Source organism: Labrus mixtus, chromosome 16 (genome assembly GCF_963584025.1).
Source record: "Labrus mixtus chromosome 16, fLabMix1.1, whole genome shotgun sequence".
NCBI lineage: Eukaryota > Metazoa > Chordata > Actinopteri > Labriformes > Labridae > Labrus > Labrus mixtus.
The window spans coordinates 2,132,770-2,204,431 of NC_083627.1; the positions used below are offsets into that span (position 1 = coordinate 2,132,770).

A 71,662-nucleotide genomic window follows, 5' to 3' on the forward strand; every position below is an offset into this window, starting at 1 on the left:
AAACAGGAAGTGACCAGAGGACCCTCAGCTTTTAGCTCAAATATAACTCATAACAGAAACATTCATCCGCGCTGTTTTTGTTGTTTCTGTAACAACATTCAGACTTTTCAAACTGAAATCAGGAGAACGACTTCCCAACTCAGAAACTGGGACCACCGAGGAGCACCTGAATGCAGCATTATGCCTTTGTTAGGATTCTGGGGTGGCACCTTGTGTGGCCGATAAGATTTTAAGAAGTGCCATGGACACGCCCCCTGGACACGCCCCCTGGACACGCCCCTGACTGAGATCAAAATCTCGTTTTCAAGTAAAATTTAAAAAACAAAAACAGCCAGAAGTGTCTAACAGACGTTTACAGACAACAACAGAGCGAGCAGAGATGCTTCATCCAAACAAAAACACTCACAGACATCACTAAGTAGATTTCACTATCGTCTCTCCTATTAATTTGATTTTCCACCTTTCCCAGAGTTCCTTTCAGCCAATCAGAGAGGAGCATGTAGCATGTCCCTGTTGTTGATGTTGATGTGTGAACGAGCAACAACGAGAGAGAACGTAAAGGTAGTAGAAGAAGCTGCTACGAGCTGCAGTGCATTCTGGGCTATTTTCTGCCACTGCTACTGTAGAAGCTGGAGGCTAAAACCTTCACTCTGATGTATTTAATAATATCAGAGACAATGTTTTCTGTTCTTATATCCATTCTGGGATTATTTTCTCCACTGTAGATGTTTGAACGATTTGAAAAAAAGAGCTGATTTCATCCAAATGTTTCTGTTATTTTATTCTAAAACAAACAAAAACAACACATATCTTTTGTGTTTGTCTCTTGTTATAAACACAGAGAGAGAAGAAGCCTCCGTACTATCTCTCCATCCTTAAATTAAAGCAGTGAGCCCACAGATGTCAGCAGAAATGCAGCGTGAATCCGGATGGACCTTTCCCCAAACATTTACAGAACACAATGTTTTAACTCGTGCACACATCTGCAGTGCTCGTGTCTGACTCACAGACTTTTTATAACACCCACACACACACTCTGACTTCATACACAATCACTCCTCACACGTGCAGTTTTCACAAACCACTACGACGAGCGGCTCCGGAGTCAGTAAACAGAAAGTATGAAGACCACTTGCCTGCTGTTCTGCCATCTTCTCAAACGACCGGGAGGATTTTTCCACTGTTTTAGGGAAGAGCTCTTCAGGTGGTGGTTGCAATAGGTTCGCAGGACCCGCCCGCCGGTGCTGAAAGCTGCAGGAAAAGGAACAGACCTGGTTAGGCGCTGTCCGTGGTACCAGCCGGCTCCACCGGGAAGGACACGACAGATTTCCTCCTCCCTGCTGGCAGCAGAGCCGTCAGTAAGAATCGATATTTAGTCATAAACAGCTGACATTGAAGCTGTGAAGGTGAGGCGATGGATGAAGATGTTTTGTAGGTTAACATCGTTCTACTTTTAGGATGTCGGTCAAACTGGAGCAGGCAGGAAGCTGTCTCTTCAGCCCCTAAATGATGAATAAAAACCGCGGATCTGAACTAAAAAGAGGAATAATCAGACACTCACCTGTCGTCTGAAAGGAAACCCGTCACTGCGCTGCAGCACTGCCTCCCTCCTTTTCTCTTCTCCACTTCTCTTACCCGAGAGCTGCGAGGCGAACCGCACGTACCCTCACGCACTTGTGTTTATTATTTCTTTCCCGTCCCCTCCATCAACCTATGAAAAACTGTGACGCCGAGATGCCGTGACGTGGCCCCGCCCCTCCGCTTTCTACGTGCAGAAATGCGTGACTCCTGTGCATCATCACCGCACCCCGTGAGTCGATGTCCTATTATGGTCGCGGGTCTTTATTTTATTCGGTTAGTAAGTCGGAAGCATGTGCGCATGCGCATGAGAACCAAGGGGGGTCGTGTGGGAATGCTGTCGCCTCGCTCGGGTATCCTCCTCGGCTTCCCATGATGCCTCACGCCGGCGACCTTGACAGAAGCTGCTGGGTGATCCTAACGCTGCGGATGCTGATGCAACGTTGCCAGGGCAACGAGTCGCGTGGTGCAGCTCGGATGATACTCCAGCTAAAGAGATTTTAGATTTTTTTTTCTCTGCATTCAGAGATAAAAATAGGTTGTAAACAGGATCAGCACGAGGCTTTTGTCCATATGTAATTTAAATAAAAGCGGTGATATCAGGTATTAAGTTACTGCACACACTGCAGCTCCTCCAGTCTTGTGATCTGCTCGTGACTCAGGGAAAACATCAACAGTCAGCTGATTGTGACTCATGCAGGTTCGTGCAGAAGGATGAGCGAAGGATGTTGAAGTTTAGAGAACGACTTCAGAGAAACTTCGAGTTTAAATCGAAATGTTTCTCAGCAGCCACAGAGGCTGACCGACATTTCTTTCTTCAGTGATAAAAGTGCTGAGTCGACCTTGAGCGGTTTAGCAGGGTTCAAGCTCTTTCATAGAGATCATTTTCAGCGGTAAACACCGATCTGTTCCTTTCTGTTGGAGTCTGATAAAAAAAACAGTGTGGCCTCCGTCTCTGACCCTGAACTCTTACAGGTTTACAAACGATGACAAACTGATTATAGAATAATGAAAATACACCTGCAGACGTAAAGCACTGAATGTTATAAATATAATTCTTCTAATGATCTCTAAAAAAACAAGAAGTATCTTATATGTTAGCCACCAGTCCAGGGTGCCTCGCGACCAATGACAGCTGGAGTCAGCGACACACAAATATATATTACAATGTCGCCAGGCAACCATGGTCCCATAAAAGCACTGGGGAAATGCACAGAACAACTCAATGAGCAAAGGAGGAGCGACTAAGCAATCAGCTTCAGTCAGTAAGACTGAAAAAAACTAATTACAACGAGTCCCAGGAGGAGCTGGAAGACGTTTCTGGGGAGGGGGATGTCTGGGATGACCGATGCGACCCGACCTCAGATAAGAGGAAGACAATGGATGGATGGATTGATTTCCAATATGGCCACCGCCATGACATCACTCGGGCTTCTTCTTTAAATTTCACTCTCTCTGGTTTTCCACCTTGCTGTCTTTCTCCATCGGGATGTTTGGCAGCTTGTTAAGCTGTCAGTATAAATTAAAAGGACTACATATTAATATTTAATATCAGGACGTATAACTATACCGCTGAGACCCTGGGTCTACTTTAACCTTTCAGCCCCTGAGGATCTTTCTTTTTCATTCTCACTGATTCACTGCACACGTTTCAGGCTCCATCAGGTCGACATCCAGGATGGTTTTCCACAAGAAGTTTCTGAAATAGAAAGTGTAAAATAGGACCAAGACAACGGGCTTCACAGTAACATTATATCATTTATTAAGTCGCCTCTGTACAGAAAGAGCAGACGCTTCACATTAAGAGAAGGAGATGAGGAAACGAGGAGAGGGATCGAGAGAGGAGGGTGCCGGGTTCAGATCTTTCCCGCGAAGCTTCCCGCCTCCAACTGATCGTCCCATTTCTGAACCTGCAGGAGAGAGAGAGAGAGAGAGAGAGAGAGAGAGACAGAGAGAGAGAGAGAGAGAGAGAGAGAGAGAGATTAAAGACCAGATGTAATGTAACATGTACAGAGAGAAGATGACATTTCCACAGCGGGATGGTTGTTTGGGGGGGGAACTCACCCAGCTCATGGGGCACAGGCTCTTGTAGACCCTCTGGTACCACTCGCAGGGAGCCGTGTCCTGGTCTTTAGCAGACAGAGCTTTAGTACATCTGTGGAAATCTGCAGAAAACAGAGAGAGAGAGAAAGAGAGAGAGAGGGAGAGAGAGAGGAGGAGAGAGAGAGAGAGAGAGAGAGAGGAGGAGAGAGAGAGAGAGAGAGAGGGGGAGAGAGAGAGAGAGGGGGGGGAGAGAGAGAGAGAGAGAGGGAGTGAGTCCAGAAGGGGAAAGAAGATCAGCTGCACCTGGTCCTGGTCCCCTTTAGTCTACAAAGATCTTCACTCTCTGACACTCTGACCCTGGTGTGCTGACTCTCTCTGGTTCTGGTCTTTGTTTGTTTTGGAGAAACCATCCTTTAACAAAGATTATTATTTTCTGTTTCTGTTCAGCACGTTCACACTGCTGACGACACATTAAAATGATTTAATGACGTTCTTTTGTAAATAAATCTACTGTTTTAAAAATGGCCCGTTCACCTCGTCTCCATACTTTGTCTCGAGCTATGAGTCGGGTTACGACACTAGAACTTTTTAGTTTCATAAAATGTAATATTGTCGTATTCAATGGGAAACTTTTCAGGTTTTAACAAGAAGATTAGAATCCATTTTGAGACCCATCAGCAGCCAAACAGTTAAAACAAGTACCTGAGAGACGAGTCCGATCTCAGAGTCTGAGAAGAACTAGGAACAACACATTCACCTCTTCACTTACAACATGAAAATTAAATTCATCTAAAGATGAGTCAGCAGCTTTTTTCTTAAAAAACAAAACAAACTAAAGTGAAGCTGCTCCATCGTCCCTTCTGGGCCTCCGTACACGTGTGGTGGTCACTGTGTCTGCAGAGACTCTGTCCTCACACTGGATTCTCATGGTCTGCTTTGTTTTGGTTGACTCAGGACGTTTCTGGGTCCAGTAGGACGAGGATGGACAGTAGACGTGATGAATGGAAGTTAAAAAGTGCACTGAGCAGCAGGAAACCTCGGCATGCATAATAAAGATGTTATAGTACACAGGGTGTGAAGAAAAACAGTCCTGATGTAGTCTGGACTTTATGATTCATGTGAAGTAAATGGTGTGACGCAGGGTGTCTTGTTTACCCAGATAGTTCTGGTAACAGTTGCGGGTCTGGTTGGTGTTGGGGAAGCGGGCGTCAAAAGGAGCCGTCCTGTAGTTCTTGATCTTCTCCTCCATCTCTTCAGACATCTTCACCTTCGGGTTCAATCTGCAGAGGACAAACTGTGTGTGAGCAACTCTTCACTCAGATCACACACTCACACTCACACTCACACACACACACACACACACACACACACACACACACACACAATCTGCATAACAACAGGGGGGCTGTGAATCCCCAAAACACTGTGATGCAGGGCAGCAGGCAGCAGCGGCACCTCTTAATAAACCTCATAATTAAATAATTTTAAGAAGTTCTTCATAAAAGTGTTGTATGCCGAATTAACCGTAAGACTTCACTGAGTTGTGACAAACCTTCATCTGTGCTTTGCGACACACAAGTTTAAGAACAAAACTGCGTTTATTTAGAAATATCGCTTTCGCAAAAGGAGTTTGGTATACGACGCATGCGCACAACATCTAATGGGAACTTTCTGATGCAAAATGAAGCAGGTTTGGCTAACGCTAGCTAAGAAAAGGTGATAAGTCATTTCGGTTCTGTTGTTTGCTTGAAGAAGACATTTACAAGACATATCTGTAATTAAAAATTACGTCATTTATGATCCTGTTCACGTTAATCTCAACACACGTTAACGTTAAACCGGGTCAGGTACAAAGGACCTTCCTAATGCTTTAAAGGATGTTTAAAACACTTCTAGCCGTTTTCACAGAGCTTAATATGAAAAGATGAAATAAACACATTTAAAACAAATAAATGACATCGTTCAAAGAAAACGACAAGCAGGTTATTCCTCAGAAATACTCTTTACCTGACACACAGATATTCCGCTATAATCTCCTCTACGGCCGCTGGTCTGATGTGATGCTGCTCACTCGCGGTGCATGCTGGGAAAAGAAGTAACTCTGCAGGGGGAACGATTCGTGACGTTACACCACCACCTGCTGGACACAGTGAGGAATTACAACCACAGACTTTAAACAGCAGCGTTACAATAAATGAGGTGAAAACCATAGATATATATAAACACTAATAATAATAATAATAATAATAGTAATAATAATAAGAAGAAGAATAAGAATAAGAATAAGAATAAGAATAAGAATAATAATTTTACATTTTTGTCAAAATCTCAAATTGCTACAGAGTTGAACATAAAAACAATTTCATCAATATTAATAAACCATGGGAATAAAAACAGGAAGGCAGTTAAGGAAACTAAAAACACCAGCAAAAGGCGTTCTGTAAAAGAGATGGAGACTGTGGCGCCCTCATAGACTGTATATATTGGGCGCCCCCAGGTGGTCAGGGAGAGTATTACACAGACTGAGAGCAGTGGAGCAGAAGGCCCTGGTCTCCCATGGTGTGGAGTTTAGTCCTGGGGGGGAAGGAGGAGGTTTTGGGGATGCATTTCATGGGGGGCACTGGTAGGTGAGAAGGGTGACCTTGTATTGAAACCTGAATGAGATGGGGAGCCAGTGTATAGATAAAAACTGAAAATGTAATCACTCATTTCAAGTTTACAAATTGGAGTTTCTGTTTTAATCATTGAAGCAGCAGATCCTCAGACCCAGCAGGTACCTGCCCCCCCTCGGCTCAGACTCTGGGTCCTTTTCCACAGAAACACTTGGAAAAACATGTCACAAAACTGCGAAAATAATTTGTCTAGAAAGTTTTTATTACCCTCCTATCCCACCACACACACACACCAAGAAGACCACGACCACCCCCCACTGTTAAAAAGTGAAAGACAAAACCTGACATGACCTCGAGCTGCGACCGCTCCTGCAGACTGCTCCATAATTCATTCTGCTCTTTAATCTATTCTTAACCTCTCTGTGATCATACACACGTGTGTGTCCGGTGTGTGTGTGTCCGGTGTGTGTGTGTGTGTGTGTGTGTGTGTGTGTGTCCGGTGTGTGTGTGTGTCCTGTGTGTGTGTGTCCGGTGTGTGTGTGTGTGTGTGTGTGTGTGTGTGTGTGTGTGTCCGGTGTGTGTGTGTGTGTGTGTGTGTGTGTGTGTGTGTGTGTGTGTGTCCGGTGTGTGTGTGTGTGTGTGTCCGGTGTGTGTGTGTGTGTGTGTCCGGTGTGTGTGTGTGTCCGGTGTGTGTGTGTGTGTTTCACGGCTGATACCTCACACAGCTTCTCAGTTGTTTTTTATTGTTTGTTTATTCATATATATTTTCCATAAAATGGTTTACAAACTCATAAAAAGTAAATATGTGTTTAAAATGAATTAGAATATGTTGAATGTATAATAAAAAAACATGAACAGACACAAAGTGAAGGTTTATACCTGCTCCTCCTCTATCTGACTATAACCACAGCGCCCCCCAGTGTCATGCAGCGGTACTGACTGCTGATCCAGTCACCTCTGTTCGGACTGAACAGGAAGAATTTCTGTCCCTGTAGCGTCCAGCCGGCTGGACCCGGTCTGCACGCTCACCTTCTGAGTTAAAGAAGGAAGAAAAAAAAGGTCATTTAGAGCAATGACATTTTATTTTTGAATGGTCGTGCATCCCGCCCTCATTTTCCCCTGAGACGGGAAAGAGCTGTATTTCTTCCTCCGATGACGCAAAAATTCATTTTGCGTCATCTGAGGCTGCTCTGGTTCGAGGGGGTGAAACTAACTGATGTACATACGTTTTATTTTTAACTTCTTATTATTTTTGATAATTATATTCCTGTTTCTTGAGCTGTTGTGACAAAAAAAATATCAATAAAGTTTATCTTAATTTTTATCTTTACTACATCGCTAGTTCCTCATGTTTTCAACCTGCCCATAAGGGGGGGAAGCTACAGACCAATCACAGATCAGTGGGTGGGACCTCACTCTCAGAATCGAAACTCAACGTCTGCCATCTTGCTTGGAAGCTATGCTAACAGGCTCTACTTCAAACTGATATGGATGAGATTTTGAAGGTCTTGTGCTTGAAGGATGTTCGTGGCTATCTCTAAGAGCCACAATGTAGCGACGAGCAGCTGAGGCACAAGACCTGCTGTGCATTCTGGGAGTTGTTGTCTTTCATCCACATGAGTCAAAAAGACACTTTCTGCCTCTTCTCAGTCAAGAAGGCGCCAACTTCAAAATGTATTTCACATTTCTACATATATGACCCAATGTCAACACAGATTCATGTTTCAATCGGCTGTGGAGAAAATGAACGGGATTCTTTTACTTCTGGAACCTCTCTGTTGAGTCGTTTGACTTCTAGCCGTTAGCATGAATATCGGTCGTAGAAGCCGTTTGCACAGTCGTCCTGTCCGTCTCTGTTTGAAGGGGAGGAGAGCGGTTCAGAAACAACGAGCTCGTAGTCTTGTTGAATTCATGAAATATTGAAATAGTTTTATTCAAAATCTTGACAGAGTTACAAATCTGGACAGCAGTTACAGCGCCTCTTTCAAGTTTTACACGTCAGTTTATAGTTTTGGCTTACACATGGAGGGAGGGACTGTTGACTGAACACATCTCACACACGACGGCCTAGAAAAGCTAACAGACATTTAAATGTACACAAGGCGAGAATAAGCAAGTCCTTTAAGCATTAGGGTCGATTATCTTATTTCACATGTTTACTGTCAACACTCGGCAAACAAACGACACATTGATGTGATAACTGTCATCTAAAGAACACAAAAACAAGAAGAATGCGTTTGGCCCGCTAGCATATGAAGCTACATGGTGCTGCTCGTCTTGGCGGGAGCGTGCCTATGTTCCCTCATTTCTAAGATTTTTTTCCAAAATTATGTATAATTATATAATGTATGTATATATGTATAACAGGTACATATGCATGTGTGTGTATGAAGGTATGTATATGCATATATGTAGCATGTGATTGTATTACATGTATATACCGTATGCATATTTGTACTTATCTGGTTTTGTTTGTTTGACTTAAGGAAATGAAAACAAGGGTTCGGCATCTATAAGCGTTGCTTCAGCCCAAACCCTTTTCGATCAGCCTGTTTTATTTTTTCTTGTAATGATTGTGATTGTGACGATTTCTGCTGCTGCTGATCAAAATAAAATCACTCATTCATTCATTTACTATAAAGTGCTTCCAAAAAATCTTCCAAAATGTCCCAGAAATGTGGGAACACAGGGCTGACCCCGTCTTGGCGGTGCGATGGAAGAAAAAAAAACAACAACTGCAGATTTCCCCAAAAACTGTAGAGCGACGTCGTCCAGATGATGTGGTCCTGGTGCTGAGAGAATCCATCACCATGGCAACAACAAATACCCCCCCCAAAAAAGTGACTATGGACAAAGACATTTAAAACTGATTTAACACAGATGAAAGTTTGTTGTTTTACAAGAACGAATAATCAACAGTTGACTCCCAAAAGATGTGCTTTAGAAACACACACACACGCACACACACTTTATGTACTTATTGAATTATTTACAGAGTAAGAAATAAAATAATAAATGCGTTTAATACTTTAAAAGATAATAGTATGTCATACACATGTACAAAAACCTCTTTTGTTATAAAAACATGAAGGTGTGTCTACGGACAGAAAAGCAGGAGATCAACATCGTCTCTGTACACCTTTAGATCTTCTGAGCGTGTGCAAGTCAGTGTGTGTGTGTGTGTGTGTGTGTGTGTGTGTGTGTGTGTGTGGCTCGGCCATAAGGTTTTGAGCTGGCCGGGAATAGGCAGGATCAGATCAGTTGTTCACAGGTAAATCCTGCTGTAAGCCAGCGGACGCCCCCCCTGACATGACTCTGTATGATGCAGGTGGTCAGGTGGTCAGGTGGTCAGGTGGGTCCTTGCATGTGTGTGTCATGCAACATGTCATGTTTCTTGTACTCTTACATAATGGATCGACAGAAAAATTTAAAACGCCACACTCAGGTTAAAGCCATGCAACAAATGGGTTGCATTAGTTTTCAATATGAAATACTAGTAAAAAAAAAAACAATCTGCCAAAATCATAACGTGCAAAATGACATCAGTAGGTTGTTCTTTTTTTTTTTATCTGCACTGTAAAAAAACATACATTAGACCTTCGTCTGCACAACCAATGAGCAGATCAACACCTCATCAACAAGTCTGAATCATCACAGTTCAGGTCTTCAGGTGGATTTATTTAGAAGCATCCTGTGTCTTTAAGCCACTCTTTCACTTCATGTTCCTGTTGCTCACAATCCAACACCAGAAGAGCAACCAGCAACCTTTTGGACCTGTCCTGATGGGATGAAATCCTCTTAGGTGTGTTGGCTCTCTCAGAGCGGGCCGAGTCATGATCACACAGCCGTTAAATCCAAAGCCCGGTGCTCTTTGGAACCCTTCAAAGTCGCTTTGCTAAGAGCGTCAGGGAGGAGGGAGGACGAGGGGAGCAGGCAGAAAGATCGCTTTGTCTGTGCCCGCTGCTGAGCCGGTGTTATAACGATCTCAGTCGACTGACGGGACAGAAAATCGGGGCATGCACGACTTCGATGAACCCATCTTCAATCCTTGGCAAAATAACAATTTCCCCCTCCGAGCAGTTCTTGAAGTGGAAACGAGATGAACAGCGTCCAGGGGGATGAAGCTGCGGCTCTCGATGGGGAACGTTATTAGTGGCAGGGGTCGAAGGCGAACTCTGTGAGTCCTCCATGGAGCTCCACCGCCTCCTCTGACCAGGACATGATGTCACCGGTGAGGTGGCCCACGCAGGTCGCCTGGCTGTGGATCTCATTGGCCGTCAGGACTCTGGACCAGAACTGTAGATCGGACAGCTCTCCCATGAAGGACTGAGTGACGTCGAAGCGGCCTCCCATCGTGTCCTGTTAGGAACAGTGAAGAGGAACAGGGTCAGGATTTTTTAAAAGTTGCACAAAAACCTGAATCAGTATTCTCTCTCTAATGAGGGATACCAAACAAGCTCATCCAGATTCTCAACAATGTGTTAATCCCCAAGAGCCTGTCCTGATTCGAAAGTCTACCCAGCACTTAAGTCACTAAGGACAAAGTTTGACTCAGTTTGATTACATGATTCTGGCATTTAAAGGGTTAAACTCCTGATAATTATTCAATATTTTATATTTTTAAGCAGGGCTGAAGTTGTTTAAGAGATTTATGCAAAAAAAAGTAGAAAAAAATGTCAATCTGTTCTATTTTTATAGCAGTTTTTGTAAATTGGACATTTTCGCCCTCCAATGTCCAAACAGGGAACTAAATCTAAATCTGATGCTACACAAAAACTAACAATGCATCAAAGTCAATATTTTGGATAATCTTTGACATATCCAAGACTGATTTAAAAAAAATCCCCCAGCCACCAAATATTTGTTTTATTGAAAATAACTAATTTTTGTGTTTTTTTTTCTTAAATAACAACAGTGACATCAAGTAATCAAACTGGCATTTAAAGGGTTAAATCGCTAAAAAGGATTGAATGTTTGGTAGTTTTGAGCAGGGCTGAAGTTGTTTAAGAGATTTATGCAGAAAAAAGTAGAAAAAAATATCAATCTGTTCTATTTTTATAGCAGTTTTTTGGAAGTGGACATTTTTTGTCCTTAGTGACTTAAGAGGGTAGTAAATTTGTTTCCCAGTGTTCTGTTGATGTATTAAAAAAAATAAAATTTGCATTCCAAAAATGTCAAGAGAGAGACTTTCTTACAAAAAATGGTGCCATATGCACTAACACAGAGAAAATGATGGCCAGATGAAGAGGAAACATTTGACAAAATGGACAAAAATGTCCATAATGATGCATGAGGGTTAATATGACTTATGCTTCAGTTTCTTGTGTTTACTGACTCGACTGGAGAGCATCCTGTGAGTCTCACCTGCTCCTGGCCCAGGATGAAGGTCCCTCCTGGTTTGATCGAGTGCCAGGCTGACAGGTTTTGCCCTGAGCCTTTTTTCACCCCGTCCTGGTAGGCCTCCCAGACACCCTCACGCGTCGACCACGTCACACACACATGGTGCCACTTTCCGTCGGTCATGGTTATGGGCAATGTCACCGCCTTAGACACACAGGTAGACAGAGACAGGCGCACGATTAATGGTGAGGAGGAAAGAGAACCAATCATCTCTGTTGATGTGATATGTCAAACAAACAAACAAACAAACAAACAAACGCCAGGAGACGCTTTCCTTTTTGTGTTTGACCGTCACTCATTGGGGTTATCAGCTTGATTCCACTGTTTCCTATGAGCGAGTCCTAACAGCCCGCACACTGAAATGAATGCCCCGTTTCCACCAAGCGGTCCGGTTCAGTTCAGTTTGGTATGGTACCCATTTATTGACATTTCCACCGTCAAAAGTTGGGAATGGTTCCTGAAGAAGGGATCCGTACCGTCCTACTTTTCTGGTACCCTTCTGTCGGGGTGCCAAGGGTCAATTTTGTTTACTGTGTCCCGTTCTTCTTCTTCATTGAACTACAGTGGGCTACACTGTGTTGGGCTTCTATGATGTCACACTATTTTGTATCTCCATCTGGCTTTACACTCCGCTTACCAAATAAGGGAACGGTTGGCTGTGGAAACACAAGGAAGATCAGGGTTTACCGTACAGAACTGAACCAAACCGGACCACTTGGTGGAAACGGGGATTTAGTGACGCCCCCTTTTGACCCCCCACCAATGCCCTCATTTTTCCATTCCTGTTGCTCAAGTAGACATGGACGAGGAACGAGGAGGACGAGTGCTTGGAGAGTTTAACAGGAACATCTTCCTGATTGTTGTTCCCTTTATGTGCTCAACAGAGCTTTTAGATCGTCTTCAATGTGGAGATAGAGGTGCGTTAACCTTACATGAGTGTTCCCTGTAAGCGTGTCTAAATCTACTCCTATAACACGCCATGGGTCACTAAGTCAGTGACCTCTCGCATACAAGCTAAGAAACTTGCTTTTAAACATGGAGCAGCCCCTGAGCTGCAAACTGTAACTAAAGAGGTACAAAATAAAAAATGTAAATTGGAGAACAAGATGGCTACAAACAACCTCGGCTCGGCCCGGTCAAGCATGAACGCCATCACCTAATGAAATTGTTTTATTGACCAGCCCTTAGTCGGCCCATGATTGGATCCTGAGGCCTGACCTGACCTCACGACTCGGACACGTCATCATGTTGGAGGAGAGACAACAGAAGTTCATTTTAATCTAATGGCCTTTCTTTTCTCATCTCCCATGAATAATTGTACTTCCATGACAAACCCGTTTCCCCGTTTCTCCTCAAAACTCCAGAAAATGAATGAAAGGCTGAGAAAAAAATCTGCATTCTGACATCATTCAACTTGGTCATTGACCGGTTTCGATCGCTGCCAAGTGTGTAACTAGAACAAAAGAACCACGTCAGTAAATGTTGCTACTACAGACAATTAGGCTAATCAATTAGGATAATGAGATTCATTGCTTTCCTGATTTGTTGTTGAGCACACTGGAAGGGACAGAAAAACATCTGTTTTCCTCTTACGTCGAGGGAATCAGCCTTTCAGAGAATTCAAGATTAGGAGGCTAATACACTAATTGACCAATAAGTATGTCAAGAACAGGGGCGGGGCCAGACTTTTTTTTGACCGGGGTGGCCCAACTGGGACGCTGACTTATGCAGGGGTGGCCGGAAGTGTGATGTGCACACATTCACACACACACTAATTAATATCAATTGTTTACCCTTTCTAACATACTCTACTTTAAACGGCAAGATAATGCCTAAAAAACACACAAAAATACACTAATTGGGAATGTTTTGGTCCACCCAAATGGCCAAACAAGGCAAATAGCCAATCACAGTTTAGGATTTTTGGGGTGGCCAATCAGAATCCACAACCCCTCTGGACACGCCCCTGGTCAAGAATCTGTGTCCAACTCAACGTCTCATTAAGACACTAAGACGACATTCCTTCTGAGATTTAAATGATTTTCAACACAAAGTTTTAAGTCAAAGATACGTCACTGTCTTACTTTTTATTGGAGATATACTTTAAAGACAATAAGGGCAAACAGACGTTTCCTAAAGCTCCTGACTCACACACACACACACACACACAGAGAAGTAACCTTCTCTGAGCCGTGGCCGATTTTGAAGGTTTAAAAAGGATTTTTGAGAGCTGCATTGTTGCCCACTGTGACCGGTCTAATAAAGCTTAGAGAAGCAGCTTTTTAAGAGCAAAATCCCCCCAAAAGAGCTTCATAGAGCGACCCAAGTCTTTAATCCTTTAATGTAAAGTAGAACCAGTGTTTCCTGTTCTGTAGAGATGAACCGACTCCTTTTCAGTTAAATGGAAGCGACTAACTAACAGACTCCTCTAAAGACAAGAAAACACTCAGAAAACAGACAAAACTGAGAATTAAGTTGTCACCAGGTAAACTTTGTAATCTGGTTTGACGAGTGTGGCTAACGCTATCAGTTTAACCTGACACAGCTCACATTCAACTTTATCGACTTTGTCAAACCAATCCACTTAAACGAGATTCTAACTGTCCACTGTGCTTGTTTACATCCTGGTTGTAGAGCGAGGAACTACAGCCGGTCTATGGTCACAGCCTCTGAAAAACACTAGGTGGACAAAGATCCTTAATGCGCCCACCCCTAGGAACAACGGCGTGATGAGGGGGCGTGGTGTGTTATCTGGACTCTGCACCATCGGGTTGCATGGCGTCGCTCTTACCTTGTCGTTGATCAGCAGCTCCATCGGGTTGCTGCCCCATTCGATCAACACCAGCTCATTGGCTTGTCCGGGTACAGCGTAAGATATGGGAGTACCCAGGCCCGGTCCCTCTCCCGCCTTCATCCACAGGCAGACGGTCAGGGCGAAGATCTCGTTGATGACCGACCGCTTCATCCTGGCGTACATGTAGTTGGTCCTCATGGGGAAGTCCAGAAGGAAAGCGTTGGGACTCTTTAGCTTCTGGTGATTTCCTGATGAGACAGAGTTCAGAATCAGGTCATTATTTCAGTATGCATCGTCTTAAACTGGTAGTTGGTGTTAGTGGACTGGGTTAGGGTTAGGGTTAGGGGTTAGAGGGTCTGCTGGGACTAACGGTCTATGGCAGAGTTAGTTTCTACATTTAGGGTACGCAATCTTTGATACTGATGACTGATGGAGGGCAGACCCCCCCCCTGTTGCAACATTTCTTAAATTCCTGAACACTATGGCAAATATCAACCTCGAGGCCGAGAACGCATTTGGTATTTCATTGTCATTTCATTGTCACAAATTCTGTTTTTTTTTGTGTTTTTTGTGGTTTTCTTTGTTGTTTTTTGTTTTCTTTCTCTCTTCCTTCTCCTTTGACTCTTCTTCTCTTTCTTTTAATTAAATTCTATTCTTTCATTTTATATAACTAATTTTTTGTTTGCCCTTCCTAAAGATGTTAAATATCGTAAAGAGAAAGGGAAGAAAACCTTGATGGAGGGAAACATTTATGAATTTATGTAACACAGATCCAAGCTACCTCAGTTTTTACTTCAAGCTACTTTAAACAAACTGTAATACATGTTTCTGTATTGTAAGTGTTATTTTTTAGTATTTCCAACATCACTGGGGGGACACGACCTCCTTATGTTGAATATAAAATATGTGTACTGTATGTTAAAGTCTTTATATGTGATGTTTCACACTTAAATATAATATAAATCAAGTATCTCCTCTGAAAATAACTCTGTGAGTCATGACTGTCTACAATGGGTGTAACACCGAGTCCCACTGTCTGTGATGTTTTCAGAGTTTTCAGAGTCCTATCTTCACTTTGTTTACATCGTCGGGACGGCCGGCTGACTCCTCCCCTCGTGTATAAAAGTTGTTTAATTGAGGGACTAGAGAAAAGAAGAATAACATACTGTACTCACTGATTAACTGTGTTTCTAGATCACGCTCATTTCAGGTAAATTTACATGCAGTGTGAAGATACGAGCAGAATAAAGATCGCTAGCATTAGCATGCTAACACAACAATGCAGCGCAAGTTGTTTTGGTTTCATGCTGGTGCTCAAGGGCGACATCTGCTGGATCAAAAAATCACATATAAAGCCTTTAAGACATGATGACAATACAAAGTAATAAAAAAACAAATACTGTTCTACGGTTTTTATTTCTTGTTCCATTTTTCTCCCTCTTCCCTCCAAGTTTTCGCGACCCCCCCCCCCCCCGCACTCTCTGGTGACCCCCCGGGGGGACTGGACCCCCACTTTGAAAAACACTGGCCGAGAGCAACCACAACAGTGTGCCTAAGAAAAGACTGCACACAAAGATGGAGGCATCAACGTTTTCTTTTTCATTGTTTGGATCCTTTAGCCCGGGAATATTCACAGCTCAAGTTTAAGATGTGTGTGTGTGTGTGTATGTCCGTACCGTGGTCGCCGGTGGCGTGGTGAAGTTGGCTGAGAATGGTTTCCAGCTTGCTGTGACCCTGAAGACTTGTCTCTTTGCCGCCGGATGGCTGACGCCTCGGGTGATGGTCGTCGTGGTGGCTGTCATAGTGGTGACCGTCATGGTGGTCACCGTGGTGGTCATCGTGGTGGTCATCGTGGTATCCAGTTCCGTGGTGATAGTCACCGTGGTCATCGTGATGGTCGTCGTGGTAATCATGGTGGTCGTCGTGGGGATCAAGGTGGTCATCGTGGTCATCGTGATGGTCATTGCGGTGGTTGCTGTGATGGGTACCGTAGTGACCATCGTGCCGGCTGTGGTGCGAGTCGTAATGGTGGTTGTAGTGGCGGTTTTGATGACCGATGCGATGGTTGTACCTGTTGCTTCCGTGGTGGTTGTTGCGATGGCTGTTGTGGTGATCTGGACGACGGTGGTCGTCGTGGTGGTCGTCGTGGTGGTCATCGTGGTGGCTGCTGCCGCCCCGGGGGTCAGCGCGGTGTTCATCGTGGTTGTCGTCATGGTGGTCGTCGTGGTGGTCGTCGTGGCGATCGTCGTGGTGGTCTCTGTAGTAGCTGTGCAGCTGCTCCTCCAGCGCGGCGATCTTCCTCTGGAGGAGTTCCCTCAGCGAGCTGGAGTAGGAGCTGGACGAGTTCCTCGCCTGCAGAGACAAAAACGCAGCGGTCAGGATTTCTGACGGTTTAAAGTCAACGTTTACCGATCGATCAGCTGGTGACCGGATTTAACCTTTTTTCTCAGCTTGTTGATCGCAGACTCTGACCCACAAAGCCACACAACACTACGGCCATCAATACACAATAATCAGCGTTTTATAAAGAAATTAAAAAGAATATCCATTAAAGAGAAGGTTAATTCTTGTTTTTGCTGTTAGTTAAAGTTGTTTAAAGAAAGAAAACCCCATCGGAACAAAATCATATCGGCAGGTCAGACCAGGAAATATCAGCTCATGAAACTCTCCCTTTGTTTTCAGACTTTTGAGACCCTGTTTAATATGTCAACATCTGAATGCTAAAAAAATAATTAAATATCGGCTTAAGATGTAAAAATAATGTTACTGTCATCAGTTGGTTGCCGGGTAGGAACCCATTTCAAAGTTTTTGGAAACATTAAAGAATAGTAGGTGGATAATTAGAGGGGATTGTAAGAACTACAACTTCTGGAGGTCAGTTTCCTTCTGCTGAATCTTTACATAAAACTTTTGCTTAACTCAGAAAAAGGATGAAAACTGGTTGCTCTCTGTTTCCCTGACTGTTCATGTTTTTACCATAAATGCTCTGATTAAATAAAAGCCATTTTAACCACATTCCCTCTTGCGAGTGTCTAAAATCTCCCCGTGGCTTCCCTCCTTCCTTCGATAACTGAATCCAAGAAAACGACTGAATCAACCTGAGAGTCAGAACTGCTCTGAATCCATCTCATTGTTATGAAGTCAATAAAGAAGAATTGTGTGGGACATTTAAAGTTGCTGCATGATGAATGTTTTTTTTTTTTGCCCCTCCCTTCTCGTCCTCCTGCCTCCTCTCTTTTTCCCTCACCGGCTAAAATCCGACTTTGTTCTCTGCCAGCGCACGCCACGATTAATAGCCTCGTCAGCGGAGATTAGGCTAATTGAAGCCAAGGCCGGTCGCTGCCCTTCGTCGCACGGCCAGAGGCTGCTGGGGCGGACATCCTCTTACAGGAGAAGTGACGGACAGCTTCTGTTTTGTCTCACACCTCTCAGAGGGATTGAAGGGGATTTGCGGCGACACTTTCCCCGAGCGTGGCGTCTGACCACCTGCTCTGATGCTGAGGTATTTCACAGCTCGGAGCGCAGCTGGGCCGCCCTCTCACAATGTGACACCAGAATCATTACACATGTGAGACTGCATGTTTGGTTTGCTTTAAGTCTGTGGAAACGATTGATGAAACAGAGATCGGGTACCCTCTTTCTTCTTCATGACCCCGCCCCCGATATAACAGCCACTTATGTTGCTCCTGTTTGGTCACAGGTCGTTTCAGGTAAGGGTGAAGGCTAATCAACTTTGGCCAGCTTCCTGTTGAGTTAAGATCACTGATAGCCAGTAGAGAGTCCCAGGAGAACGTCTCAAAAAATATTTATCATTAGCTTTGTTGTTGAGATGCTAGCTGACAGCTTTGGTTGTTTGATGTGTTTGGGAAGTCTACGACTACGACTTTTAAAAATCTTTGTTAAAATGATTCATTACAACATTACTAAAAGTCATATCTCTGAGAAAAAACTCAATATTTGACATTTCAAAGAATGCATCATAAATAAATCTTTAATGTGAAGGAGCAGAAAGAGCACCGTGCAGTTTAGCAGACCTTCTAACAGTAAATTGGCGGCTAACGTCACCGTCAGCTGATGTGGCAGCTGGGCTCGTGACCCGCAGTGACGCAGGATACGACCTCAATTAAGTCAAACCTTTGATAGGCTTCCGCCACCCAGCAGACTACTCAGCCCGTCTTCGTAGAAACATTACTAAGCACTTCAACGCTCCAAGAGGCGAGGCAGCAAATTTTGTAAATAAATAAATAAAATAAAATATAGTAAAATACAGCAGACAGGATTAACACATTTTAAAATAAACATCACTTGTGTCAGACTTTATATTGTTTTCTTCAACTGTCTTTCTGGTCACTTTCTTTCAGGCAACAAGCCACACAGCTTCATCCAGATGGCGTTTACATTTAAGGTCATACTGTACACTTTCTTAAAGGTCCCATATTCTGTAAAATCCACTTCACCATGTTTCTCTAACTCTAATATGTGTCTCTAGTCCATCCTCTCCGTCTTCTGCCTGCTCCACTTTTCAGAAAATGTGTGCTCAAACAGGCCGTTTGGAGGTTTTCCCTTCATGACATCACAAAGGGCAGTAGCCCCTCCCACAGCTAGGTGTTTGTTCTGCCCTCTGAGTCTGCCTTCTCACCGTAAACAATAGGACATGGAGCGAGAAAGCCGGAGCCGACCCAAGTCCTTCCAGAAAGGTGGCATGGTCAGACACCGCTCATTTACATATTTAAAGATACAGACACAGAAACAGCCTGTTCTGAGCAGGGCTGAAATAGAGGGGTTTATAGACATGATCAAATACAGGATCAGGGTGGATTTAGAACAAGATATGTTTTTGAGGAGTGACCCCCAAGGACGTCACATTTCTGCTGCTGTTTGTTCCCGTCATTATCAAATCATTATTAAAGTTGGTTGTAGTCCGAAGCATGGGCCGAGAAAGTGCTTACTCAATTTTGAACCAGATCCGATTTGACAAGACATTACATTGTCCAAATTGTCACACCATTGTCTGAAACAGCAAAACCACATCATGGAACATGACTTAATGGTGGGTGTAAGCATACATGGTCAATAAAGCCGTTTGTGGTTATGCTCAGAGATTTGCACATCAGGAAGCCTGGAGTGTTTTCTTGGCGTAGGTCAGTGTTCTCCAATGGGCTTACAGATTTTTTTTTTTCTATGACCATTTTCAAGTGTTTCAAATCATCTGTATTGGAAAGCATCTATTACCGTAAGGTCCAGAATATTAGTTGCAGAGGTACATAATAGGGTCTTTTTTGGGGGGTCTCCCAGAGGTGAAAAAAGGTTTAAACTGTCGTTATGCACAAAGATTTGAATTGCATTCAGCAAACTCCACAGAGTGTTGATTCTGTGCAGCTGTGTAGCTCTTTCTAGAACCATCAATTTTCACCATGGGGAGTTTGCAATCCTTCTCTCTACTGGTATGGTAGTTGACCTCTCATCCTATGGTAACTTTGATAGTTGTGAAGTACAGACTCACCGCCTACGACCAAGTAGAGCCGCGCTGCTGGTCACTTCTTGTCATTAATTAAGGAGTCTTTTCAATCAAACCAGGACTCCACAAGCTTTATTTACTGAACAGTGTATCACTGTTTTCTTTAAATGCATGATACTGATAGTGACCTAATGAAGGAGAAAAGACGTTAAAAACGGGGCACCACCAGCCCAGGTCTTTGCTGCCATGTATTGAAGCAAGCTTTGCCCAGCCAGGAGGCCGTTTGTTTTAATGAATGGGGTCAAGTTTCAATCAGGTCAGGTCGTGGGCAGTGGGTGATGAAGGGGGCTACACTTCAGATGGGGTAAGCCCTATGTTCCCATAGCCCAATGGTCCCACAGCCCTATGTTCCCACAGCCCAATGGTCCCACAGCCCTATGTTCCCACAGCCCAATGGTCCCACAGCCCTATGTTCCCACAGCCCAATGGTCACAGCCCAATGGTCCCACAGCCCAATGGTCCCACAGCCCAATGTTCCCACAGCCCAATGGTCCCACAGCCCAATGTTCCCACAGCCCACTGGTCCCACAGCCCAATGTTCCCACAGCCCAATGGTCCCACAGCCCAATGGTCCCACAGCCCAATGGTCACAGCCCAATGGTCCCACAGCCCAATGGTCCCACAGCCCACTGGTCCCACAGCCCAATGTTCCCACAGCCCACTGGTCCCACAGCCCAATGTTCCCACATTTCTAAGAATTTTCTCAAAATTAGGCCCTATGTTCCCACAGGGTAGGGTTAGGGTTAGGGTAAGGGTTAGGGTAAGTTACCCTAACTGATACAAATTTATGAAAAAGGAAATGTGGGAACATAGGGCCTAATTTTGGAAAAAATCTTAGAAATGTGGGAACATAGGCACCCTCCCCTTCAGGTCATGACAGCTCATGTCTCAGGATATTTACTCACTGGAATATCGGAGACACAGCCCACTTTTCAGATAGGTATAAGAAGAGCTTCTTACACACCAACCTACCCACAGTAACCTTCATTATCCTGGTTTCATATCTGTATTTAGGACACTTTTCTTTTGTATATTATGAATATCTACCTAAGAAGTTTCTTTAATGTGAACTTCACTGTCACACTGGTTGAACACGGCCTGTCTGATGACACTCACCTGCAAGTTCTCCAGCCTCTCTTTGAGCGTCTGCAGCGTTTTGCCCGTCTGCTCCGGGGAGAAGGAGGTGTGTTTCCCGTACGACGAGCCCTTCCTGTGGTGGGTGTCCGGCCTGTGGCTGCCGTGGGAGTAGTGGTGGTCGGTGCCGTGAAAGGGCCCGTGGTGTGAGGATGACGACGACGATGACGACGTGTGGTGGCCGTTGTGATGCCCGTGGTGGTCGTCATGATGGTTATCGTCTGTGTCGTGGTGAGTATCGTGGTGGTTGTCATGGTGATTTTCATGATGGCTATCGTGGTGTCCAGTGCTGTGGTGACCACCGAAGCCCTCGCACAAAGTGAGCTTGGCGGTCAGCTCCCTGATGGTCTCCCGCTGATCGAGAATGGTCTCCTTCTGCCTCACGAGGCTCTCGCGCAGGTGCAAGATGGTGGCTTTGGCCTCGTCGGACATCATGCCGCGCCGGCTACCTCCGCCGTGGTCACTGCTGTGGCCGTTACTGCTCGGTCCATGGGGCACGCTGGGCGGGGAGTAGCAGCTGGGGTCGGCCTCTGGCGGGATAGGAGTGCAAACAAATTTGGGACTAATGCCGTAGTCATGATCCATGCCAGGCAAGCTGCCGGTTGCAGCTGCACATGACAGGAAGTAGTAGAAAATGAAAGAGCGTAGAGGAAACACGGGGAGGGTGAACCCCAGAGAGGCCCCAACCCACTGCTGATGCCCGGCAGAGAAAGGCATCAGACTCAGAGGACTGACGTCTCTGGCCATATTTGGCCTGAGTCCAAGTTACTCCCTGACAAGTGACTGTCCTCCCACGCCTTAGCTTTGGTGTGATGACCACCATGAATGGCGTTCATATGCGTTGGATTCAAAGGCGTTGGGTCGATTCATATCAACGAAGATGACCTCTCCTCACTGAGAGCATAAATCCCTTCAGGAGGAAAAAATGTTACAAAATCCCAGGCGGATAATCCAAACCACCCAAAGAGTGCTGCCAAACGTCTCTTGAGTCCTGTGGTCACAGAAGGCTTCTGGACTCCATGGCGGGTTAACAAATCAGGAGAGCCGGTCTGATGTGTCAGGACAGGTCCTTCAGCTGTCTCCGGGAAGAAGTGTTAGGCCTCGACTCGCCAGATGATCCCTCTTGGCACCGTGGACCTCCTGTGTTCAACAGCCAAGAGTAATCCTTTTATCTTCGGCTTCTAACAACCCATCTGATCCCAGAAGAAGTGCTGCTACCTTCAAAACACAGAGAAAAAACAGGATGTCAGCAGAAACAAAATGTCCGCACTCATTTTGAAGAGGCGTCTGGATAGGTTGGAATTTTAAGGAAGGTAATCAGGGTCAGAACTTGACGAAGAAAAAGTGATAATTTGCAGACACTCTTGTAATAGTTCTACAATTCTACAATTCACTTAGCAGACTCTTTTATCCAAAGCGACGTACATCAGAGAGTAAGAACAACACAAGCAAGGATCTAGAAAAAAGGGAACAATGTCAGTAAGAGCAAACGATCAGCTTTGAGTCTGATTGGACACACAGGTGCTGACAGGAAGTGACCAGAGGCAAAGCACAACATTGAGGGCAGTTCTTGAGAGCTCTAATCAGTATAGAAACCATCTTATAAGTCGTCGTTATCAAACAAAAACCATCGTCATTACCATCATCATCATCATCAATAATATGGAGACCATCATCATTAAGTTAGTAGGTATTCATGAAAGAGCTGGGTCTTTAGCTTTTTCTTAAAGGTGCAGAGGGACTCGAATGGAGTTTGGTAGTTCATTCCACCACCGGGGGGCAACGGAGGAGAAGAGTCTAGTCAGCGTCTTAGGACCCTGTTGTGAAGGTTGGATCGGAATAGTTGTAATGGAAAATATGCAATTTTTTAGAAGACAATGTAGAAGTAAAAAGATGACCTGCATCATAACAACGACTCCCCAATTATCTAATCGCTTCTTCAGTCAATCAGCATTTCCTGTCGGCACTAAGCCAGCAGACTGCCATATAGGTTCAGTGACGCCAGCAGGCAGGTTGACAGCACTGAGGGGGAGGCCAGTGGGGGATCGTCACGACTGCAGCAGGCTGTGGAGTAATGAAATAACAGCCAATTAAACTGGCCCTAAGCCTGTAGCCGAGCAATTCAGTCTGATGAAAGCTGCATGGTTTTCATTTGAAACATGGGTGGGCCTGAGGAGCCCATCTCTCACACCGGGGTCTAATGAACTGTGGAGCGCTCACCCGCCCTCAGACATTGTGTTTAAGTCTATTTAGAGACGGAAAAGGTTAGTGCGTTAAGGAAGGAGGACCAAAAGTAAGTGTACCAAGACGGCTGCATTGTTTGATTTAAAGGGGACATGTTATGAAAACATATATTCTGAACATATATTTGTGTAACCTGAGAGTCTACTGACCCACAAAATGTGAAATAAACCCATCCAGTCCTTTGTTTGTGGTCTGCATAAGTCTTACAACACAGAGAAAAATGCTCTGTTTCAAATGTGCTCTCTTTGTGATGTCACAGTGGGATTCTGGTAAAAAAAAAATCCCCTCCCCTCCCCTGGTATCTCCACACATGGACTCCACCCACAGACTAGAACAAAACTTTTGAGCATGTCCGACATTTTTATTCTCTCTACAGAGGAGTGATGTCTACTGGGAAAACTCAGGGGGCGGGGTCATTACATTTAAAGAGACACACACACCAAAACGGAGCGTTCTGAGAGAGCTGGTTTATACAGGGTCACAAACCTCCTCTGGTGCTTGATTCATGTTATATTTTGACCAAAGCACAGGACTGTTTGAAAAGGTGGAGAAGGGGGGATAATATGTCCTCCTTTAATAGTTTAATTCTGAAATGAGTCAAACTGTCTGTATACCTTACAGTGAAGGTAAAGAACATTGTTTAACTTCACCCATTTGTCAAATCCTAGCTGCTAAAACGATATTTCTCACAGTGAAAAATGTCACTTCCCAAACATAAAATGGATTCTGTCTTATTTGTGGAGCTTCCCGGACTCCAAACAGAAGGTCTTTAAACTGGTATAAATGTGTTGATGGAAAAAACTGACACTGAGGATCCATATTTCTTCCATATTCTAATTGGTTGCTAGTTTTTGGAGAAAGGAAATCCAGTTTCTGAGACTCTCGGTCTGAGAGTTGAGAGTATTTAGGTGAGCAATGCTGTAGAGGTTCTAAGAACCTTTATCCAACTGATGAGGACTGAGCGTACTCATTGAAATGATTTCTGTCTGGAGGAAAACTGCGAAAAGGACCCGACAAGTATCCGTTTGTGTCCCAGTTTGAAGATTTGTCCTCGGTCGTTTTACCTGTAAAGGTCAGCCAGAGCGGGAGACAAGACGCCAAGAGGAAGACGTTTCAGGACACAGGATGTTTTCCCTCTAAGCTCCTTTATCTTTATAGCCTATCACTGCGGCTCAAACAACCTCCGTTAAGTACAAACAGCTGAGTCTCAGGCAATGAACTTCATGTGACATCATCCCCTCGGAGAAACTGCAGAGTTGGTCAGACTGTGAAGAGGTTAACGTTTCCTGTAGGTTAAATACAAAGATGTAGCCGGTGACAGGTAGAAACAACGCGCCTGCTTCTGAACAAAGACAAAAAACTAGACTCACACTAATCAACGTTTTACATCTTTGGTCTTTCAATCTGTACAATATGACGATTGTAAAAATAAAAAGTAAGACGTTAATGGGACGTTTGTCTGCAGGACTTTGGACTTGTTCATGATTCAACTGTGTGTTTTTTATTTTAAGTATTCAATCAGAGTGCAGGGCGGAGGCGTTAGAGTGTCATTATTCAAAAGTTTAAATAAGTTAGACATATTTTTCTGCATAATCCTTCGAATGTCCAAGGTGTACCAACCACTGAGCACCCGATGTAGCACATGTTAGCTCACACAGACGTGTCACTGACTGTCTGTTTCAATAAAGCCTGAGCGTCCGTTTGAGGGTCGATTTAAAAAAAATCTTAACAGTTGCTTCGGTTGAATGTGGGTACTATTTAGCATACTTTTCTTCCTTTCTAAAACGCCGTTAACATCCATTAACCGTCTGTTCCTTTAGGTTTCAGGCCATAGGCTGGACGTAATCTCAATGCGCTCTTCTGATTGGTTTCTCATGACACATTTTGAGGCCTTTCGACTGTGGTCGCCATGTTGTGGTCAAATCTAGGTATGATATTTGACCTCAGCTTTGAACAACATTCAGTGATGTTACCAAAAAGGTGGTGAGGGTAGAATGGACTGTGAGAGTGACAGACGGATTGGCTCGGCAGTCAACAGGATACAGATACAAGCGGCCGAAATGAGTTTCCTCTGGAGGGTGGGTTACATGTCTACATATAAATAATAGTGGCCTATGCAAACAGTGAGTGATTAAAACCTGGCGCAGGGATTGGATGCTTTTCAATCTTAAAAAGTAGAATCTATAGACACACTGCAGAGCTGAGTTCCTTTAGATCATCGTGTTTACACCTGAGGAGTGAAATCCTCCAGAGTGTATCAGTACTGATCTCACAGCTATCTGCGTTCTGATAATTCACTTTTTTTCAGGAGGCGTTCAGAGGTGTGCCTGATGCCAACAGAAGAGGGCTTTAATCCGACAGTGAGCCCCGCGCTCTGATACTTAAAGACAACTCTAGAAGAGATTTAACTCATGATACTCCACCGAAGCAAGCGGCGACACACATGAGCCCGGAGAGCAGGACTTCATGTCACCAAAAGGGGGAAACAGTGTCCGTTCTAGACCACTTTTACTGAGGGGGCAAAACTGGGGCCAGTTGTTTTGTCAGAAAGGAAAATTAAACCCAGGTGAAAAATAGACAAAGCCAAATAATAGCACACATCATTGAATACGATGATTTATATTTGTTTCAGTAACAGTATTTAAAACTAGATTGTGAGTCCGGTTGTTGAGTCAAATACTGTGTATGTGTTATGAGGGGGGTTCTTCCTTTTGGAGGGGTGGCCACAGGGGGGACCAAGCTACCCTGCCTAGAACCGCCCATGGGGGGAAACCTGCAAGCGTCTCTCTTTCCTTCTTTTACTGAGAGAAGAAGTCAGACATTAGACGACTGTGGACCACCTGACGTGATGTTTCTATCTCTCAAATCATAAATGCTCTTTCTTCGTCCTTGGCGGTGCCATACATCAGTTTGATCTCGACATCTTATCTGCTCATGTTTTCCTGGACTAGTGTTGACAGATTTATGATAACTATCGTTTGTGTACCATCATTTTGCCCTCTGTACGATGTACCGTCAATAAGGCCAAATGTACGATCATTTTGCCATTTCAACCTCCCCTCAACCAAACACTGTTTGTGATTTGAGAACAACCAATCACATCAGCAGGACTGAGAAGGCCATCACATCCCAACACGTCCTCCGCTCTGCTGCCAGGCTCCACCCGCCAATCAAATCATCGTCTGATGTCCCGCTCACGCCTCTTTTACCCGACAGACTGAAGGAAAACACACGTCTTAAACAACTTAAGCTGCTACTAGCTTAGCTACACGCGGAGCAGAACAATTTAATAATGTGTTCCTCTGTTATTTAAATCAACATGGTGTGCAGGGCATGGTTTGCTTATTCAGTGTGGTATTAAGGACCTTTCTTCTTCTTTTTTATATACAGTATGTTTGAGAGTTTTGAGTAAAATACGATCATTTCACAGCGCAGTTCGACATCACTGTCCGACCACAACAACAACACAGCTCCCTGCCTCGCGTCCTCCACCAAAGGGTGACAGACTAATAGGATTGATGGGATTTAATGCTATTTAACGAGGGATTGGCTGCAGGGTCCTCGCTCGGCCAGAAGAACTCCCCCCCCCCCCCCAAACCCACAGAGTCAAGACATTGTTGTTGTGGCAGCTGTCTCTGCAGAGGAACACAAATCTCTGCATAATTCACCTCATCTTTACAGAAAGTCACATCATGTTTGGTGGTCTTCGACTTTTAGTCTTCATTTCAATAAAATCTTAGTTTGGGCATTTTTGAATGTGCCTCCAGTTCTTCCCTCGATGCACGTTCAATCAGCTCTACCAACTGTCAATCAACTTTAGGAAAACCCTTCCCATCCTCAGTTCGTCCCTGTTTAATGATATGCAGAAGCAGAGTATCTGTTCATGTGCATGCTTAGCTTCTCGAGCCAATCCAAGCCCCTCGCCCAGATTACTGATCCAGGCTCAGGGTTTGTACATCCCACCCTGTGTCCTCCTGCAGCTTAGAGAGACGTCCCTCCTCCCATTTTTCCACAAAGTACCCTGAGCTGACCTCTTTGTCTCACGCAACACTTCACTCGACTCCGCCCCCTCCTCCCTGTCAGGTGCTCTGACTGGATGCTAAACAGTCCGAGTAAAGGTGACTCTGCACACCTCAGACCTGTTTAGGGGGACACTTGTAGGACTGATGGTGTTTTTCAGTGTGATGTGTCAGAGAGTTCACAGGCTGTGAAAGTGTTTCAACACCTGTACTGACCTGTTTACCTCTCGCTCTTTATTAACCTGAAGAAAGAAAGAAAATTCTGTTTTCATTGAAGGAAAGCTGTAAAGGATGAAACCCCTTAAAAAGGGGCTGGCCGATGTGAACAATTCGTTTTTAAAGATTTTTTTGAAAGTGTGAAAACACCAAAAGAGTGTGCAAACTGCGGCAAAAGCTTCCAATCTATGTCTGAGGAGTACGTTGGCCATGAACTTCAGACCGAGGTTACGACCAATCAGCATTTGGTCGGACCGTTTAGATTGATTCAATAACTAAAACGTTTTGTTTTTTTTAAATATCAGCTGTTTGAATTCAACGCTGCTTTTATTTTGGAATTAAGTAAGGGCAGAAAAAGTTTCTCTTTCTCTGTTTTGTTGGTTAAGTTGATAACAGAAGTCCTGGCCTTCTTGATTCTGATTGGCCGGTAGGAGAGCGACATTAACAAGCATGGCAGTATTTCTAAAGTTGAACTATACCAGCCTAACTAGACCCTAATTATTATTCTAGATGGAGTCTTCCTCAAGTTGTTAACACAGTACCATAGCTGCTCGGTTCAGTCGCCTGGCTGTCTTTTTTCAACATGATGTTTTTTTCTGTTAAAAGAAATCCCTCTGAGCGCGTTAATGGGAAAGTCTGACACAGTTATAAAAGAAACTCCTGATGAAAGCGTCCTTCCGGCTCTCTCTGCATTCTGACAAAAAAAAACATTTTAGTGCTGAAGCTTTTGTGAAATCTGACAAAGGGAGAACGATTCCTCTCAGCGTAATGTGTGTGATTATACTCATTTATATTTAATATGTGTGGAAACGAACATCCAGTTCTGTTTTTTTGTGCAGATTTCGGGGGTGCCAGCTTTTTTCTTTTTGTTGTTTTTATTCCCCGCTGCTGAAACTCTGAGATGAACAGCCCGGTGTCTTATGATGCCAAAAGCATCAGAGCGGATGTAAATAATATTCCTCAAGGTCGTCCCCTCGGTGAAGTTTCAGGAGGCGTTCAGAGGTGTGCCTGATGCCAACAGAAGAGGGCTTTAATCTGACAGTGAGCCCCGCTGTCTGATACTTAAAGACAACATTAGAAGAGATTTAAGTCATGATACCTGACTGAAGCATGCGGCGTCACACATGAGCCTGGAGAGCAGGACTTCATGACGAGCAGCACCAAGGGCAAAGACGGCAAGCCACTTTATTTTTTCTCTTTTACAGAGACAGTATAGACCTCCATGTGCTGCGAATACAACCCTGATAAAACCAGAAATCAAAAGGCCAAAGGGTCACCGTTGGTTAACGTGCATGAACCCCCTCAGATTTAGATGCGTGGACCAGAGCGTCGACAATATGTGAGGAATTCTGGCTGCAAGATATTTATGCAATGAGAGTTTTATTTGTGAGAACTTTTAGTTACCAGGGTTGTAAGTTCTCAGGACCAGCCTGGTGCCACACAGTTCATTTCTCTTTTGGTACACTGTGCAGGGCTTGAATGTTTTTTAATAACTCGTCTGGTTTGATTATTTAAAGTCTTAATATGTGATTTTTCACACTTAAATATAATATAAATCAAGTATCTCCTCTGAAAATAACTCTGTGAGTCATGACTGTCTACAATGGGTGTAACACCCGAGTCCCACTGTCTGTGATGTTTTCAGAGTTTTCAGAGTCCTATCTTCAGTTTGTTTACATCGCCGAGACGGCCGGCTGACTCCTCCCCTCGTGTATAAAAGTTGTTTAATTGAGGGACTAGAGAAAAGAAGAATAACATACTGTACTCACTGCTTAACTGTGTTTCTAGATCACGCTCATTTCAGGTAAATTTACATGCAGTGTGAAGATACGAGCATAATGAAGCTCGCTAGCATTAGCATGCTAACACAACAATGCAGTGTGAGTTGTTTTTGGTTTCATGCTGGTGCTCAAGGGCGACATCTGCTGGATCAAAAAATCACATATAAAGCCTTTAAGGTCAAGAGTTTTGCATAATTTGGGACACGGCTGAGTTGAGTTGTTGTCCAGGAGGCTGAAGGCCCGCCTCTTGGCCTGTAATTAAAAGTTAGAAGGAGATAGAGATTCCAATATGGCGACGCCCATGTTTTATACAGTCTATACTTTGACCTCATCTCTCAGTCTCTGCCATGTTCCTTTTGCTGATCTGTATCCTCCATTTCAAACTAAGTGCCAATGACTTGTCCCTGATGAATAATCGTTGTTCCTTTGGTACATGAACCACAACTAAAATGTTCCATGCCATTTGTAGGTTAAAGTGCAAAACAGGCAACAGCTCAATTAAACCGTCTGAAAAAAGGCTCAAAGAGAGTTAGTGATTCCCTTTTTGATCTCAGTCCCGCCTCACAATCACAGCCTGAGTAATTACAGTTTAGAGCTGTGCGGGTCAACAGCCTTCCACTGTGGAGCCGTTAAGTACCACGCGCTCTGAGGGGCTTTACTTCACCTTTGAACGTTTTATTTTGGTACATTTTGATGTTGGTGATTTTGGTCTTTTGGTCATTTTAACAGAAGTGTTAAAGTCCTTCATTTCACTTTAGAGCGTCCATTATCCTGAACACATCGCGGCTGACTGTGAGGGAAAATACTCAAATTTATCTTGTTCTCTTTTGGAGGATGGTAGAGAAAATTAAAGACCAGTCATCCATCCATCAATCCATCCATCATCCATCCATCAATCCATCCATCCATCCATCCATCCATCATCCATCATCCATCATCCATCATCCATCATCCATACTGTCAAATCCATCAACTGCCCATCCATTCCAATTCTGTCCCATCCGATCCAAACCATGCATCCATCCCTCCATCCTGTCCGATCCATCCATCCTTCCATCTATCAATCCCATTCTGTCCCCTCCTATCTGAGTCATCCATCCATCCTCCATCCATCTATCCATCCATCCATCCTCCATCCCAAACTCTGTCCCACCCTTTCTTATCCAATCCATCCATCTTTCCGTCCTTCCGTTCATCCATCCTATCCGATCTATCCATTTCTTATCTTTATTAAACAAACATTACCAAACTTTGCAGTTTGTCTACTTGTTTATATTCAGCATTTGAATTCTGCCACATAAAGCTGAACTAATGATCTCCTCTAACTCTCACCCTAACCCCAGTGAAGCCGGCAGTTATCATTAAACGACTTCCAGCTAAGACTTCCTCATCTGAGTGGCGTTTATATAAACACCTTCACTTCCTGGTCCATCCCAGACCCCGGGAGTCGTGCCTGATCATGTTTCTGAAAGTCTCCGTTCACCAGTATCATGCACGCTCTGTCAGGCCTGCCCTCAAGAGGAGAAAAGAAACAACTTTTAAAAATGTTTGTTGAATGGAGGTCAGATCATTTGTGATGCGTTGCAGGTTTGTTTTATGCAGATATCTGTTTACAGAGGCAGATGGATCCGTCTGCTTCTGGTTTCCATACTGACTATTGCACACACTAAAAGCCTGCTGATTGGTCGACACAGCTCGGACTACACATGTACTATAAACGAACCCAAGAACAGCACCAATGATGAGGATCCAGACCCCAGAGTACGGCTCTATATCTCAATCTAGAATCTGTAAATGGAGATTATCAAAGTGAAATCCTTTCACTGTCAAGCACAATATCACTCCCTCGTTCTGAACTTTTAGTTACATCAAAGGCAGCGTGAACAGTAAGCGTGCACGATATGAGAAAAGCTTCATCTGACAATGCTTGAATGCAACGTCCTGTCAATTTCAGATCTGGAATTTTCATCACTTTATCGACATTATGACCGCGCTCACTTTGCAGAAAACTGTGGCCCTGATGCAAAGTTTTCTCCAAGCTAATGTCTCGAACACTCCAACAGGACTCACCTCAGTTAGGGATCTGAATATGTGAGGCCAAGAGGATCATAAATTAACACACACACACACACACACACACACACACACACACACACACACACACACAGAGCATTGAAATGTTCCCCTTAGCTTTAAACTCACTGACTGACTTTGGCAGCCGAGCAGCTGACGTTGAAGGTTAAGATTTATAGTTTCCACCACCACATGTTTTTTTTTCCTGTGTGGTGTCTTTGGTGAACTTTGACCTGAGCGTATTAGTGCTGACCCCTGCTGCATGTTTGGGTGGGTCAACGGTCAGCGCCCTGCCTTCCCCCCGAGGTGACACGGGGACAGCTTCATTAGAGACCTTCCTGTCCGGGGTCACCATCGCCCGTCTGTCTGCACATACTTGTGATTCCACTGAAGGCTCTCAGGCTCAAGTGGAGAGAGTGAAAACACAAACAATCTAATGTGACAATACGGCGGCTTAGCGGGGAGCTCAAGAGGCGAGGCGAGGCGGGGAGCTCCGGTTTCTCAGCAGTAGTCTGGACCCGACTCAGCACACAAACCAGGTGACGATGATTCACAAGAACAAGTTACAACAGCTCTGTGAGGAGATAAAGATATTTTGGGTTTCATTTTTGATTCTAGCCTATCACAGGTGTCCACTTTCCATGATCTTTCCGCCTCATGGTTCTGTGAAGGGCGCTGTAACTGAAGTTTAATTGGCCCTTCACGTGAAGTTGACTCCACTCTGTAATTGTTGAATTTGTTTTTGTGTGTGAATCACTCCGTGGTGAGAGGAGAGCGCTCTACAAAAAGTGGAGTTGTAATGTGCTTAATGTGAGGACAAAAAACAGGAACATGTTAAACCGTCTGCAGACCCAGAATCTGAGAAGACCCGATTAAAGAAGTCCTCTGGTTTTCAAACCTTTACAGACGAGACCTCTTCTCTTTATGTGATCGCTCTCCAACGTAAAGAAAATCTACGACGGAGGATTAGGGCCTCGTTATAGATTCAAAATCTTCAATTCTGTGATTTTTTAGACATAATTTTATGAGATTAAAGTCTCACATATATGAGCATGAAGTCGTAAACTGAGGGAGGTAAAGTCGTAAATTCAGAAAATAAAGTCGTAAATTTAAATAAAAGTCATACACATGTTCAAAAATAAAGTCCTACATTTGTGAGGTTCGAGTTGTAGATGTTCAAGATCAAAGTCGTAAGTTTAAGGTATGAAATCGTAAATTTGAGAGACTGAGGTCGTAAAAAAAAAAGTTGTTCATTTAAGAGATTAAAGTTGTAAATGTACAAGAAGAATAATGTCATACATTGGAAAGAGATTAAAGTCGTACGTTTCAGGGACTAAGGTCGAACATTTTTCAAAATAAAGTTGTAAGTTTACAAGAATAAAGGCGTAAATTCAGGTCATAAAAAAAGGGAAAGAAAGATGTTCATTTAAGAGAATAAAGTTGCAAATTTAGAAATGAACAAGAATGATGTCATACATTGGATATTTGGGAGACTTTTCAAAATAAAGTTGTTGATTTCAGATGTAAATTTATTTGAAGAATAAAGTCTTACATCGTAGAGAGTAAAGTCTTAAATTCATGAGATCTTAATTGTAATTTTACAACATTAATATAGTTATTAAAATAAACACATTCAATCCATGACAGATAAATTGTCTGTTTTGAGGCGGTCTGAGTGCTCGACTGTCATTGGTTACACCTGCGTGTTAACTAGAGGAGGAGGGTGTCATCTTACAGGATCTCAATGTTTTTCATGTTCTGTAGTCTGCAGCTCTTTGGAGTCTCCTTCCTGCTCCCCTAAAGTCCTGAGATGATCTGAAGTCAGTGTTGGATCCTGATTTTAAAACGGTCACTTCTTTGCTCTCTGAGTCCGAGTCATGCTTGTTGGGATGTAGATTTTTTTAATGTGAGTGGTGGTGGATCTCGTGTTTACAAGCTTTCTCTGCGGCTAATGAAGAAAAAGTCAAACCAAGGTCTCAGAGCTGCACGTGGCCTTTAGCCCAGAAGGGAACGGGGAAGGATGCAAAGGCCACAAAAACAAGCAGCAGAGAAGTTTTACTTTAAGAGAGCTGATGCAAAATGTAATAAATGCAGTTCTCTTCAACACATGACATCCAGCATAAGACAAGTCATCACAAAGTCACAGCAAAAGATGACATGAAACAAAACCGTTTTCAAATCCTCCATGCTCGAGTGTTTTTGGGATCTGTTGTTCTGGAATGTAAATATTATTCCCCCGAGGTCGAGTTCAAACAGTTCAAACTCATGAGGTGATTTCATGGACGCTAAAAGAGAACGCGTCAAACACATCAACATCTTAGCTGCACGTGACGCAAAGCTCATCAAAAGTGCTCTCATTTCTAAACAAGGCTGAAGGTGTGGCACATGCAGAGGTGGAGACAGGTACACGGGCGGGGGCGGGGGCGGGGGCGGGGGAAGGGGGGAGAGAAAGTGTAGTCAACAAGCTACTTTTGGAAAATAATTTAAAAACTGATTCTGCACAAAAGAAAAGTCTAAAAAGACTTCAAATAAATCCTGCTCCAGCACGTACACTCGACCGCATCGAGCCAAATCTTCCAACTTTATCCAAAGTTTAAAAACGCTATAATCCGAAGTTTGGTCCAAACATCAACAACAGAGAGGCACCAGCTGAGAAATCAGGGCTGATGGTGTTACTGATGTTTCAAATAATTAAGCCGATTGCTGACGCAGACGTTTTTATCTTGTGTGGCTTCACACTGCCGACATTTTCTCTCAAGTTTGACCAAGAAATCAGAAGAGTTTGTCCCACAGGTGACCTCTTCTGTCTGCCTGATCCCTCTAAATGTGGGGGGCAGTATCTTATTCTGTGAGGGACCTATAGGAGGGTCGCTGGTTCAAGTCCCGGTGCGGACCAAGTCTGGAACTTGGTCTGATAGCTGGAGCTGCCAGTTCACCTCCTGAGCACTGCCCATGAGCAAGGTACTAACCCCCCCCCCCCCCCCACCAGCTAAGGAGCGCTCGCCGTGTGCAGCCCCCTTACTCTGATATCTCTCCATGGTCCACAGGATCCTGATTGTGCATGTGTGTGTGTTTCAGTCTATGTGTGTGTAACATGTTCAATAACAGAGTGTAGAATTGAGAATATCTTTAATCTTGACCTCTGAATCAGCTGCTAGATGTTCTGGTTTAAGAGTTAAATCGATACAACACATGATCATCAGCTGTTGACATCAGTGCATGTCACTGGGCTGATATCATCAGAAACCGATGCATGCATTAAACCGATGCATCGGTGCGCTCCTGCTAGCGAGCAGGTCGTCTGTTGTTCAAGACTTCCAACATCAGCGCGGCTTCACATAACAGCTCAGCGAGCAAGTTCAGGAAGTCTTTACTTAAAACCTGCAGCTTAATTCAAACTGACATGAGAAGAAAGTAGAGATCAGTTTCATAACGAGTCCAGGTAGATTTGATTTCTATGTGAAAGTCTAAAAAGATGTCCAGCTAAAGGTTCTTATTCTGGGTTTGATGAGTCGGACATTTTGTTTTTATCTGCATCTTGTTTTCAGAGCACCATGAATACCTGCTGTGTGGCCGAGCTTTACATGTTGTTAAAATATCTCAAATCTTACACACTGATGAAATCCTCACGTCCGTGTGACACAACTTACACAAAATCACTCGGTTTACAATTTTCAAAAAGTGGAGAAAAAGTCCAGAAGTATCTCTTTGTTTTAATTACACTTGGTGGTTTGGTCTGCGTCACTGTAACTACCGCAGACGTTCAGCTCTGGCTCTCTTTCTCACCCGTACTCCATCAGAGTCGATGAAGAACATGGACAGATCCAAAAGGCTGAAACTAAAAGAAATCCCCTCGAAGGTCTGCTTTTGAATTAATTAATAGAAAATAATCGACTAAGAGAAAGACTGAAAAGTTTTCTTACCTGCGTCCACGTTTGGAGTCTGCGAGCTGGTTAGTCAGCACACTGATCAGCTTGAGGAGGATTGGCTTTAGGGGGATAATTTTAACCCTCTCTCTCCAACTCTCTCTAAATCTCTCTTCCTGCTCTGCTGCAGCTTCACTGAGACCCCATTAAACAGGCGTTGTAGTTCTACTTCTGGTGTTTTACACTTTAAGTGAGCGACTTTTAAGTGCTGGAGAAGTCATTTATTCTTCATCAGAGAAGATCTCGGTGCAAATCAGTGATGAAAACGATGATGTTGTTTCTTAAGTTTAAAAAGCTGCAAACAAAGAAGCAGCATGAATTTAGTCTTCAGTTTTCTTCATTTGTGCTCATTCACAAAAACAACTTAACATTTAAAATCATGTTAACATCATCATCAACATCAACAACATCAACAATCATCCCAAATCTGTAAACACACTTCAGTGACTTTAAGCGCCTCTGAACACTCGCTGTGAAACTCCGGAAGTGGGTCAAACTGTATTTGAATTCGCTCCAATCACTTTGGCGTCTGAAGTCCTTTTAATTGAAGATTAGCTTCAACCTGAAACCTTGAACCCCCCCGTGAATCTAAACCACGCCCACCTGTTTGCCACAGGAGCGACCTGCGTCACAGCCAAAGATTCAGACAGGAAAAGTCCCACATACCTGATTGGCAGGCAGACCGACCTACTGATGTACATAACAGAAGAAAACAGGACAGATACGGTGACTGTGAAGGTGCAGGGTGCGGGGGGGTGATTAGACTCGATGAATGTAATGCATCGTGTTCCAGTCTACTCCAGAAGTCTCTCCACTGTGGCTAAACTTTCTTCTTCTGGTGATTTAAGCCGTTTACAAGACTATTTTATGAAAACAACAACAGCTACGATCCATGTCTGACACAATCTGACTGAAGTGAGCGCACTCGTAGAGGTGACAGCCGTGAAGCTGGCGGCGGCTGCCTTTCGCGGGCGCTTGTGAAACGATGATCCTGTAGCAGTCATTGCTGAGATGATGTCACAACAACCTCTGACAAAACACAAATATCACAGAAACCATGTGAAATTATTAATGGTGAAAAAAAGTCAGAATTTTAACTGACCAGATGAACATGCAATCCGCTGGCCCAGCAACCATGCATGGTCCGGTTATAATGGCCACGAGCTAACTAGCTGCTTAGCTAACAGCTGGCTTCGCTAACAGCTGACCAGCTAACAGCTCCTCGTGCTAAAAACAACTAGCAAAACCGGGCTAAAGGGAGCTAAAGAAGATCCCGTCAGCTGAGGAAGTGGACGACATTAAGACGTCGCTTGACTTTAGTATAAGACAGAAAAACATGTTTATTTGTGACCCCGCTGGTTGCTGCTTGATTTAAAATGTTTTCCTCTGATATTACTTTGGAGGAGGAGGAGGAGGAGGAGCATGTCTCAGCAACAACTTACCACGCCGCAGTTTGTGTCAAAGAAGTCTGAGGAACGAGTTTTATTAAAACTAGTAAAACAAGTCCAGACAGAAACAGACGGGCTGAGATGTATGTTGTTAAAGTTGGGACATATTGCTCAGCCGTAGTGTGAACTCACGACTTCTATAGCTGCTTTGTATACATTTACAGAGAGAACAATGTGTTGCATTCAGATGTGCAGGTTTTTAAAGTGTAGGTGGAGAGAGTGGTAGTGATAGTAAGAACAAATAGTGTGAAAGATAAGTGAGTTTCTGACTAAAAAAAACAAAGTGAGAAGTACTACTCAAAACAGATCTTGTGTCTGCTTGGCGTTCAGGGCTATTTTCTGCAGCTGCATGTGGGCGTAGAAAAAGCTTTGTGTGTTCACTCCTCTTCCATGGATTTCTCCCTGTTTGTCTTTCTGACTGTTGGTTGTAGAAGGACAACTTTGATTTTTCTGAAAATCTCCTGAGACTGTTCTTTGTTTTGGAACATTGCATCACCCAGTTCAAATCAGAAATGTATCTCTGTTGTACCTGAAGAACAGGGCAACAACTGCAGTCCATTATGAAGACAAGTTTTCCTGTAAGAAGGAAAAAGTGGCATGAAGGCAATTAAAAAAACAAATGTGGAGGAGCACCCAAGTGCAGACAAAAACTTAGGAAATCATTAAAAGGAAGAATGTGCAACTTTTTGATCCAGTAGATCCTTGAGCTCCAGCATGAAACCAAAACAAACCGCTGTTAGGCCACGCCTCCTCCATACTGAAGCATCCGCTCTCCTCCAGCGACACACCTCCAACCCCTCTACACATGCTACATATGCACAAGGAGTCAACAACAAGCAGCAGACAAAATTGTCCTGTGATCGAGCTGCAATCACCTGTGGCCTGCATTGTTGTGTTAGCATGCTAATGTTAGCGCTCTTTAGTTAGCTCGTAGCTTCACATCACCTGTGGCCTGCATTGTTGTGTTAGCATGCTAATGTTAGCGCTCTTTAGTTAGCTCGTAGCTTCACATCACCTGTGTCCTGCATTGTTGTGTTAGTATGCTAATGTTAGCGCTCTTTAGTTAGCTCGTAGCTTCACATCACCTGTGTCCTGCATTGTTGTGTTAGCATGCTAATGTTAGCACTCTCTAGTTAGCTCGTAGCTTCACATTTCATGTAAACTGACACAGAATGAGCGTGATCTAAAAACTCTTACTAACATCCAAATAATCAGTGAGTATGTTCTTCTTCTTCTCTCTAGTTCTTGACTAAAACAGCTTTTATACACAAGGGGAGGAGCCGGCCGTCCCGTCCATGTAAACACGGCTCTGACAACAACACAGCCAGCGGGACTCGAGCTTCTCACTCATTGTAGACAGTCATGACTCAGAGACACATTTACACAGGACAGACTTTATGATTTATTTATGTTACATGTCAAAAATGCTTAACAAACAGGCCAATAGTGTCCGCAGTTCTCTATGATCATGATGTAGTTCCTGAGTCATGTTGAGGTGACACAGTGGAAACCAGTAAACTTCACAGCTTACATGGAGGTCTGGACCTTTCCTCAGCCTAAGCCTCTTTTATAAGCTCGTTAGAGGCTGACCTTCTCACCCCCAGGGCTAAATCCAGGTACCTCCTCCCCGCTCTGACCCCTCTCATAATCAGTTATGGCAGCACAGTGGTTGCCATTCAGGCGCTTAACAGTTATTATTGCAACCTACAGATTAGGTCATCATGCTAGAGCCCTCGATGTTTTGAGCTGTGAATAGAAAGCTCTAAAAATATACCAGACGGTGGTTAAAAAAGAGCATGCCGCTGCCTTACTTTGTTTCCTTAATGGTTCCTAAAACAAGAAGCATGATACCTTTCTATCAGTGAATCAAAGTAAAGCTGAAAACCCCTAATGTGCAGCTGATCACAGTATTACAAATCTATGACGGCCACTGCACACATCTTTTCAAATTCATTCATTTTCCTTTTTTTGGGGGGGTTTCTCTGCCTTTAGTTAGTAGATGGGACAGTAGGTAGAGTAGAAAACCAGAGAGACAGGATGGGGAATGACGTGCGGGGAAGTGGCCGAGGGTCGGAGTCGAAACTGTGTTACAACCCAACGGAGGATCCGGTCCTCCAAGCGTGGCGGCCAAGGTTCAAGGGTGCGTTCGAATTGTCCCTCCTATCTCCTTTCACCATCCACTTTACCTTAATCCCGGAAGCATTTAAGTGCGGCCATGATAAGAGCCGTTCGAATTCTCTAAAAGCTAAGGAAAGGTGGGTCAATGCTTCCTTTATAACCTCCTTTAGGATACACTGGACCATCCTTTACGAAAGGAGATGAGATATGCCGCCCCACAATTCCTTGCGGCCGCAACATTTAAAGCAAGTCGCGCATCCGACCGTTCACGAACATTAACAATGATCGTAAAGTGACACAGATCATGTAAGAGATAAAAAGATAAAAGACATTTTTATTCAACATATTTAATTCACTTAAGAATGTGTAGGTTATATCTTGCATTAATGTAACAATGAATTTCATACAATCATATTTATGTTGATGTTGATTTCTGAGTGGACAGGAAGCTGATGGTTTCACTTCTCTTACTTGTAGTCTGGTAGTCTATATTGCTTTTATTTCAATCCCAACCTTGTGGTGATCAGGATTATTTCACCGGTAAGAAGGCACAGGGGAAAGTTTTTTTAGATGCGTTTTTTGTAGTCCATTTTCGGAACATTGTAGTTTCAACACGGCAGACCCACGTCATTAACCTCCGCCGGCCCGTCGCATTTAATGACGTCGCCTAGTGGAAAATGCGGTCGGATTGTCAGAGCAACGAGATCGCCTTTCCCTAAGTCCTTTATGAATTCTCCTAACATCTTTCCTTAACCTCATGACGTTTTCACGGGGTTAAGGTAAAGTGGATAGTGAAGGAGATAGGAGGGACAATGAGTTCATGATTCAATGATTCAAGTTATTATTTAACAAATTGAACTCAAGCAGCGTTAGCTTGTGATGTGAAGTCAACCTTAATGATCGTTAGCAAAGGAGTACCCCAGGGATCTATCCTCAGAACAGTGATGTTTACATTGTATATGAATGAAATTGCCTCGACATTAGTGTAATATTTCTCTTTATGCTGATGATACTGAACTGTATATGTCTATGTATTTTTAAGTGACAAGTTGTGTTGTAGTCAAGACCAAGACATACCTGAGACCAGAGTGCTCAGAAACCGAGTCAAGACCAAGACCAAGGCAGGGTGAGACCGAGTCAAGACCAAGGCCAAGGCAGGCCGAGACCGAGACAATACCAAGACCAAGGCAGGGTGAGTGACTGACTTTACAAGTCACTAAGCGTGGTTATAACTGTATATGTAACTGTATGACCGTCTTTTATATGTGAGATATTTAAACGGTTTTCTCTGGAATTGTTGCATGCCACTCCTGGGAAAGACGCCTCAAAAAGTGAAAATAATCTCTTTAAGTATCTTAGAGCTGTAAGTCATTATCCCTAACCCCTAAACAAACTCACGGCATACGCCTTCTTAGCAGGCTCGACATGCTGCAAACCTTTTAAGTCGGGGTCTTCAAAGCTTCTTAGAAGTGATCATTCACTTACAGGAATAGGGTAAATTATGAAGTGTCCTTACACAACCGTCTCAGAAGGTGAAGGGCTTTGGCCGCCTCTGGCTTCACTTGGTTTCTTTGTACAGACACTGAATTGATAACTATTTGTTCTTGGGAATATAAATCTACCAAGGGCACCATCTGACTGTTGAAAACCTCCCGCTGAAATGTACTGATTTATGTAATTTAATTTAACTGATGATGTTTGGGTTGTGTAACAGCGTCAGTGACTTTTTATCTTTAATCATATTCATGTTGTTGTTTTTATGCCGTATCCTATCTTAAGGAAGAAGAAGAAGAAGAAGAAGGTAAACGTTATTAATCCTGTGAGGGGAAAACACAAAAAATTATGTTTTGGCTTTTTGCCTTCAATCGATAGGACAGTGGATAGAGTATGAAAAAAGGGGGCAGAGAGTGGGAGATGACATGTGGGAAAGGAGCAATGGGACCCACCCAAACCTGGGCCGCCCACTTTAAGGACTACAGCCTCCCACTATGGGGTGCGACCGCTAGCCCATCTTTGCCCCTACTTTAAACTCTCTTACACTCGATATTCTGTGTCAACCTGCAAATGAAACCCTCTCTTTTGGATGATACTGTTACTTTTTAGTGTAACTCAAACCCCTAAGCAGAGACTGGAACAGGTTATTAGATGTAAAAAAACATTTAATTAACTAAAAGAGAGGCCAGAAAAGTTCTCCTCGAGACGACTTGGATGACAAAGGAAAACTTGGACACTGAGACTGTTGAAGCAGCGAGGCACTCCGGGATACCTGAGCACAAAAAAAAACACAGGTAAGTACAAAAATATCAAGAGCACCAAACATTGCAAAAATTAGCAGCTCAACCACACTCACAAATATCAGTGGAAGAAACACTGAGAATGCAGAACACTACACAATGAGACCGGATGATCTGATTAGTGGAGTGAAGACCAAAGATGATGAGCTGAGTGGAGCCAGGTGAGAGGAAAAACAAGCCACACCCCCCTGACACCTGCATAAGGAAGAAAAACAGAAAGGGGAGAAGGAGAAAACACAAAAAACCAAACAGAATCATCACAGATACTGTCTCCATGCAGAGACTTCAGCTGGTTTCCAGACATACAAACCGACTTTCTGCTTGTCATATTGATGCTATTTTTACAGACCAGCTCCATTTTCATAGTGCTGCCGAATGATAGATGTCAGGAAATGATTTTTATTCCCAAATGTATTCATGCCAGAATGAAAACAAAGCCCTTCATGTGGTGAAAGCTTCTCAGTCAGCGCTCCACTGACGGGTACATAATAGTTTTCAGAGAGAGATAAGCACATTTTAAAACAACCACACAGGATAAAAAACCATGAATAAATCTGAATATTTCTGCTCACAGTGAGGATTAGAAAACTTCTATCATCTGATAAAACGTTTTGACTGACAGCTGAGGAGAAACGGTCTTATATAAGCTTCCAAAGCTCAACCTATCCTTAAGTCAGCGAGACATTTTGAATACTTGTGTGTCTGGAGCCGGCTGTTTGATGTCCAAAGAATAAAAAAAAGCTTTTGTTTCTTTAGATGTTAACATAATGAAGGTTTGAACATAGTTGATACTTTTTTCTGTTTCAGCTTCAGAAGATCTTGGACGAGAAGAAAACGTGGAGTTCCTCATTGAAGTGGGCGAGAGATTTGCATGAAATCAAACACTTGAGTCTGCGAGAGGACACACACGGGTTTATATCCACAAACAATCGTAACGAGACGCAGGTGAGTACAATCAGGGCGGGGCTTACACACAAGGCAGGAAGCATGAGGCGCAGGAGCTGCAAGATGGAGGCGTGGGTAAAATAAAAGAGGAAATGAGAATGACACTTTTTATTTAAAGAAACTACCTCGACCGTTTGATCTTGATTTAGTTTAGAAGTTTTGGCCAGTAGGGGGCAGTGTATCAGCTCCTCATTAAGGAAGTGGTCGATGTGAAGCCATTCCATAAAATCTCATCCATTAAGTCAAAAATAGATTTTGAATCGATGTCCTCTGTTGTGAAGACTGGGCATGAAAGGGTTAATGGAGGTTTATTTTGTCTGTTTCTTTGATTTCAACACAGATTAGTTGTTGTCAGTGGAGCAACACTCCAGTGAATAAAACAGGGTGCAGTCCCTGGAGGCCTGGAAGGAGACTTTGGAGCTGCTCATCCTCAGACAATGAAATGCAACCTTTTGCAACATTCATTTCACTGTTGTATAAAAACCTTTGAATTGCTTCTGTGTTAAAAAGATACAAACATATAAAGTTGTCCTCTCCACACTTCTTCAAAACTCCCCCCTCCCTCTCCTCTGACTGGTTCTGACAGTTTGTATATTCTCATGTGTGACAGTGAAGGTGCAGAGCGTCACCCTGCAGACATGAAGCCGGACTGACGGCTGCTCGGTCCCAGCAGGTCTTCTGAATCCTCTTGGTCCTCCATGTTGCTGTAATCTCCTCCCAGCTCACTGCAACACACAAGTTCACGACTGCAGGGTCCTGACTCTCTGCGGTCTGAGGGATCAGAGCAGATCATCGGACCCCCCCACCCTTATCCTCCATGCATGCCAAGGTGGTGCCATCTCATGGTCGCTGCTCACTATTGCACTTAGAACCAATGAAAAGGCAGATTTAGTCCCGCGTTGATCCGTTTAAATATTTAAACACCTGCGTTTATAGAAACTAATATCATGCTGAGAAGAAGTCACAAAGCACAAGGCCACTGGTTCATATCCAGTGATTGGCTGGGTGAACTGGGAGTCTTTCTCCCTGAACACTGGACGTCTATTTGTCCTTGAACAAAGCTGACAGCCTGCCGAGGCTCCGGTCGACGCACAGCCGCACACCGTGTGTAGTTTTTAAGTTTTAAATAAAAGGTCATAAAGTTAAGCCGGGCTGTACTTTATGGTGATTTTTAAAGTCACTGGAAATTTAAATATGATGTAAAGGTCGAGGAGTTCACTGAGCACCAATTAAAATCAAATATAAAATACAGAAAACCCTAGATAAGAGACGCTGGTGACGCAGTGGTTGATGCGCGCGCCCCATGTAAAGAGGCTGTGGTCCTCCAGGCGGGCGGCCTAGGTTCAAATCCGACCTTAGGGTCCTTTTCCGCATGTCGTTCCCCACTCTCTCTCTCCCTGAATTCCAACTCTGTCCTATCTCTGCAATAAAGGCTCAAAAATAAATATTTAAAAAAAGAAAACATGGATAATAAAGCTGCTAATCTCACTTCAGACCTTTTCTATGAACCATGGAGGAATGCCTCTGGTCACGTCCTGTCAGCACCTGTGCTCTGTTTCTGGTCACTTCCTGTCAGCACCTGTGCTCTGCCTCTGGTCACGTCCTGTCAGCACCTGTGCTCTGTTTCTGGTCACTTCCTGTCAGCACCTGTACTCTGCCTCTGGTCACTTCCTGTCAGCACCTGTACTCTGCCTCTGGTCACGTCCTGTCAGCACCTGTACTCTGCCTCTGGTCACTTCCTGTCAGCACCTGTACTCTGCCTCTGGTCACGTCCTGTCAGCACCTGTACTCTGCCTCTGGTCACTTCCTGTCAGCACCTGTACTCTGCCTCTGGTCACTTCCTGTCAGCACCTGTGCTCTGCCTCTGGTCACTTCCTGTCAGCACCTGCGTTCTGCATCTGGTCACTTCCTGTCAGCACCTGCGTTCTGCATCTGGTCACTTCCTGTCAGCACCTGTGCTCTGCCTCTGGTCACTTCTTGTCAGCACCTGCGTTCTGCATCTGGTCACTTCCTGTCAGCACCTGTGCTCTGCATCTGGTCACTTCCTGTCAGCACCTGTGCTCTGCATCTGGTCACTTCCTGTCAGCACCTGCTCTCTGCCTCTGGTCACTTCCTGTCAGCACCTGCGTTCTGCATCTGGTCACTTCCTGACGTTGTTTCCTCCTCTCTTGCGTTCTTCTTACTCTCTGATGTTTGATACATGAATTGTAGAACTGTAGTGAAATTAATGACCGACTACGACAAAGCGTTCGAGGAAACACCTCTATGATATTTATATCAGTTTCAGCTTAGTCAAAGAGTCCTCGTCCTTTCTGGATGTTTTGTCTCTATGAGTCCTGCTGAGAGGTCCTCCAACTTAAATGGATATCATCCCGTGGTTGGATAGGACTGTGGAGAGCAGTAATGCGTCAGTTAAGCGCTCACATTTTCAGCACAAGTATCATAATGCTCATGTCAGAGTCGTCACTCCCACAGTGAATGAATCACCGAGGGACACGCAGCACTAACAGGATATTTCACAGCTCAGACGTTACAAACAGGCTGCTCACTTCTGAAACGATCGGACAGCTTGTCATCGCTCAATTCATGGCTACATTTGTTCTTTAAACGGGACGATAATGTGCAGAGAGATATTTGACGGTTAAATAAAAACCTGAGCTCTTAAAGTGTCACTCAGCAAGCTGTCGTTTGCAGACAAACAAAGGCTGTGCATTTCTCAATAACCTGTACGCCTACCTTTACTCACATTTAAATAAATCATGGACAGATTTTTGTTTTGGCGCGAGGTTAGAAATATTAGAGAGCAGATGATGAATGCAGTTTGATGAAGACGGTGTCTGACCAGAATGGAGCTCAAATGAAAAAGGTACGGAAGACGATTAGGGCCACTGAAATAAAAGATTTTGGTTCTGATTTTTTTTTTAATTCTGACTTTAATCTCAGAATTCTGAAAAAAAAAATCAGAACCAACATTATTTTTTTCAGTGGCCCTAATCGTCTTCCGTAAAAAGGAGATTGTGACATTGTTCACAAACTTTCTGTCTTTATCTGAAGTGAAGGCAGCAGGTGGAGGGGGGGGGGGGAGGGGGGTTCAGAAACAAACAAACACAGACAGGACTTGAAGTATACAGAAGGTACAGTGAGGCCTCGTGTCCAACTAGTGTTTTTTAGTAGAGAGCGTCTGCAGCAGAAAGCGTCCACCTGGATGAAGAAGCGTAGCGCCCAGCGTCTTATTACTGAGAGTTTCATCTTTTTTACGCGGCCGCTCTGAGTGCTCAAGTTGAATATCTGACGCTGTTGAAGTCACCGGCGCTCTCTTCCAAATGTTTGATATTCCCCGTATTTCTAACCTCCTACAGATCGTGTCTTGTACCCACATCCTCCTCGCTCTGCGTCTGATCGGGAAATAAACGATCTCAAATATAAAACATGCAGTAAAAAATAACGGAGCAGTGTCGGTCATACAGCGACAGTTATCAACAGACTGTTGTCATGGAGACAGGACGGACGTGCAGCGCTTTTCTTCTCAGAGAACAAACCAAACGCTTCATGCAAAAACTACTTCGCGCACAGATAGCACTAGGTGGACACGGGGCCTTCTGATCAACGATCAAGTGTAAAAAAACCTCAAAGTTGATGTCAGTTAAACAGTGAACGGAATTATCTGGCAAAGGAACAGAAGAAATGGTTGGGTATTTGTGGCGTGAGGCTGATGAGGGAAGTTGGAAGAGGTTTGTAGATGCACGGGGGGGAAAAGGAGGGAAGGTTCAAGGGTCGGCTTTCTTTGGAGGAGGCGTTCAAAGGCCGATTACTTCACAGCGCTGCATCGAAGGCTGTCAAACTGGGAAAGGCTCTTGAGGCTAATGCATCCTGCTTTAACCCCGCCATCGAAGGATTCATCTGCTTCACTTACCCGATGTACCCAGAGACTCATTCAGAAGTGCATGTAGCATATATGCTAACACTGCTAATTTAAAAAAAAAAAAAAGCCAAGAGTCCTTTAAACTTGAAATGATCTTTACACTAATAATGTAAGTTATGTGACGTTAGTTATGTTAGCGAGATCTTTTTCAACTGTCGAGGTTTCTTAACAACAAAGGGGGTAAGGGCGGGAACAGCTGGTGACGCAAGCTGCCTACGAAGGCTGACCCCCCCCCCCCTGAAGTGGGACACAGCTCGTGACTTCTCCTGCAACTAGAGACGTCATCTCCTCTCTGGATCGGAACTTTATCAACGAGGACTTCATCACATGCTCATTATATTTTTACACAGATCTCCTGGACCTGAACGTGTAAAGACCGCTCCTCTCCGGCATCAGACTGTGTGAGAGCCGAACACCAGCCAACCAGCAGCGTGTCTTGTTTTCAAGGTGTTGACTCTACAATTCCCTCTTCAATCAGCGGATGGCCTCAGACGTGAGTCTCACAGCCAGCGTGGAGCTGACAGCACCCCCCCCCCCCGCCGCAGCCCATTCCCCCGGGTCGGCTTTAATGTCATTAACAGGTGGGGGGCAAAAATAGATAGGAGGCATAACTAAACACACACACACACAGTTAAGGAGCTGAAGCTGTGTGTGTGTGTGTGTGTGTGTGTGTGTGTGTGTGTGTGTCTGTGTGTGTGTGTGTGTGTGTGTGTCTGTGTGTGTGTGTGTGTGTGTGTGTGTGTGTGTGTGCGTGTGTGTGTGTGTGTGTGTGTGTGTGTGTAATTGGTGTGACACATTTCCACACTGAAAGGCTAAGAGAGAGGAGTCCAGCACAACTGTCCACGTTAGCATAAACAAACAGATTCACTTTCAGAAGCTACAGTGTGACTGCATACCACACACACACACACACACACACACACACACACACACACACACACACACACACACACACACACACTCAAAAACACACACACACACACACACACACACACACACTCAAAAACACACACACACACACACACACACACACACACACACACTCAAAAACACACACACACACACACACACACACACACACACACACACACACACTCAAAAACACACACACACACACACACACACTCAAACACACACACACACACACACACACACACACACACTCAAAAACACACACACACACACACTCAAAAACACACACACACAGACACACACACACACGCACGCACACACACACACACACACACACACACACGCACGCACACACACACACACAGACACACTCAAAAACACACACACTCAAAAACACACACACACACGCACGCACACACACACACACACACACACACACACGCACACACACACACACACACACACACACACACACACACACGCACACACACACACACACACACACACACACACACACACACACACACACAGAGGCGTTTAGCTGATGTCTTTTTCACCTCCACACACACTTACTCTCTCTTAAGTCCTAATACGACCTCCGCCCTCCCTTTTTCTTTTTAACCCCTCCCTCACTCGTCCACCTTTCCCCCCTTCTCTCGCTCGCTCACTCCCTCTCCTCTCCTCGCCTCGCTTCGTCTCCTCACCCTCCGTCACTGCGAGCAGAAGCACACACACAAAAAGCAGGTCAGCAACTTGTTACTGTCATTGTTGTGATATTGTGTGAAGTGGCGGCGAGCGTTGTGAGGCGTGCTCGCAGCAGCACGTGTTGAAGAGTGAGAGAATAAAACAAATGAGGGAGTTCAGCATGTTGTTCTGTGGCTGCTGCTGCACTGTTTAGAGGGTGGGGGGGCGTGGGGGGGGCGTGGGGGGGTCTTCAAACGTAGAGTGTTTATAGACTGAAGCTCAACACAGGAAGTTCCTCCTCAGGACTTTAAACCGTGTTACAGCGAGGAGGATATTTTAAGACGGTGAACTTGTTGAAGGCGGTTGATGACTTTCTTCCTCGTGCTGCTTCTCTCCTGCGTCCAATGGGAAGCCGTATAAGGAGAGCCGTCGTTCAGTCTTGGTGTGTAAGGACAGCAGCGTTAGACATTCGAGTGGTGTTTTTAAAACGCTTCTCTTGACCGCTAACGTTATTCTTCTAACCTCGAGGCAGCTCTGACGGTTGTTGTGGTTTTAATCATGTTGATGCGGCCATTTTGGCTCAGTGCACGCACATCACTTTGAAGGTTTTGACTTTTGCAATCACAGCAAATCACCTGTGTCCTGTGCTGTTGTGTTAGCATGCTAATGTTAGCGCTCTTTGGTTAGCTCGTAGCTTCACATTGTTGTGTTAGCATGCTAATGTTAGCGCTCTTTAGTTAGCTCGTAGCTTCACATTGTTGTGTTAGCATGCTAATGTTAGCGCTCTTTAGTTAGCTTGTAGCTTAGCATTGCATGTAAACTGACACAGAATGAGCGTGATCTAAAAACTCTTACTAACATCCAAATAATCAGTGAGTATGTTCTTCTTCTCTCTAGTTCTTGACTAAAACAGCTTTTATACACAAGGGGAGGAGCCGGCCGTCCCGTCCATGTAAACACGACTCTGACAACAACACAGCCAGCGGGACTCGAGCTTCTCCCTCATTGTAGACAGTCAGGACTCAGAGACACATTTACACAGGATGGACTTTATGATTTATTTTTGGATCGTACTTCATTGAGTATGAAAAGTTTGAAAGTCTTTGGACACAGCCATGGTGTACTTTCTGCAGATTAAACGACGAGCTGCAGATTCTTTTCATAAAACTCCTTATTTAAATGTATTTCTGATGTTCTGTGTTTGTAGTTTTTTATTTATTCTATGGAAAGAGAAAGAGGAGGTCCCACTCTGACCGTCCACAGCTTGTGAGCTTGTGAGCTTGTTAACAGCGATGTGCAAGTGAAGCTATGTGTTTCTCCCCGGGGGGATGTTTTTCATTTTTTGCTAACAAGACGGCGGGCTACATGTCACGTCTGTTGTCGACACGATGCTGCTGAAGCGCCGCAGGACAGCTGCTCCGCTCGCCCCTCGAGCATAAAAAGGTTTTCAGATTCAGTTCATCGCCGACGTAGCCGCGGGACTTCTCCACCGCAGAGCTTCTCGGAACAGATAATTGGTTCCGGCTTGAACATGATGAGTGTTTTTGTGCCGCTGAGGTAGCACAAAGTGTCTCAGAATAGACGGCGGGCTACGAGTCAGTATGCAGAGTGTTTTTTTTTCTGTGTTGGCTGTCACATAACTTCTCAAAATAGATAATTGGTTGTGATTCCACTTTGCTAAGTGCTTTTTTTTATTGCGTCTCTTGCTAATGACAAAAGGTAGAACAGACGTGCTCTCTGCTTTCCTTTTGTCAGAGACTCAGAGGTTTCAATCTCTGAAATATATTACTCCTCGACCTTTACGCCCCGAGTTTCCCCTTTTACAACTCTGTCAGATCGATCGATCGATACAACTTCTCTGTCAAAGTCTGACATTTGTCTTCCATCACAGCGGCTCCATTTGCGACATAAATATTCAAGACAAGAAATACAAACATTAGACACATTTAAAGGAAGAATGTTCGACATGTTCCTCATAAATAAATCATAAAGTCTGTCCAGTGTAAATGTGTCTCTGAGTCATGACTGTCTACAATGAGGGAGAAGCTCGAGTCCCGCTGGCTGTGTTGTTGTCAGAGCCGTGTTTACATGGACGGGACGGCCGGCTCCTCCCCTTGTGTATAAAAGCTGTTTTAGTCAAGAACTAGAGAGAAGAAGAAGAACATACTCACTGATTATTTAGATGTTAGTAAGAGTTTTTCGATCACGCTCATTCTGTGTCAGTTTACATGAAATGTGAAGCTACGAGCTAACTAAAGAGCGCTAACATTAGTATGCTAACACAACAATGTGAAGCTACGAGCTAACTAAAGAGCGCTAACATTAGCATGCTAACACAACAATGCAGGACACAGGTGATTGCAGCTCGAGACCAGGGCAATTTTGTCCACAGCTTGCACTTAATGGTGCTTGATAATGGTGTGTTCCAATTTAATAACTCCATCATGTGACTGAATAGAGGGGGGTTGGAGGTGTGTCTCTGGAGGAGAGCGGGGGCTTCAGTATGGAGGAGGCGTGGCCTAACAACAGTTTGTTTTGGTTTCATGCTGGAGCTCAAGGAGCGACATCTACTGGATCAAAAAGCCGCACAATCTTCCTTTCAAACACCAGATTCATATTCAGAAGCTTTCAACATACGTTGGTTAGTTATTGTCTTCATCGGCACACACTGTACGGGGCTGGATATTTATAATCCTCATGGGTTTTGATGTCTTGAAGGATATTTAGGCGCGTACTTGTCCGACCTGATTGACAGGTGGGCACGGTGTAACTGTTTATCAAGAGGCTTGAAACCCGCCTCAGCTCCAGCTCTCAGCCTGCATGAAAAGCGTGTTACTGCATGGTGCTACTATACTGCTTTATTCAACAGTAAATGCATTCTGCTTAACAGCATTCATGCACTTTTTCCTGATTGATTTCTGCACCATGAAATTTCAAAAGTTCAACATGCACCTTCAGTTCATTACTGTTTGTTTATAAAAGTTTCCCTCCTCGACTTTTCTCCTCCTTTTCTTTGTCTTCTGCAGGACACATCCCTTCACCCACCTCCTTCTGACCCTCACTGTCCTTCACTCTTCCTCTCTAATTTTCTCTAATTGTCTTTTTTCATTATGACTTTTTTAACAGTTTTTCATCCATCCTCAAAGCCGCCATTTTTTATTCATCTCCTTCACAGAAGATGGCTGCTCTCTGCCTCTTCCTGTTAAAGCTCGTCGAGACATTTTGTTAAGTTTCTGACACCGACGAGACTCTCAAACTTTTCATCTGTTTTTTCTATCCAGCTTGTTTTTCTTATCACAAACTTTTATGTATATTTTTTCCGTTTATCTTTCTACCTCTGTCTCGCTCTTCTTCTCCTCTCTTACCGTTGGATACACGTTCGTTTCATAATTAGTTTAATAACTTGTGAAGTCATTTCCCGGTTTTCTTTATGGGAACGGATTGAGAAACACTAAAGTTTTCCCCTCACCAATATCCCATCCACAACTCCGCTCAGCTCTTTTTAGTTGTTTTTCAACATTGTCACAAAATGTGGTCGACCTTCCTGGTGACTGATGAGGAGGGCCGCACGGTGAGTCCTGCAGCAGCGGGAACGGTGGGGGGCGCCGCACTAGGAGGACCATCCCAGGGTCCGGTGGGTCTGACAAACCTGATGAGTGGACGGAGTACCTTTGGAGGGAACAAGCGTCGCAGGACAACATCGACAGGGCACGCCATGAGTGAGGCGCAGGAAGGGAAGGTAACTTCACTATCATTCAGCTTTAGGGACCTTAAATCTACAGATTAAGTTTTAAAGTCGATTTTGCTTTCTTGGTATCTTCAAACTGGACCCGAGTGAGAAGTAGCAGGACTAAAAGTCAGCTCCTCTGAGTCAGACGTTGAAGCTCTCTGACAGAAACCTGCAAACTGCTCCCTCCGGGTCGGGCTTGAGCTTCTTCCTCGAGCAAAGGAGTTCAAATATCTCGGGTCCTGTTCTCGAGGACGGTTAAAAAAAGATTGTGCTGCATCAGCAGGAATGCGTGCAGCAACCTAAACGTTTGAGTCGAGCTCGCACGCAAGCTTTTATTTTACCTGAAAGGCAACAGCCTGAATCTGAGCGGACCACATGAGCAGGGTGAGTCTGGAAGTCGGTGCGCTCGCCCCAACGGGACGCGGGTGACCCAGGTTTTAGTCCGGCCTGTGGCTTCCCGCATCTCGTTCCTCTCTCTCTCTCTGGCTAGACTTTATCCACTGTCCTATCTCTAAAAATAAAGGCATGAAAAGCCCAGAAATCCATCTTTGAAAACATATTGCGACCATATCAACACTGAACAAACTCAGATTACTTCAGAGGTTACAGAAAGTTTTACTTCCTTAATGTCGAAGGACTGCATTCGACCTTTGGTTTACATTTTTCACATTCAAATCCATCATGAGCACTTAGCAACATTTAGCAAAGTTGCAGAGAATAGTAAAAAAAAACTTCCTTGAAGAGGCAGAAACCTCGAGCAGAACCAGACTCATGATGACCAGCCGTCTGCACAGACTGCGTCAGGATCGAAAAATGGGATAGAGGGAGATGCAGGAAGAAGGTGAGGGACAAACGGGGTATTGTTGAGCTCTTATTAGGGGATCCTCATGATTTACTCATGTGACCCCCCCCCCCTCCCCCTGCAGGTTATAGGTCTCCTGCTTACGCCCCTCACCACATGGATGTGCCCAGAAAACGTTGAAAGGAAGGCGCGCAGTTTATGACCATAGGTGAAAGTTGGAACAGAGACTGCACTTAAACAAGTTGTTAAGTAGAGCTTCATAGTCAAGTTTAGCCTCCCGCTCCAGTCTCTTAACCAGTCAGACGCCGCCTCCATAACGTGATGAAACTGAACTTAGACATGTCTGAAACTTGACAGTAAGTAACCGTAAGTAGTCCCTTGACTCTGTGAGACATTCTGAGTTAAAGGAATCAAATAGAAGTAATGGTAAAAGTACTACTTATTAAAATAAGTCTTAAATATCATTTTCTGAGCTTTGAAGAAGTCTTGACTTCACTGAATGATACCCAAGTTGTTTTTTATTGTGTTCTGTCACCAGATCAAGTTGGCGTTCTTCGTGGCCATCGTTGGCGTCGTCCTGACCGTCCTCGGGGTCGGGACAGAGTTCTGGGTGGAGCTTTCGCCCTCCAAGAGTTTCTATAACAACCAGGTAAAACACTCAGTGATAAACAGTTTGTTGAGACACAAAGAGTGTATACAGACGTTCATTTAGACTCTTTATTATGATGCTAATTTTAGCAATTAGCGCAGCTTGCAGCTTTTTGAAAAGAACGACTTCCTGGAAGAGCTGTAACCTTAAGAACACAACAAGGCGCTGGTCTGGTGGTTGTGCGCTGGTTGCAGGACGTATACATCATCATCCTCTGTCACTCGCTCGCCGTGCATCTTGCTGACTATTTCCTTCTTTGTTTACACATCAGCTCACACAGACTTCACGCTGGGGCTGTCAGGAAAAAGTCTGGGTTAAATCAACAGGGGAAAAATGTCTGTGTGCGTTCACACACGCAGCTCATCCTGAACATTTCAGGAAGTTTTCAGGGAGTTTTGTGCAGTTGTGAAGGCACCACATGAGGCTGTTTGCAGGGACACTGAGACACATTCAGGAAGTTTTAATCTCTCCAGGAACGTGTTACACAACATTAAAAAAAACATGGGGACTAAAAAAGGAAAAAGAAGAAATGACTTCTTCACTGTTTGGTGCCAGAGGCTGAACGCTGGGATGGATGAAGAAAGTCTAAAAACCCTCTTTGATTCTGGCTCTGCAGACATGTCTTACTGCTCACTACGGCCTGTGGAAAGGCTGCTCCAAGACCCTGTGGGTGGCTGATATCGACCCAGAGAGAGAGAGCTGTGGACCTGCTGAACTACCCGGAGGTGAGTCAGAGAGCTTTTACTGACTGGTTTGGTGGATTGGCTGTCTAACCTTAATGCTGGCTGACTGCTCTGTGTGCGGAGGAGGAGGGGGGGAGGGGGGGATGATTGACAGCTCTGATGGCTGGCTGGACGTTTGATAGAGCACTCGAGCTTGTTGGACAGCGTTGTTGAGTTGGCATGAATGAGTGGCCTACCTGATTTCACCGGGCAGACAAATTATGCTTGGCTCGCTGTTTGACGGCTGGCTGGACGAACGCCCCGGCTGACTAACGGCCTGAGTCATTGTTACATAGTCCGAGTGAAAAAAAGATGCTTTCAGGTCAAGTTAAGAGATGCAACGTTTTGGATGATTGAGGTGCTCTGCTCATCCGCAACAACACGTCATTTCTGGTTTGAGTGTCCACTGTTTTTTAAGGATTTATGTTTGGCTTTGGATTCATTTTTTATTTAGGTTTTACATCCATCAAAAATCTCAATCAGTGTGTTGACATGGACTTGAGTTTCCCAGTTATGAGTCTTATATTTGGTGTTAACATGCACACACAGAGAAACCCACAGATTTTAATGAGTCAGCACATTTTGACGCTCTCTTTCATCTAAACTTCCAATTATTTTAAATTCCTTCATCACCCAAAGACAGAACTTAAGTTCCTTCTCTGCTCCAGAAGTAAGACGCTCTCGTTGCCGCCGCCATGTTTCTTCTGCTAATACGTCACAGTACGATGTCGAGCGCCGTCCTCATTCATGCACGGCCTGCTCTGAAGTGTGGAGAACAGGAACACAAAAGGAATACAAAAGAGAAATCCTTCCTGCTGTTCTTTTGTAAAGGCTCTCGAGATGAAAGTTGTTGTTGAATTGGCGCTCTTCAAATAATGATTCATTGATTGGCCGAGGCCGTGCGAGTAAGGCGTATACATGCCACATTATCATGTTTTTGTTTCAGAGTTCTGAAGGTAGCCAAACAGGGTTTCTCTAACCCGGGGTAAGGGAGCTGATGTTGACATGCCGGGTACTTAAAAGACCCGATCAAACCGATTACACGCTCTCCATATGATCAGAAAACACTCAGGGAAGGACCAAGACAGAAGAACAAATGTAACTGTGCAGAACTTTGCTGGATTGCTCCTTTATATCAAATTAAAGTCTTTTTTTTGTTTCATGGTTTGAAGTTTCTTCCTACAGGTGGAATGGAAAGAGCTGGTGGAAACAGCACGGTGTCTGTGGGCTGAACATTACATTTGGAAGTCTAAGTGGACTGCTTTTGATGGAGTGCAGCGAGAGATTATTAAAGCTATTTGCAGTTTTGCTCCCCTGTTGCATGAGTCACCTGCATGAATTCCCTTTTCTGAAGAATGACTCACTTCAAAAGCAAAGCGGAGACAGACAGAGAAAAGTCCACTGCAGGAGCTCTGTGTGTGTTCATCATCGGTGCCAGACAGGAGAGATGTTTAATTTTCATCAGAACAAAAAGGGGAAGTGATGGCGGGCTGAGAGGTGTTTATAATGTGGCTGGAGACTTTATGACATACAACAGGTGAGAGGAGACACACCATCGACAGCTCTCTGAATGCTGGAAAAATCGTTTTTCATCGGTGTTGACACAAAGCTCAACATTTCTATCACACATGTTGATATTATTTATGCAATAAATCATAAATCAAGTCTGTCCTGTGTAAATGTGTCTCTGAGTCATGACCGTCTACAATGAGGGAGAAGCTCGAGTCCCGCTGGCTGTGTTGTTGTCAGAGCCGTGTTTACATGGACGGGACGGCCGGCTCCTCCCCTTGTGTATAAAAGCTGTTTTAGTCAAGAACTAGAGAGAAGAAGAAGAACATACTCACTGATTATTTGGATGTTAGTAAGAGTTTTTAGATCACGCTCATTCTGTGTCCAAATGCAATGTGAAGCTACGAGCTAACTAAAGAGCGCTAACATTAGCATGCTAACACAACAATGTGAAGCTACGAGCTAACTAAAGAGCGCTAACATTAGTATGCTAACACAACAATGTGAAGCTACGAGCTAACTAAAGAGCGCTAACATTAGCATGCTAACACAACAATGTGAAGCTACGAGCTAACTAAAGAGCGCTAACATTAGCATGCTAACACAACAATGTGAAGCTACGAGCTAACTAAAGAGCGCTAACATTAGCATGCTAACACGACAACGCAGGACACAAGTGATCGCAGCTCGAGCCGAGGACTATTTTTTCCATAGCTTAATGGTGCTTAATTTTGGTGTGTTCCAATTTGATAACTCCTTCATGTGACTGCGAGTGGAGGGGGGGTTGGAGGTGTGTCTCTGGAGGAGAGCGGGGGTTTCAGTATGGAGGAGGCGTAGCCTAACAGCAGTTTGTTTTGGTTTCATGCTGGAGCTAAAGGGACAACTTCTACTGGATCAAAAAGTCGCACATTCTTCCTTTAAATGTGTTAACCTAAAGTTAACCTTATCGAGTATGAAAGCGGTGTGCAAAGAGAGGGGAACGCCGTGAACCATGTTCCTGTCTTAATAGATCGCGCTGCGTTCATGTTTTGTATTCAGACAGTTCAAAGTGCTGTTACTGTCGGGCTGACCACAGACAGACAGAGAGCTCTGTTTTGGTAAACGGGATCCGAGTGCAGCTTCTCAACACAATCACTGATTTAACCTCCATATTTGCTGCAGAGGGGGAAAAAAAACCCTGAACGCTGTAGCGAGGATTTAGCTTTGATCTCACTAATTAAGAGTGATGTGTGTGCGTGTTTGGATTGCTTGTGTGGGGAACAGATAGAGGTGTCACATTCTATTTTACAGCCAAACTCTAATTGCTGTAACACATTATCAGGACAGCGTTAGACTAATTGTGCGGGAAGCGTCGGATTGTCACCTTCAGTCTCGTTATTGACGTTCACAGCTGATTATGTTGTGATGGAGAGAATGATCGGAGCCAAAGCGTAAAGGACAGACGGAGAGATGTCGCTCTTTGAATCTCAATAAGATGGAAGCAAATCAGCAGATTACCTGTCCACCTTTAATGTTCCTCCTGTTAACTGTTTGTGTTTTTTCCCTCCTGCAGAAACAAACTGCACCTACTTCAAGTTTTTCACCACGGGGGAAAACGCTGTGTTGTTTCAGAAGACGACCAAAAAGAGTGAGTCAAACCTCTCGGCCTTTCAGTCGCCCACTCCCTCCTTTTCTTCATCCCTCCTTTTCCCACCTCTCCCTCTGTGCGTCCTTCTCTCCTTTACCTTTGCTCTGTATCCTTCAGCCTTCTGTCCACCCGCTCCCCTCCTCTCCCCTCACCTCCTCGCAGCTACTCGTTGTCTGCTTTTGTGAGTGTTTTTTGAAATCTGTTTCCACCCACGCTGCGTTCAAGTGTCTCCAAGCTGCAGTCTAACCTCTCATTTCCCTGGCAGCTACATAATGCATTAAGATCACAGAGTGCAGCACGCTGAATGAGGGGAGGCAGATGTATGCTGAAATGTGATTGTTCTGCTGGAAGGATTCAACAAACACAGACAAGAGCGTTTGAACAACACATAATGTTTTGTTCCATGATAATCTTCTGTCACTAGATATATAAGTGAAATAAAGACAACACAAAAAGGAACAAAAAGTCATTCACTGCATGTTCCTTTATTCATCGTAACATGGTGTTTTATAGGTCTGCAGTGGTTAGCTCTGTGTCCTCTCTGTGTGGAGGTTCCTGGTTTGAATCCCCGTCTGACAGGAGTCTCTCTGTGTGTAGTCTGCATGTTCTCCTCGTGCATGTGTGGGTTCTCTCCGGGTCTAAAGACATGCTCGTATCCTCCACTTTCCACACAACATTGTGTTTCCACAGCGAGCGCTGCAGTCCGTCTCCTGAGCATGACATCGGCGCCACTACGCTCTGCTCCGTTTCAAATATGCTGCGAGTCTGTTTCCAACAGAGAATGCTGCAATTCTACAATTCACTTATCAGACGCTTTTATCCAAAGCGACGTACATCAGAGAGTAAGAACAACACAAGCAAGGATCTAGAAAAAAGGGAACAATGTGAGTAAGAGCAAACGATCAGCTTTGAGTCTGATTGGACACACAGGTGCTGACAGGAAGTGACCAGAGGCAAAGCACAACATTGAGGGCAGTTCTTGAGAGCTCTAATCAGTATAGAAACCATCTTATAAGTCGTCGTTATCAAACAAAAACCATCGTCATGACCATCATCATCATCAATAATATGGAGACCATCATCATTAAGTTAGTAGGTATTCATGAAAGAGCTGGGTCTTTAGCTTTTTCTTAAAGGTGCAGGCGAGCGTCCAGCTTGACAGAATAGAACGACCGGTACAGGAAGTCAGACGAGGAAATGCACAGAGCGTCCGGTCAATTTCAAAATAAAACCCAACATACAGACTCCTGATCGTATTTGACATCACTTCATCAACATGAAGTCAAAACAGGCGCCGAATGAACAACAGATCATCCTCAGAGAGACAAAGCAACATGTAGTTTGGACGTTGTTCTCTTTATTACCGCGTGATCTTGTAGTTCTCCAGCTGATCATGGCTGCGCTCTGCTGCTCTCACGCCGTCCGATGGAGCGAAACTGTGGCGCTGCGGCGAGCATGGACGATGTACTCGAGCTAAACTGAATTTCTCATACTCGGACCAACACACAGAGAAATGCTGCTGGAGATGAATGAACTCTTGCATGTCGACCCCAAACTGGTCGAGGTATTCTGAGCACAGGTTCCTTCTATCACAAGTATTTTTTTTGTATTTTCTTGTGCAGGTCTGAACGTAGCGGCGGCCATGTTGGCTATGTTCAGCCTGTTCCTGATGGTGATGGGGTCCATATGCATCACCATGGCGCTCAGCAAAGAGATTCTGTTCTTCCTGAAGCCGGGCTCCGTCTGCTTCATTCTGTCAGGTCAGCTGAGGTCAAATCCACAACACGTCTTTTTATTGTTCTGTTTCAAACACGATATGTGAAGGAGCTCCGCCGTGTCCTCCGCAGGTGTCATGGTGCTCCTCTCTCTCTTGGTGTTCCATCAGTCCGTCCTGGCCTTCCTGGCCAGCGACCACACGGTCACCCTCCACCACGAGCTCTCCTGGTCGGTGTCGTGTATCGGCTGTGCGGGGGCGGTCCTCATCGTGGGCGGGATCCTCTTCCTGCTGCTGGCTCTGCCGTACAGCCCCTGGCGGCGGTGTCTCCCTCAGAAGGACAGCAGCAGCAGCAGCTAGTGGCCTGGAGGTGGAGTTGCACTTTCATCAGCCCCTTTTCTGTTTGGGAGGCGGGACGGTGCAGAGAGGGGCGAGGAGGTTTCCCAAATATGTTTGAGCATTGAGATCGTTTTATCTGTGATTTTAAAGGAACAACGAGAACTTTTACAGAGATTCACCGACATGTCCCATGCACAGAAAAATGACTTCTCTTTGTGCGTCATTATTTCCCGGTGTGTGACTGCTAATGCGTACACTTTGCTGAAAGGCTTTTTATGTGATTTTTCTCACTTAAATATAGAAATCAAGTATCTCCTCTGAAAATAACTCTGTGAGTCATGACTGTCTACAATGGGTGTAACACCCGAGTCCCACTGTCTGTGATGTTTTCAGAGTTTTCAGAGTCCTATCTTCACTTTGTTTACATCGCCAGGACGGCCGGCTGACTCCTCCCCTCGTGTATAAAAGTTGTTTAATTGAGGGACTAGAGAAAAGAAGAATAACATACTGTACTCACTGCTTAACTGTGTTTCTAGATCACGCTCATTTCAGGTAAATTTACATGCAGTGTGAAGATACGAGCAGAATAAAGATCGCTAGCATTAGCATGCTAACACAACAATGCAGCGCAAGTTGTTTTGGTTTCATGCTGGTGCTCAAGGGCGACATCTGCTGGATCAAAAAATCACATATAAAGCCTTTAATGGCCCTATAATCTAAAAAGCTAACATGAAGCGAGCAAAGTCTCTATCTCTTATCCTCTTTAAAATATGGTCTTAAAGGGAAATCTTGGCTTTTATTGCACACATTTTGAGGACTTATTAAAGCACTTCATTAAAAGTAATTTTTTGGCACAGACAGGCTCCGATTGTTTTTAAGTTATCTGACAACAATAAGCATTAATCGCCACAGAAATAGTTTTTATTTGACCCCTTTTTTAAACCAGAAACAATGACTTATCGCCGCCCTCAAAGCCACCAGACGTCATTGACAAAAGCGGCCATTTTCCATCAGAGAACCAGAAGCTGCTATCAGCAACTTTTTTTTAGAAGGTAAAATTGCTGCTCTTGTCTCTGAGGTTTGGTGTTCTTATGAACGTCTCTGAATACTCTGACTGTTCTTAGTTTCTGTTAAAGATGATGTCATCTCTAATGCTCAGACGTGTTTGGGAATCACTCCTGTGTTGTCTTACTAAACATCCTGCAGGGTTCGGAGGCAATTTACTGCTTGATCATTTGATAAAGTTTTGAACCATTTACATTAGCTTCTTTTGGTCGCACTAGCTTAATGCTAGCTCATCGAACGCAGCTCTGATTGTATTTTAGTATGTTGCTAACGGCATGCTAACAGTCAGGTTAGCATGCAGTATGTATATTTTGAGTATGTAAGATGTGGTTTCAGCCAAATCCTGTTTTAATTATCTGAATGCTAACATGCTAATTAAGACAATAAGCTAAGCCGGTGAGAATCAGTCATATTTTCAGATCTGTTTTTATCTTGCATTAAAGTCAGGGTTGATCATTTCCTCCAGATTCACTTTTTAAAGATTCTGGTGTAAATTGTCTTTAGGTCCTGACAGACATTAATAACTCAGGTTCTCTGAAAAAGGAACAAAAAAAAATCCATCATCTGTATCAGTTTGTAAGTCTGTAAAAACTTCAACCAATGTCTGCCACGAGGTACCAATCTGATGAACCAATCAGACGCCTCCCTGTCTCCCTGCTCGCTCTCTACCTCTTGCGTGCTCTAGCTCACACTCAAAGCTCGTCACCGATGACTTTAAGAGTTTATACTGAGAGTTTACTGAATGAGACATGAGACGACGTAGTTTCTACACAATGCAAGAGATGAGCTGAGGTCCACTTCTGGAGTAAGTGAGGGGGCGTGGCTTTAGAGGGAGCACAGAGGGGAGGGGGTGGGTGCAGACGTAGCACTGAGGGAATGCTACTTTCAAAATTAGCATTTAGTTACTTAGTTTTTGAAAAATTACCAACCCTGCCTTTAAGTCATGTTTATATTCACTGTGAGCTTAAATCAAATATGAGATTAGAACTAAAGTAAATATGTAGAGTCGCCTAAAGCTGTAACTGCTGCTGGATCAAAACCCCCCGTCTGCTCAGGAACCTCCGATCTGAGAACCTTTTTAAGAAACCTGTTTGTTTTTAGTGATGTGAACGTCTGCAGGTCTGTCTGATGGATGTTGTTGTTATTTATCAGTAAACATTTAGATTGACAGACATGAGAAACATTTGATTTTCCTCTCTTCTTGTAAAGGTACGCCATGTTGGATTCCTTTGTTTTCACACTTTATATGTATTTATAAGTTGTGTTGTATGAGCACAATGAACACAGTTTGTTTTAGCAGTATGTACAGTATAGATCCATAGTGGAGCCGAGGGTAGACGGCGTTGACATCATCTCAGCGTGTTTTTTTTTTCCACCACGTGTTTCTGTGTTCAGACTCTGAAACCGTCTCTGTGACTTTTTTTTGAAACCGAATCATTTGAGTATGAAATGACTTCATTTTATTATTAAACACCACATGAATATTTCACGTTTCCTTTTCTCTTTTTTTCTTTCTGCTCGCTCGACACGTTCTCAGCTTTCAGTCGCCGCCTCCTCTGTCGCCGCTTTTATGAACCCGCCCACTTCACACCTCTCTGCAGACACACCACGTTAACTGGCTGCGTGTTTGACCCCCGGCCTTGTTATGGTATCTGAGATTTACCAGTTTGAAAAATTAACCTGAACTCATCGTTCAAGAGTTTTAAATTACCGTTAATGAGGCCGTTCACACATGCACCCCTCAGAGCTCCCCCAGTCGCTTGTTCACTCGTCGTCCTTCACAGTAGGAGACGGGGGGGGGGGGGGGGGGGGGGTCTCTCTACTTATAGTTTCAAATATCCACCTAAAGAGAAGAACATACTGGGGAATAATAAGTATAAGGACGTGGCATACATCACACCATTCTGATTCTTTGGTTTGTTCTGGTTGACTCGGGACATTTCTGGGCGGGGCTTGTGTGTTTCCTCCAGCCAATGACAGCGCAGCAGGTGAGTTTAGGAGTGGATACAACTCAGTGATTGGACGCGATTCAAATTCTCTTTTGGAGATGCAGGTGAAAAACACCAGCGGTTAGCTTGTGCTCGCTCGCTACATTATCGGCTTTTGCAGTTCAACAAATGTAATATTCTCAGGTAGCTTGTGCAGGTGTAAGCTGTAAATGTGGGCGGCCGCTTCTGGTGCCGATGAACTCAGGAGGAGGGGCCAAGTTTTAACGAACATCACTGCTGACTCCAACTTAAAAAAAAAAACATTAGCTACATTTAGAAAACTACCGTTCTCCTTTAAACAGAAATAAATATGATGCTGTAAGATAGCTCATGTGGCCGTCAACGCTCTTACTCTGAAAAAAATAGAAGATCTCCCAATTGTGACAGATTCTGTAACCTCTGCTTCCACAAATTTTGATTAGCTTGATTTCAACGATGGGAGTTGAATTAAATTTACAAAAAAAAATTGTTTTTTTTAGTTTCATTTCCTGAAGATTTTAGAAAACTTTTAAAAACTCGAGTGAAACCGTCTCACCAACGTTGAGTGGTATGAACCGTCTTTGAGAGATGAGATTTTCACCTCCTATTCGACGGTGATCTGTGAATCCGAGCTGCAGGAAAAGAGAGAGCGCCGTGACATACAACAAAGGTCCCGGCTAAATTTGCACCCAGGATGTGTCAGTTACATGTTACACGCTGTTATACGATCCAGCACATACTTAGACTGCCGGACCACCCCGTCCACTTGGCAACCTTTACCCTCTGCTTTACAGAAGCCAAGTCGTAATGCTGATATTTCCGACAGCATGTGAAGGCAGCATGAGTTACAGAAAGCTGCATTAACATCACATTACATGCAGATTGGACCCTCCAGCGATCTGACTTTAAATCAGTCTTTGCTGAACTCTTATGCCGGTTGTTTGACACTTGAGGACCCCCTCCCCTCTCCTTCTGTTAAACGTAACCCCCCCCCCCCACCCCCCCCGCCGGTTAGTTCTCGTTATCCTGCTCGCAGCTCGTCTCAGTCACCATGTTGACCTCCTTCCAGACTCACGTCTCTCTGAAGCGTCTCTCATGCTGCGACCTCTTCTCTAAATATAGAGCGTGGCCGATAGGACTAAACGTGGCAGGAGAAACACAAACCTGGAGACGAGCTGCGCACACAAACACACTCTCAGAGTTGTTCAGAAACAAGACGTGTGATCTCTGTATGATGATACACACACACGCACACACACACACACACAGCGTGAGCACAGACTGAACCTGCTTTTAATCTGAACCCTTTCCCAACGATCCACTCTGCGGCCCCGCAGAGGATCAAATTATCCTGCTCTAATTAATGAGAAGTAATGAAGAGGAGTGAGCACGGATCTTATGTTGTTAAAGCTACAACTTTTTTTAATTTGAGTCCGCCAAGCGTAGCCACAGACCTCCTCCAACCTCTGTGTTAGTCAGGTCTTTATTTACACCAGCTGTCAATCACAGCAGTGTGGGAAGATTCACTTCTATGTTGCTGAGTAGAAGACTTTACAAACTCAATCAAACGCTCCATCACTGCATCGGCCCTTTAGTCTCCTGCAGAGGCTTGTCAGGACAAAAACAAACTAATTTTTAATTGTTCAAATTCAATTCAATTCAATTCAAAAAAACTTAATTTGTCCCTGGGGGGCAATTCAAAGGCACACAGAGCAGTAAATTAACAACAGTGCAAGTTAGATGAAACATTTTAACCTAAATATAAAGTGTCAATTTAAATACAACTTAAAGCTTAAACTTAACTTAAAATACAAAATATAAAAAGAGTAGATATAAGTATTCAAGTATTCAAAGGAGTGCAATGATACCTCACAATGCAATTTACGTCGATGAGACAAAAAAAAAGTACTGCGATGTGATACTTTAGTCTGACCAGCAGAGGGCACAATCTGCTTCTAGCGTTTTCTGTTTTTGGCGTCACGAGGAGGAGGGGGGGGGGGGGGCGTACAGGTACACGCAGTGAAGATGTTGCAAAATGCATCGTCGTGTTTCAAAGCGGGGGTGTAGAAACAAGTCGAGCAGATATCGGTCAAGACAAAAACAATGTGTTCAAGGATTGAAAAAGGACTGATGAACGACACAGAAAGCATACCATTATGACGCAGCAGGGGAAGCGTCCCCGCTGCAAAACTCGAGACACCAGATCATGTAAACAAAAGCTGGGAAGAAAGGGCTCGATTCACTGAAGACTGAAGCTTATGTATGTGTTAAACATAGCACCAAGCAGGGTGAAGTGCTCCCCTCACTGCCCTGCAGAGCAAACATCACCGGTGCTGTTTGGGTTTATTGATATAAACTATTATCTAGTCATTTGTGGAACAATGCGTCTCTTTCTATTCAAATCAGCCTCACTGCTAAAATGCTGTTATTCACAAACGACACACACTGCAACCAAAGAGTCCTGAGTGACACAACCCGTAAAGTTACCGAGCTCATGTTTTTTTTCTACCCATTTATTTCAGTATTATTGTCTTTGTACTTACCATGTCTCTGTCTTTCAGATCCTGCTCCTCCTGTTTTCCTGCCCTGATTGTGCTCACCTGTGTCTTGTTACCTGACTGTCTGTGTATATACTCCCTGTGTGTCCTCCCTCTTGTTGCTAGTTTGTATAGAGTGTTCCTTGTGTAATTTTTTCTTTTTTTTTTTTAACCTTGCCTGCCTTCTTGTTTTTGTCTTTTGCCTCCTGTTTTTGGATTTGTTTGCTCCTCTTTATGTTTACCTGTATACTGAACTGGACTGGTTAATAAACTATTCTTCTACTGAACTCTGCCTCGTGTGAGTCTGCTTTTTGGGTCTTTTCTCTGTTTCCTTCTGTTACTGAGTGAGTAAAACTTGTACACCAGTGATCAACTGGCGGCCCACAGGCCACATCCGGCCCCTCAAAGCTTCCTCTCTGGCCCAAAGAATACAAATGATCTCGGGTGATTAAACAAAAAACATAAAAATAAAATCACAAGGCTAGAATACTCACATTTGGTTAATGGGATGAATTACATTTCCTCTCTGCAGAGGTGTCAAGTAACTAAGTACAAATACTTTGTTACCTTACTTAAGTAGAAATTTTGGGTATCTATACTTTACTGGAGTAATTATTTTACAGCCGACTTTTTACTTCTACTCCTTACATTTTAAAAATAGCCTTGTTACTCGTTTTTCATTCCGGCTTATCATCGTTCAAAAAAACACACAAAACAACAAAAACCTATCCAGATAAATCGCGCCATCCAGATAGAGTGAATTTGACCATATAAGGGTAATTGTTACTAAGCCTGCCCTGGGGTACACCAATTTTCCAGTTTTGTTATCTTTCATCCGTTGCCCTCACAGATTCCTGCAGCTAAGCTTGGATAAACATTTACATTCCAATAAAGACGATTGATAACATGCCTCTGAAGTTTGACTTTTTCCACCATTACAATACTTATAGGCAACTAGTCATATCTTCCGCTCCATGAAACACATGTTAATGCTCAGTAGTACACATATATGGTTCTTTAATGTATTTGCATTGTACTAAAATGCGTTCATTTTCAATGGGCATGAATGCGTCTGAAACAGGTGCATCCCAAATGTTTCAACATTAACATTTTAATATAACATTATAGTCATTATGGCCTTTAGAAAAAAATTTTTTTGGGGAGGTGGGGTTGTGCACTATAGACCCCTGTGGCGCAGCCTAAGCTTTTGTCCTTAATGGCATTTTTTTTCCTTACATTACTTTTACTTTTATACTTGAAGTAGTTTTGAAACCAGTACTTTTACACTTTGAGTAAAAAGCTTGAGTTGATACTTCAACTTCTACAGAAGTCTTTTTAAAGCCTAGTATCTATACTTCTACCTGAGGAATGAATGTCAATACTTTTGACACCTCTGCCTCTCTGACACCAACGTCTTCACATCAGACTTCACTGTTTTTGTCAGGCTTATGTGCGAGTGTATTTTAAAGTCCTGCCTCCGTAGGGTCTGTGTGTGAAGCTGACCTTGCACAAATGTAGTTGATGACCTCTGTTGGACCCCGTAACAAATGACACATAAATAACAGATTCAGCAATAAATAATGCTAAACAATTCTGTCTGGGTTAAAAAATAATAAGGATTCAAGTCAACCTGTGAGATATATATTACATTAGTCCAGTGCTGTTAAAACGTTATCAAAGTGTGGAGATGGTATGGAGCCGTTACCATGACAACGATGTGAGTTGTGGTTTTTGTCTCCTAGTGCTCCATTCAAAGAGAAGCTTTGTTTGAAACAGGGGAAACTCATTTTGTATTTTTTGAGTCTAGCCTCTCGAGAATCTTAAAAATGTCCCCCTCCTTCTAGCTCGTCATCTTCATGTGGACGTAATAGTTCTGAGTCAGCATGAGAGTGCAGCTCCGCGCAGAGCAAAGGTGAAGATAGCTTCTCTCCACAGTTCTTGTTTTTTGCTCACTGTCCAAAGAAACACTCTGAGCGGTTTGTTCAACCCTCTCTTCTCTTTTCAAATGGAACATATTTATGAGTGAATCTGTACTTTGAGTCCAGATGGTTTGATTGATGGAGCATGTACGGTCTTTGGATCTCTGTGTCTCATGAAGTCTGACTGCCAGAGCTCGGCTATGCCGCACCCAAAGTCATTCACCCTTAAAGTCATCCAATCCCCCGAGTGTACTCGACGAAAACTGATATCAGGCTCATGAATCTTTGCAATTTAACTGGCTCAAACCCAGAACACAAGTGTGCTGGAGACTGCAGTTGGATATTTCAAACAGTTACAAGATGGGAGACACACACAGACAGACTTTAAACCGTCCAACACAGCAGCTTCCTGCTACAACCAGATACGTCTGCAGCACTACAGATGTGAAATTAGAAATGTCATACGTGTCCGGACGGAACGGTCATTAATAAATATCAGACATCCTTGTAAATACATTCTACAATTTTACAATTCACTTAGCAGACTCTTTTATCCAAAGCGACGTACATCAGAGAGTAAGAACAACACAAACAAGGATCTAGAAAAAAAGGGAACAATGTCAGTAAGAGCAAACGATCAGCTTTGAGTCTGATTGGACACACAGGTGCTGACAGGAAGTGACCAGAGGCAAAGCACAACATTGAGGGCAGTTCTTGAGAGCTCTAATCAGTATAGAAACCATCTTATAAGTCGTCGTTATCAAACAAAAACCATCGTCATTACCATCATCATCATCAATAATATGGAGACCATCATCATTAAGTTAGTAGGTATTCATGAAAGAGCTGGGTCTTTAGCTTTTTCTTAAAGGTGCAGAGGGACTCTGCAGATCACATGGAGTTTGGAAGTTCATTCCACCACCGGGGGGCGACAGAGGAGAAGAGTCTAGTTAGAGACTTAGGACCCTGTTGTGAAGGTTGGATCAGACGCCTTTCATTGGCAGAGTGTAGTGGGCGGGAGGGAGTATAGACCTGGATCAGAGAGTTAAAGTAAGGAGGAGACTTTTCTGTGTCTGTTTTGTAAGCGAGCAGCAGAGTTTTAAATGTGATGCGAGCAGTAACTGGGAGCCAGTGTAAGGAGATGAACAGCGGAGTGACATGTGCTCTTTTAGGAAGGTTGAAGACCAGTCGTGCTGCTGCATTTTGTATCATTTGCAGAGGTTTGATAGTGCATGTATGACAACCTGCCAGTAGAGAGTTGCAATAGTCGATGTGTGATATCACAAGAGCCTGTACCAGGAGCTGTGTAGCGTGTTCTGACAGGTAAGGTCTGATCTTCCTGATGTTGTACAGGGCAAATCGACATGACCGGGCAATCGAGGCTACATACATTTACTTCAGTATTCTCACACTCTGATACACACAATGAAGCATCTGTTGACCCTACACAGAAGCTGTGTTGTATTTCAGAGGTAAAAAGGGGCGTTCCACAGGGCTGAGTGTTGAGACCACTGTTACTTGGTCAAATGTATATTTATATGCCGATGACACTGTTATTTATAGCTAATCTCCCACAGCATCAGGCTCTCTGTCACTTGCTAGAGGTATCTGATACTGTTCAGGACTCACAGTCCTCTGAACCTGCTTTCTAACACTGGGTCCAGCAGCCCGCGAGCGTTATATATCGCGTCTCATCGCAAATGGTCGCACACTGGCTGTCCACACTGCATTTGTTAAATATATAATTCTTTACTCTGTGATTTCAGCTTCCCCTTGCAAACAATATGACATGCTTTTGTATTGAAGGTGGACAAACTGAAGTGTGGTGCTCATTAAAGAGTCTGAACCTCAATGAAATGAAACAAAAACTTTTCTGTGTCCTATCATACATCTTCTCGTCAACCCCTCAAGTTCCTTACAGACATTTTCAGACACCGTTGAGCCGAATAGTGAGGGAGATGAATGCATTATTCATGCACTGCTTTTATCACTTATTAAAACATGCTGCTGTGTGTTCAAACAGTTTTCTTACAATCTCTAATCACGCCTTTGTTGTTGAATTGATCCATAAAACAATGAATGCCCCTGGGAAGCCATTAAGCTCGATTGATCCTGGTCTAACATTTCCACATGAATGATTTCTACAGCTGTGTTTTTGTTTGTTGAATGTCACATCAGGTTTGTAATCCATTAGAGGAAAAAGAAACAAGAAAAACTTTTTAGGTTAAAGGAAGAATGTGCGACATGTTCCACACAAATAAATAATAAATCCAGTCTCTCCTGTGTAAATGTGTCTCTGAGTCATGACTCTCTACAATGAGGGAGAAGCTCGAGTCCCGCTGGCTGTGTTGTTGTCAGAGCTGTGTTTACATGGACGGGACGGCCGGCTCCTCCCCTTGTGTATAAAAGCTGTTTTAGTCAAGAACTAGAGAGAAGAAGAACATACTCACTGATTATTTGGATGTTAGTAAGAGTTTTTAGATCACGCTCATTCTGTGTCAGTTTACATGAAATGTGAAGCTACGAGCTAACTAGAGAGTGCTAACATTAGCATGCTAACACAACAATGCAGGACACAGGTGATGTGAAGCTACGAGCTAACTAAAGAGCGCTAACATTAGCATGCTAACACAACAATGCAGGACACAGGTGATTGTAGCCCGAGCCAAGGACTATTTTGTCCACAGCTTGCGCTAAATGGTGCTTGATAATGGTGTGTTCCAATTTAATAACTCCATCATGTGACTGTGAATAGAGAGGGGTTGGAGGTGTGTCTCTGGAGGAGAGCGGGGGCTTCAGTATGGAGGAGGCGTGGCCAAACAGCAGTTTGTTTTGGTTTCATGCTGGAGCTCAAGGGCGACATCTACTGAATCAAAAAGAGACACGTTCTTCCTTAAAGGTTTAAATTTGTTAATCTGCAGTTTCTGATTTTTAAAGATACATGTTGTATGAGTATTTATGAAGACTGAGCGTACATGAATAGAGTATGATGTCTAAGAAGATCAATGTAAAGAGATGTTGCTCATACAGCAGCCCAGGTTTTCATGTCCTGGGATCTCTGTTTGCAGAAGTGACGATGGATTTGAGGCCTGGAGGATATGAGAGTATAATCTTGACTGACAGACCTCCCTGCAGGCATATGGCCGTCTGTCAGCGAGCCTGGAGCCGTTATCAGCGACTGCAGACATGCCCTCTTCTCCCCTAAAGAGCCGTGGAAGCAGAGGCAGGCGGTGGGCGAGCGAGCATCTCACTGAATGAAGAGAGGAAATTAAAAAATGCACGATGTCCTCACAGGTGGCAAACTCCTGTGGGCTGTTGAATGGTTGCTTTTATCGTATTGTACAGAATGCAACGACTGGACTGCAAACATCAGAGATAACATTACAGGAGTGCCAGGTGCACCGTGGGAGAGCCCCCGGTGTGGACATCGACCCGCTGTGAAGAGTCACAGTGTATATGGCTCTTATTGAAAGCTCTACATTGGCCACACGTGGTGATGAGATGTTGGTGAAAGAATACACCAACAGAAAAAAAAGGAGAAATGTGTCATCTCAATCTTTTCCCCCCCACATATCCACCAATCAGCTCTGTGCAATCTCCCCTTGGCCAAAGTTTTTCTGAGGCTCTCTGCGGTGACCAAGACCCCAGGAAGTCAGCCGACCGTTGAAGCCAATTTAACATGGTGGCCAAACCTGGTATTGCAGCATGGTGGGTCAAAAAAGACTTTCACCCAAGAGCTTACATTGGGAAAGAGAGATCTATAAATCAGCGGATACATTTATTTTTGAGGAACAAAAACTTCCCGAGGCTGCATGGTGGTGCAGTGGTTAGCGCTGTCACAGTGTGGAGGTTCCTGGTTTGAATCCCCATCTGAAGGGAACCTCTCTGTGTGGAGTCTGCATGATCTCCCCGTGCATGTGTGGGTTCTCTCCGGGTACTCCGTCTTCCTCCCACAGTCCAAAGACATGCTCGTTAGGTTAACTGCTGACTCTAAAATTGGCCCGTAGGTGTGAATGTGTGTGTGTCTGGTTGTCTGTCTCTATATGTCAGCCCTGTGATTGGCTGGTGAGCCCTATAGGCCTTAATTGGTGGCCAACTAAGGAACTGCAGTTTTTTGGACACCTGCAATGTGCTCTCTGTTTTAGAGAAATGTAACTGTGATAAAATGTCACTGAACAAGACTCCAAATGTAAATGTATAAATGTTCACCTCTGGAACAAAGTGGTGACGCTGCAGAAAAAAAGGAGGTGTTCTTCCCTAAATGATGGAGTGCAGTGTACCAACATAAACATGAGCCGTCCTGTGTGTTTGCTGAGTTGCAGATACGTGGTCTGAATGCAGACATACAGTCATAACGCCGCTCTCTGAAGACCTGAAGACGTTCTGAGGCGTCAGACAAAGAGGCCAACTAATTAAAACTTTGACACTGAATCTCATTCCTCTGATGCTTCAACCAAACACATCTCAGTCTCTCCGCGGCGTGCTCCGCCAGCAGATGTATCGTCAGCGGGATTAAAAAGTGTCACATGTCCCCCGGGCTGACGGTCCGCCCCGTGTCTCCCTCCTGAGAAGACGTCTCAGTGTTATTAAGAGACACTGCTGTGAGGTAATTACTGCCTGTCACCGTCTGTTTCCTTTTTTAGGTCAGATCATCTTACCGTCCATCCATCCATCCATCCATTCATCCATCCATCCATCCATCTTACATCCATCTATCCATCCATCCATCCATCCATCCTTCCATCTATCCATCCATCCATTCATCCATCCATCCATCCATCCATCCATCCATCTTACCGTCCATCCATCCATCCATCCATTCATCCATCCATCCATCCATCTTACCATCCATCTATCCATCTATCCATCCATCCATCCATCCATCCATCCTTCCATCTATCCATCCATCCATTCATCCATCCATCCATCCATCCATCCAGCCATCTTACCGTCCATCCATCCATCTATCATCCATCTTACCATCCATCCATCCATCTTACCATCCATCCATCCATCCATCTATACATCCATCTTACCATCCATCTATCATCTATCCATCCATCCATCTTACCATCCATCCATCCATCCATCTATACATCCATCTTACCATCCATCCATCCATCCATCCATCTATCATCTATCCATCCATCTATCCATCCATCCATCCATCCATCCATCCATCCATCCATCCATCCATCCATCCTTCCATCTATCTATCCATCCATCCATCCATCCATCCATCCATCCATCCTTTGCAGCAAACCTAACTCTTAAAACATAGTTTTGTATTTTCTCTTGGTGAATTAAGAGGCAGAAACGAGTCTGACATCAGAGAAAACACAGAGACTCCACTTATCCTCCTGCTCTCCCACTGCGTGACATTTCTCCTCAGTATATTTAACCCTCATTAGCATAACATTT

At 44.1% G+C, this 71,662-nt stretch overlaps 3 protein-coding genes across 3 annotated transcripts; 1 reads left to right on the forward strand and 2 right to left on the reverse strand.

Annotated features, from left to right (window-relative positions):
* Positions 1 to 3,316: 3,316 nt before the first annotated feature.
* On the reverse strand, positions 3,317 to 5,751 carry LOC132991136 (cytochrome c oxidase subunit 6B1-like). The gene is made up of 4 exons (XM_061059770.1): positions 5,629 to 5,751; positions 4,777 to 4,901; positions 3,643 to 3,743; positions 3,317 to 3,488 (listed from the first exon to the last, which is right to left on the reverse strand). The coding sequence occupies exons 2-4, from the start codon at positions 4,880 to 4,882 to the stop codon at positions 3,435 to 3,437; spliced, it is 261 nt and encodes an 86-aa protein (XP_060915753.1). The 5' UTR covers positions 4,883 to 4,901; positions 5,629 to 5,751; the 3' UTR covers positions 3,317 to 3,434.
* Positions 5,752 to 10,183: 4,432 nt separating this feature from the next.
* On the reverse strand, positions 10,184 to 35,678 carry LOC132991064 (neuronal pentraxin-2-like). The gene is made up of 6 exons (XM_061059651.1): positions 35,336 to 35,678; positions 21,062 to 22,297; positions 16,104 to 16,779; positions 14,425 to 14,675; positions 11,598 to 11,777; positions 10,184 to 10,592 (listed from the first exon to the last, which is right to left on the reverse strand). Exons 2-6 carry the CDS (start codon positions 21,824 to 21,826, stop codon positions 10,383 to 10,385), a joined length of 2,082 nt encoding a protein of 693 aa, XP_060915634.1. The 5' UTR covers positions 21,827 to 22,297; positions 35,336 to 35,678; the 3' UTR covers positions 10,184 to 10,382.
* Positions 35,679 to 51,151: 15,473 nt separating this feature from the next.
* Positions 51,152 to 58,980, forward strand: LOC132991102 (voltage-dependent calcium channel gamma-6 subunit-like). Its single transcript, XM_061059718.1, has 6 exons — positions 51,152 to 51,400; positions 52,732 to 52,842; positions 53,459 to 53,567; positions 56,626 to 56,700; positions 58,323 to 58,460; positions 58,548 to 58,980. The coding sequence occupies exons 1-6, from the start codon at positions 51,191 to 51,193 to the stop codon at positions 58,772 to 58,774; spliced, it is 870 nt and encodes a 289-aa protein (XP_060915701.1). The 5' UTR covers positions 51,152 to 51,190; the 3' UTR covers positions 58,775 to 58,980.
* The last annotated feature ends 12,682 nt before the right edge of the window (positions 58,981 to 71,662 follow it).

Bases quoted from the DNA above. Each gene is read 5' to 3' on its own strand.
- LOC132991136 (XM_061059770.1), bottom strand. From the start codon at position 4,882: ATGTCTGAAGAGATGGAGGAGAAGATCAAGAACTACAGGACGGCTCCT. The intron at 3,744-4,776 runs GTAAACAAGACA...TGTTTTCTGCAG, and splicing joins CTGTTACCAGAACTATCTGG to ATTTCCACAGATGTACTAAA. The intron at 3,489-3,642 runs GTGAGTTCCCCC...TCTCTCCTGCAG, and splicing joins GCCTGTGCCCCATGAGCTGG to GTTCAGAAATGGGACGATCA.
- LOC132991064 (XM_061059651.1), bottom strand. From the start codon at position 21,826: ATGGCCAGAGACGTCAGTCCTCTGAGTCTGATGCCTTTCTCTGCCGGG. The intron at 14,676-16,103 runs GTACGGACATAC...CTGTCTCATCAG, and splicing joins CCACGCCACCGGCGACCACG to GAAATCACCAGAAGCTAAAG. The intron at 11,778-14,424 runs GTAAGAGCGACG...TGTGTGTCTAAG, and splicing joins AGCTGCTGATCAACGACAAG to GCGGTGACATTGCCCATAAC.
- LOC132991102 (XM_061059718.1), top strand. From the start codon at position 51,191: ATGTGGTCGACCTTCCTGGTGACTGATGAGGAGGGCCGCACGGTGAGT. The intron at 51,401-52,731 runs GTAACTTCACTA...TTCTGTCACCAG, and splicing joins GTGAGGCGCAGGAAGGGAAG to ATCAAGTTGGCGTTCTTCGT. The intron at 58,461-58,547 runs GTCAGCTGAGGT...TGTCCTCCGCAG, and splicing joins CGTCTGCTTCATTCTGTCAG to GTGTCATGGTGCTCCTCTCT.